This window comes from Perca fluviatilis, chromosome 21, assembly GCF_010015445.1.
Source record: "Perca fluviatilis chromosome 21, GENO_Pfluv_1.0, whole genome shotgun sequence".
In the NCBI taxonomy this organism is placed as follows: Eukaryota; Metazoa; Chordata; class Actinopteri; order Perciformes; family Percidae; genus Perca; species Perca fluviatilis.
In genome coordinates this window covers 10,267,736-10,339,824 of record NC_053132.1, presented here as the reverse complement: position 1 = coordinate 10,339,824, position 72,089 = coordinate 10,267,736, and the positions used below count along the sequence as shown (strand labels likewise).

The following is a 72,089-nucleotide window of genomic DNA, read 5'->3' as shown; positions in this document are numbered from 1 at the left end:
GTTTGCTCAAAGCGACGAGACCATGGTTCACAAATTTAAACAAAGCTCTGCCGGAAAAGGTTTTCAGAGACATGATGCTGCTCTTACAACAATGTTTATGAGACTTATATCGAACTTTGGATCGTTCACTTGTAATCATTGTCTGCAAGGAAAGCTAATGGATGACTGATCAGCATGCACAGAGAGAAGTGTGGGCCTCAAGGTGGCGCCGTTATCCCAACAAAGCTAATTATACTGAACGTGAACTCTGAAAAATATCAAAATGCTCTGTTTCGATGTAACTCTGGATAGTCGATACTTAATAGAAATTAATAGTAACTCGTGTAATTTCAAAACTGTAGCTATTTAACATAATCCAATGAATTAATGAACTCTTTTACTTTTACATACTTAAACCAAACATATATATTTAGATTTTTCACTTAGGCTATATAGATTGCAAACAAAATAACAACGTAACTACAGTCTACAGTCTAACGCAATCCATTACAACAGACCTGCAATTAATTTGTTGTTCATATTATTTAGACTTGGTAAATTATGAGGCTGGAGTTTCTTGTGGTAGTGTTGCACTGGACTGAATTACTTTTTAAAAGTTCCAGAATTAAATCAACTTCTTGTGGACATATTATAGGCTTCACAAAACTAATTTTTTGTACTGGATCATTTTATACTGTACAGGTGATCAGTTTATATTTATATATTTTATATGTGTCTACTAGGGCTGAGACTAACAATTATTTTATTTACTGATTAACCTGTTAGTTGTTTTCTCAATAATCGGTTAACACTTGGTCTCCAAAACATCAGAATTTTTTTTTACTTAACGATACAACTTTTAACGATAACAATTAATGACAAACCAATAACTATTATTTGATGATCCAAACAGGCGATTCATTTTATTTACGTATTTAAAGCATTGGTGTACAGAAAACGTCTTTCATGAAAAAATAGGAACAATCTTTTCATGTGTTGTTTTCCTATCAGTATTGAATGCTCAACATATTCATATTCACACAGATCATCTTGCACTATTATGAAGACTATCTGACTCTTTTCCCTCATAATATTCTCAGACACATTCCCCTACTTTCCACAATTGTCTTCAATCAGAATACGTCATGTTTTATATATTATGTTTTACGTTTTTAACTCTCACGTGTCCGGCATTCATCCACCCCAAGTTAGTGAGGCATGCATGTGCGTAATTGTCTTTCTGTGCATCTGTGTGTGTTTGTCTGTCCCTGTCCCAGTGTGTATGATGCGTTGTGGCCATGTATGCTCTGAAATAACTGTGACACCCTCAGATTCTTCACGGGTCGCAAACCTGCTTTTGGCTTGACCTTTATCCCTGCGCTGAGCTGTAAAGCTAATTCTACTTAGCTGTCACCTATCACCCATTTATCTTACTGTAGAGAGCGAGAAAGGAGGTGAAAGCATACCCACAAAATCCCCCCCCCCCGTCTACGCACACATACAAACACAACATGATGGGGCTATGGGCTCAAGCCCAAACTGTACTGGTTATATCCAGCCCTATCCTCAATTTTTTTCAGAAATAAAGCCCCAGCTCCCTCATGTCAATATTTGGAGGTGAAGGCTTGTGGAAATTTATCTACCGTAGACTGAGATTGGGCAACGAGGGAGGTGTACTCATTACAAAACAATTCCCTCCTCCCTTTTTTCATTTCTGGCCCACAATTGCTACAACTACATCCACAGCTCTCTCCCCTCACACACATTTCCAACTCTCATGCATACTCATATTGTCTTGTCTGATGTTAATCACTCGATAAATGTCCTAGTGTGTGTTATCAAGACCGCACCACACTGTAGTTAAAGTTGATATTGCCAGTAACAGAACCAGGTTTTATGAGCCATAACAAGTCGTCATTAAAAGTCATTAGCAAACATCAGCATCGTAAAAGGCCACAGTCGGTCCCGAGAGCCCCACAAGAGCCGTGAACAGAGAGAGATAAAGATGCATCTGTAAGCAACACAGTGCAGCGATGGGGAACTGTGATAAGCTGGAGAAAGTGGGAGACATCCTGAGAAGGAGTTTTTCCGGGATCACTGTTGGCTTCTGTAACATTAGCCTACACTTTTGTCTGTGTGTGTGTGTGTGTGTGTGTGTGTGTGTGTGTGTGTGTGTGTGTGTGTGTGTGTGTGTGTGTGTGTGTGTGTGTGTGTGTGTGTGTGTGTGTGTGTGTGCGTACGCTTGTGTGTTTTGTTTCTCTCAAATGCCTTCCAGCATTCCTTGCCTGTGCGTGGAGAGGGGAGAGTGGTGTTTTGGAGAAAATATTGAATTAGAGAAAAAGAGGCAGAGAGGGAGAAATGAAGGAGAGGGAGAAATATTGACTCCTTCTGGGAAGTAGCGAGACGGCAACGCCTTTCCAATAACCATAAACCCACTGGGCTGAAAATAGACGGGCCAAATGAATAAACGAATGTGTTCATCCCACATGAGCTCTTCTCTTTCACAGAAGGAGGTGACCCCCCCCCGTCCCCGTCCCCGTCCCCCGTCCCTCTCCTACTTCCCCTCTCTCTCTCTTTCTCTCCTCTTCACTGAGGCCATCATTTCTTCACGAGAGATATTAACCGGAACAAAACAGGTGTTTATGGGAAGCCTTCCCTCAAATGAGGTTTCTCATACACACACACACACACACACACACACACACACACACACACACACACACACACACACACACACACACACACACACACACACATACACTTCCCTGTGCCGTGTAAAGGTGTCGACATCAGCGCCTGCGAAACTAGAGTAACATCTGTTTCACATTTCACATTATATTCCCCCCTCACTTCATATGTCATGGGACATGTGGACATGCTTTACCACACGCACACACACACACACACACACATGAATTTCTCTTAAGATGCAGGGGAGTATAAATTCTTTCTTTTCCTTTTTTTCAAAGCAGAATCAGGGTACTTCTCTGCCTCTATATGGCCAAAAGTATGTGGGTAACATTGTTCTCATGTCAAGTCAAGACAATTTTATTTATATAGCCCAATATCACAAATCACAAATTTTCCACAAGGGGCTTTTCAATCTGTACATCATACGACACCCTCTGTTCTTAGACACTCGATTCGGATAAGGAAACTCCCTAAAAAACCTTTAATGGGGAAGAAATGGAAGAAACCTCAGGAAGAGCAACAAAGGAGGTAGATGCCGTGTGTACAGAATAGACCAACATAGTAAAATTACAGTACAGACAATCATGATGACAAAATTAGAGATAGATTGTAAACGTTCCCATACAGCCTCAAGAGCATTATTGAGGCTGAGCGCGGATGTTGCACACAACGCTCCAGTTCATCCCAAAGGTGTTTTATGGGGTTTAGTTTAGAGAGCTCTGTGCAGACCAGTCAAGATCTCAGAAACCCATTTCTTTACGTACCTCACTTTGTACAATATGGCCATTGTCGTGCTGAAACAGGAAAGTGCCTTCCGCCAACTGTTGGACGTACACTCTAAAGTATTGTTTGCTGTAGCACTAAGATTTCCCTTCATTGGACGCCTAAAACCCAAACCATGAACCAGACCAAAAGCTTGCGTCCACATACTTTTGAACACATAGTTTAGTTGTGGTTGTGTTTACAAAGCTTTTAGATATTCTTTTGTTTTTACCCTGAATCTATGGAAGTGGATTAAGTTTGTTAGTGGTTCTCTGAGTATTGGAAAATGACTTTGAAAAATCACTTCACTTGCTTCCACTGAACTTGCTGTGAAAGATTTTCATTGGAACCACTTTCTACCAAGTAAAAGTCCCAATGAAAACAAATGGCTTATAATAAGTAGAAAATTGCCTCTGGAAAGACAAAGGATTTTAAAATGCTTTGACTGCTCAAACTAAATTTAACTATTCAGAAGCTCTGCACATTCATTATTTACCAGTTTTTTTTTGTAATTTGGGTAAAGTGTCCCTTTAAGCATTGTGGTTCAGATAGTTATTGTATGAGAGTATGAGGCAGGGTTAACCAGACCATCAAGATTACCCGCTGTAGTAATCAACTGCGACCACTATCGCCTGTGTGCACTTATTCATTTCATCCTTCATTCATCCACTCGCTGACTTCTCCTCTCTCAGTCACTCATTTTGTTCATTCAGCTGTAATTATAGACCATCAACCGTCTGTACAATTTCACTTCCGAGAACAGTTGCATCTCTCTTTTTTTACCTCCTTTCTACTCCATTCATTTACCAGACCTTCAGTTCACCCCTCACAGCGTTCCTGTCACCCTCCTGACCCTCTTTTCACTCCTCCTCTTCTCCTCCATCCTGCTTTCCTACATTACCCACTCCTCTCTCTCCTTTTCTCTCTCTCTCTCTCTCTCTCTCTCTCTCTCTCTGGGAAGTCATGTGACTTCTCTGAAGCTGAGCCCTATAAACCAGCAGTACTTGGGGGGCTCAGTGTCTATACAGCTTTCTGATTGGCTCTTGCACACAAACACACACACACACACACACACACACACACACACACACACACACACACACACACACACACACACACAGAGCGGACCCCCTGTTTTCTTCTTTTAGGAACAAATGTGCACATTAAAAACAGAGATGGTGTGTGTATGTGTGTGTGTGTGTGTGTGTGTGTGTGTTTATGTGTTGAAATGCCACCTATTGCAGGAAATGGAGTATTCAAATAGAGCAATGAATAGTTTTTATTCTCACAACCACTTAAGTATGCACACACATACACACTGAGCCTGAGAAGTGCCATTTGTTTCATTTGGGGGGATTCATGCTGTGGCAGGTCACTGGCTGAATGGACCCGGTGCAGAGGGCTCAGCATTGAGGCTTGTTTAATCCAATCGAGTCCTTGTTGAGACGAAACAGAGCAGCCTGTCGGTTATTGGCAGAAAAGCACCGCTGTTCATATTCAAAATGTCCTGTTTGGATTAAAGGCTTCTGTAGGTTTTAATTTGCATTGAAACCTTTTTAAAACCGAATGTATAATTTTAAACAAAACTCAGAAAGCTGTTTTGGTTTTAACTCGTGAGATTTTGGCGCTCCCCAGGTTTTTATCTGACTCTGATCTTCCACCTGGTGCTGTATGTGTATCTTCAGGGAGGGAACGAGCTGGTTAATGATTTTGTCAAATGTGGAAACCACTATGGAAGAGCATTGATAAAGAAACGCCAAAGGGCAGTGGAACCGCTTTGATGTTAGTTGCCTCTTTATTATGTAACTGACTCACGGCCAGAGACCAACACCCTCCCACACACTTTTCCTACTGGTGTCAATTCATACTGATAATGTTGACTTAAATAGACAATGTGTGTGTGTGCGTATGAGTGTGTTTGTGTGTGTGTGCATGCATGTGCGCGAGTGTGTGTATGTGTGTGAGTAACTACTATGTGCTTTAATTGAATATTTACTTATCAAAAAAGTTTTCTATAAATGCTAAAATGTTTTCAATTTGTTTTTCTTATATTCCATTATTTCTTTTCTCTAGCGCCACCAGCAGGTTCAAGTTTTATCCTCTGAAATATCTCTACATTTACACAATAGAATCTTTCTGCAGACAGTGGATGAATCGTAATGGCTTTGGTGATTCCCTGATTGTTCTACTATCGCCATCATCAGGTTGACATCTTTGGTTCAGAGTGAAATATCTCATCAACAGCTGAATTGATTATAATGCAATTTGGTGCTGACCAGAGGTGTATAAAGTACTAGAGACCTATACTTGAGTAAAAGTACAAGTGCTCTATCAAAAAAGTGACTTTAGTAGAAGTAGAAGTGCTCTTTAAGCACCCCACTTAAGTGGAAGTACTAAAGTATTCAAAAAACGTTTGTACTTAAGTATTGCAAGTAGTTTATTTTAAAATGTACTACTCAAGTACTAAAAGTAAAAGTACAAGTATTGTATTATGTAGTTATTAAAGAAAGCAGTCAAATTTTGAATATCATATTGTTGGAGTTCAACTATTTACTTGGTATTAAGACGGTGCATTACAGGCAGTCACAAGCTGTACATTGCTGGATATGAAGGAAGTATCTGAAATAAACCCCAAAAGGTACATTAATGTCACAGCTGTTATAACTACTAGTATCTGAAATAACAGTGGGTTATTAATCACTTATTAACAAATACTGAAATAAAATGTGTGATGTAGTGGAAAGTTAGCAAGCTAGCAACATACAGATAAACTAGCAGCTTCACATCACAGGGTCAAACGGTTAACATTCAGTACTCACTGCAGACTCAAACAACTCAGAATAGCTTCATCTGCTGCAACAATAGCTAAATATAAAGAGTACAAACTTACATTGTCTCTGACTTCTGAACGGGCGACCGTAATGAAAAGAAACACGACGCGATCTTGGGGATTTCTTACGTAACTAACGTAGCCGTAACTACGCACGTAACCTACACAGTCTCCGTAGTGTGAGGAATTCACAACAGTAACGAGTAACTATGCAGCACATAAAAAATGTATCAGAGTAAAAGTATTAAACTCATCGAAAATATGTACTCAAGTAAAAGTGGAAGTAGGAGAAAAAATAATACTCCAGTAGAGTACAGATACAGCTTTTTAGTACTTAAGTACAGTAGGGAAGTAGTTCTACTTCATTACTATACAGCTTTGGTGCTGACAACCATGTGCTGTGTTGAAAGTCCTTCCTTATTTAATACGTAGTGCATTATATTTACTATCCACTATTGTAATTTAGTGTCCAAATTCTATCCACTAATCAGTGCCTTCAAAACTTCCCACAATGTTACAAAAAAACTGTTCATTTGAGGTGCTGCTAGGCAGATTTTGTTACCTTTGGACAGAGCCAGAATAGATGTTTCTCCATTTCCAGTCTTTATGCTAAGCTAAGTTAGCCAGCAGCTGGCTACAGCTTCACATTTAGTGTACAGATATGAGAGTGATATCAGTCTTCTCTTCTAACTCTCGGCAATAAAACAAATAAGTATTTCCCCCCCCAAAAAAAAAAAAAAAATATCTATATATATATATATATATATATATATATTATATATATATATATCATGCCAAGGTCCACCTACTAGCTTTTTCTGGATTATTTAACTACAGTTTAAATCATCACTGAAAAGATTTTCCCGTAACACCTGGAAAGCCTAATGGATGGGTGTGCCTATATTGTTACTGGCTGGAAGAACAAAGACCTGGGGATGACCTGAAAGTGTAAAACAGGTTGTAAAAGGCAGTTGTAAGGCATGTTACAGTAGATACAGTTGAATTGTTTGTAGGTGGATTTTGCTGCTGTTTTCGCTCTCTATTCACAGCTGTGCTGCGCAGAGATGCTCGGATGCCAAATGGCTTACTGTAACAGCATGGACTCAGACCAAACCCTCTAGTACTCTCAGGTGTCACTGTGTCCCCTCAGCCAGCAAACAGAAAGACAAACTTGAGACTGCAACACACACACACACACACACACACGCACACACACACACACACACACACACACACACACACACACACACACACACACACACACACACACACACACACACACACACACACACACACACACACACACACACATAAGAGCACTAACAAATGCACATACATATGTGGTGAGTAAGGGTTTTTTGGTCATGGATGATACAGGCAACACCCATGAGGTACCTACAGTGATGGAAGAAATACAAATACAGCAGTGTTACAATGAAAATATACACCATTCTCAATTTAACTGTTGTAGTCGTACCATTATTAGAAGTAAAATGTATTCAAGTAACAAAAGTAAAAGTACTCATTGTGACTGAAGAGTCAAGTTGAGTTGCATCTCCAGACAGTCTGGGGGATTTTCATTCTTTAAGATCAGCTGATGAAATAAATGTCAATGGAAAAAGCAAGGAAGAAATTAAAGAGTACAGGAAGGAAATAAGATAATTGTAATTACAAGCTTTATCTAGAGCTTTCAACCTTGGCATAAGTTGGTTAGTTAAGTTAGTCACAATGAGTTTCAAATGCTGCAGTGTGTGTGTGTGTGTGTGTGTGTGTGTGTGTGTGCGTCGAAATGCCACCAATTGCAGGAAATAAAGTATTTAAATAGAGCAATGAATAGTTTTTGTGTGTGTGTAGGGTGGGTGATGCTGTAGTCAGCTTTGAACAATATTGTGGTTTTAATGTGTCACAGTGAGTGCAGGTCAAGACTGTGTGTCTTTACAGGCTCACACACAAATACACGCAGGCGTCTTTGAGTGCATCTGTATGCTTCCCATATGTTTTTTATTGATCCGTGTCCCAGTTCTACCCCTCCTGCTCCCTCTTTTTCTCTCTGTGCACTGATGGTAGAGGAATGATGGAATGCTGGAGGGTAAATCTCTGGTTTCCTGGAAGCTGGTCTGGCTTTATCAGAAGCGGCTGTGACAATACTTGAGTTGATGGGCCAACCAAACGTCTTTCCTATAAGCACAGATCAGCCAACAAAAAGCCTTCCTGGAAGAAATAATCAACAAACCGGAGCTCCTTCCTGGAACATCGCTGTGGACTGCTCGTTGCAGGGTATACTCCTAACCCTGTAATATTCTTTCCACCTTCTAGGCTAGACATCGTTGACACTGGCATGAGCTCAAAAATTAAATTAAAAAAGAAACTGTTATAGATTTTAATCAGACTGCAAGCATGTTACCAATCACTTTAAAAACATTCTCCTTGTTTCTTAACTTCACATTTCCTCGTGTTGGTTTACAACACAATGTTGAAGCTATCAGGGGCAGTGGCCAAACTTTAGTGTGAATGTTTTGATTGTTGAAAAAAAAAAAAAAAAAAAGACTCCAAACCGAGCTCAGTTGTTTGAGAGCCGGGGTGTTGCACTTGGCAGAGGACACTGTTGACAACTGTTGAAACACGGAAAGTCATTACCCGAAAATGAATCATGGTGGAAAGACTATGAGTGTGTGAGATTCACGAGAGAAGTGAAGGATACAGGCAACATATTCCAGCCCCACTAACCAGGCAACTATGGGGAACATAATATGAGTCATAGTGAGCTGAGCTGGCTTATTTGGACAATGTGTGTGTGTGTGTGTGTGTGTGTGTGTGTGAAACTAGATTATTCTGGTTGGATTTTGGGAAGAAGGCTCACTCATTCCTGTTTGTTTCATTTTTGTCTATAATTGCCCACTCAGTCTTCGTCCCATAGACAAACACTGTAACACGCACGCATGCACACACACACACAGACAGACACACGCACACACACACACAACTTGCGACACATTTTTTCCTGTAAGTGTCATTGCAAAATAAGGAACTATGGAACTGAGCTTTTGGTATAATGTATGTATGTGTATGTGACGTATATGAATTTTTTTTAACCTTATCTACCTTAAAATAGTCAACAATTCAGTTTCACATCACATTTGTGAGTTGAACTTAATGCTCTTTCTGCATCAGGTGGAGTCCCCATCACTCTCTCTCTCTCTCACACACTCTCACACACACACACACACACACACACACACACACACACACACACACACACACACACACACACACACACACACACAAAGACACCTAATTCGCTCTCTCTCGTTCATACACGCACTATCACCAGTCAAGCCGTAAAAACTCAACTCAATTAAAGTGCCTCATTTCCTGGAAGCCAGCCCCAGACAGAACACTAGGTATGCAGGGAATGGGTACTGTGAGTGAGTGAGTGTGTGTGTGTGTGTGTGTGTGTGTGTAATATAGAAATGAAGAAACTCACCTCCTGCTTAATTTTACCAACAGCAATCTACACACACACACTGCATCGGCTGCACACTAAAACCACAGACCGTCATAAATCTCCACCACGTGGACCCTTTCACCTATTTGACCTTACACACACACACACACACACACACACACACACACACACACACACACACACACACACACACACACACACACACACACACACACACCACACACACTCTCTAGAGGACACCATCCTCACTCAGACCCTCAGGATGTATAAAACCCCAGCTGCATTCCTTTCCAGTTAGGTCCAGCCCAAGTGAGCTCTCTACACAGTAACTGCTGTGTCAATGTGTGTGTGTGTGTGTGTGTGTGTGTGTGTGTGTCATGGTGTTAACATAACTACATGCTTCTGGGAACCCTTTTGTTACTATGTGTTGTGTACATCTGCAGGGCATATCTGGCAAAATCATGACCACACCCCTTCCTATATGTTCTCTGATGCCTATGGAATTTACCCACAATGCCCTAGCAGAGAAAACAAGAAGTGATGATTTTATCCCTATATGAATGCTTGAGCTCGTAGCGACGGTCCGGCTGTTTAAAGCCTGCCGACTGAATAAACACTGCTTTGTTTAACTAGGAAATCCCATTTGACAGGTAATAATGTGGTAGTGAGGCCAGGCATTGCTGGAATACAGACTGCCTAACAATACGTTACGGTAAGTTTATAGCCTATCCAGTTAATATTGACTCAGTAAAGGAAGAGAGGCAAAAGAAAGGAGGCAAAGAAACAAACAGTGAAGGAATACACAGGGCAAATGCATTGACTTTTGTAAAAATAGTGCTCTTTAATATAAATTATTGAAATATTTTAGAAATATAAATATGTGCAATGTTTCCTTTTCATTTATTTTGTTGTAATGCTTGTCATTTTAGATATTACAGCTTGTATTATGCCAGACTAGTGGCCAGCCTTTTGCGAGAGTCTTTATAAAAGACAAAATGATTCACATACACGTGTGGTCCAAATGGTGCAACACACACTAAAATTGATGTTAGAAAATAAGACTGAGATTTGACCCAAAAAACTACTAGGCTATTACTATTTTAGCGCTCTTGTCTCAAGTGGCCACATGAGATCACAATATTGTATGATGTGAAAAGGCTACCACTCCAATATGGATCACAGGTAAGTATGAGCACTAGTCAAACACAGACAAAAACAATTCTGATCAAATCTTGTTTTACAAAAAATGCTTTCTTTTTTTTTTTTTCTTCTTTTTTTTTTTTAAGAATTGCTTTAAGGAAGTGTTCCCTTAAAATTCAGACAGACAAACCCAACTGTCCGCTCCTCCTTCAGAGGTAACAATGGAAGGTAAGATGGGGGCGAGAAACCTTTCAGTTACAGGGATTAAAACCGTCCAGTTCGTTTTCCTCATGAACGGCGATGTAAGGAAATCAGGAGGAAGGGCGCAGACGCTCAATCACACAAAAAGAAATACGCTTGAGATGATCACGTTAAAGACAATCACTGTTAGAGGTTCTAAAAGACAGAATTAAGACTCAGCCAAAACTTTCTTATTCACATCTTCTTAGCGAACCTGGCTTTATATTTACAGGAGCAGCTTCCTGTTGAGCCTGTTGATCATTTCCTCTAACCCTGGGACATCCATCACATCAATGTTTTTGTTTAGCTGTATACCAGTATGTCTCCTCCCCCTTCTCCCCTACCCTAGCCCCCCTCCCCAGTTCTCTGTCCTCTTCAATTTCCCTTTCCTAATCCTATTTCCCGCTCTTCTTTTTCCTTCTCACACCCCCCCTAAATTTCTTGGATCATCATTGTCGTCATTCCCCAAGGAGCTTTTACAGTGTCGCTGACATTTTTCCAGCCAGTCTGGATAAAAATAAGTTTGGCTGTTTTGTTTGGTGTTGAGCCAAGGCTTTTGTCTCAGTAACATGCTTTTGTCTCAGCAACAGCAGTCTGTTTTCTGTTACTGTCAAAGCGCACATGCAACTCAAAGGGTTGCAGGAGAAGGTAATGGAGGAGAACCATGAAACAAACGGAGAAGGAGAAGATGCTTTGCAAAGCTTTTTTTCCCTCTCTTGTTCCCACGCTAACAAAAACCTACATGCTGGCCTGTACCTGTATGTGTGTTTGTGTTTGTGTGTGTGTAGCTAGCGTGCATTACCACCCATCTATGAGGCAACATTTGCGGGAAGTAGCAATGGAAATGTGTTTGCCACCACAACACACAAACACACACACACACTCAGACAAACAAATACTGTATGTTCTCTGTCTTGGGCCCCTCGTTTGGACTTTGCCTTTTCTCTGTAACTCCTCCTTCATTCACCCCCTCTGTTCTTTGTTGTCTTTCTTTCTGTCCGGTGATCCAAAGAGTTGTAAATGTCAGGCTGACAGAGGGAGAGGTTTCTTCTTGAGCACATTAAAACCACAGGGATCACTGGTGGCGTATTGATCACGTCGTTACTGTCGTCGTAATATCGACCAATCGGGTTAATCTTCTACGAGGCTCTGCTCTGCGTCTGAGTCAGTCATAGGAAACATTGACCTTTGACCCCTGGCTTTATTTGCCACTCACATTAGTGGTCAGTTTATACAAGGCAGGACGGACGAGGTAATCGTTGGTTACCTAAAATCACACTCCTCATCCCAGACCCCAGGTCAGTGGGAGACTCTAGGTAGAGGGTGTCCGTCAGTGTTGAAGCAGATCTGGGTCACAATTAAAAACTGACCTCACATTGGCATCTAAGGCTAACTCTGGTCAGTATCTGGCACATATTCACGTATGCGCTGAGAGCTGGTCTGCAGTCCACCAGGCACCTGGTCCGTGTCGTGGAACCTCTGCAGTTCCTGTCAGTCATATTGGAGCGTCGTACTCCTCCAGGAAGTCTCTAAGTGTGTGTGGGAGCTGCTCGGTTCGCTCTGACCCCCCCAGATTGTTCAGGGTCCTCCTGCACATGTGCTGCAGGGATGAGAGAGAACTTGAGAGGGGCCGGTGCAGTTCCAAGGGAATCCTCTCTCCGCCGGTGTGGATCAGATATACGCTGCACCCCTTCTTTTCGGCCTCTCTTGAATTGCCCCCACATGCCCCTTCTCTGCTCCTTCCAGCATCTGGCCCTTTCCCCATGTAGTGCGTTATGAGTTTCAGCACGCAATCAAACTGCGGGGGCTCTTGGGTGTTTTGGGGGTCCGGCTGTAAGAAGAAGCCGCCTCCCTCGCTGTGGATGCGCAGGTTTTTGGTTCCTCGAGCCGTCTGGACAGAGAGGGTGAAGAAGTGGTGGTGGTCTGAGGAATCCCGGATTAGGAAGGTGCCTGGCGGTTCAGAGCGCAGCAGGGAGCTGGCCTCCCGGCCCCCCACAGCCCCCCAGTAAAACCCACTCTCCTGTAGCTTGCGCAACGCACGCATCACCTGAAATAGGTAGAAAAACCTGCCTTTAGTATGTGCTATCAGCCAGGGGGATTTTATTTTATTACTTCAATAAAACACAGCAAATTCTCTAAAGACTCAAATGTGACTGACCTGCTGGTAGTGTGCATGCGAGCTGAAGGGCTTGTAGTGATGCGGGGTAAAGTTCGACCCCTGAACCCTACCCTCCGGAGGGGTCACGCTGCTCATGGCGAGGAGGTTGTGACCGTTGAAGGCTACCATGGCGCCATGGCCCCCTGCCTCTGCCCGTTGGTTGAGAGGCAGGGGGCCCAGAACAGGAGCGCCGGGGTGAACAGGTGGAAGGGAGTCTAGGGTAGAGGGAAAGGAAAGAGAGGGGGGATGGGGTGAGGGTGGCGGGGTCACACACCGGGTCCAGGTCCCGGGGGCAGAGGAGTCTGATGCATCCAGAGAGGGGCTGGGAGAGAGCACCTAAACACAGCTGGAGAAAGGGAGCACAGATTATCTATCTATATATATATAGACTGATGCACACATTCAGGCTACAGTCTCCTCATTCATAAGCATGGGCATAAATACAGGACCACTTTTCCACGCTGGAGCTCTCGGTTTACCACCATAAAATGCAGTTATGGCGACTGTGACAAATGCATAAAGCAAGACTGGGCAGACAGGTTATATTTAGTTTGAATGAGTCCTCGCTTACTCGCGCTGAGCCGGCTGCTGCTGCTGCTGCTGCACCGTGCACCCAGACAGCAACTGGATCCTGATTGCTTTCAATTGTCTTCGATCGGGCGTACCGCAACAAGGGATTTAAAAAACGGGGTCACTGTGAAAGAGTCCGGCTCCCTTTTTCTCTCCCCCCTCTTTCAGTGAATAACTCCTATTCCCTGGTCGGTCGCACTACAGAGGCCCCGTTCTCCGGTTTCAGTGGGACTAAAAAAGGTGTCCCGTCTGGTCTAGTATGCTCTGATCCCCTGAAGGGGAACTAAAGGCGGCTTCACCGGACAGTGCGGGACAGAGGGAAGCAGGAGGCGCCATAACAGAGAACCGCTAACAGAGCCTCTGCTTTGGAAGTCGGTCCACTGTATTCACAATATTGCAACAACCCACAAATCCCACTTCCATCCCCCTCGGCTGCACTGCAACGGGAGTCCAAGCAGCTAAAAACAACTGCTGTGCTTTCACCTGCATTATAACCTCCCTCTTTTCTGTCATTTTGTCTGCTTGAATGATGCGTAAAGACCCTGCTTTTGATGTCTTTTTAGTCTTTTAACTTACCTTGCGGATATGTTCAGCCCCGCACCGCAGCCACTCGTCGCCAAAGGAAAATATATGCAAACTACCCGAGAGTAGTGCTAAATTAATTATTAACTCAGGCATTAAAATCCAAAAAAAAGGATCCAAAACGTGTGTGGGGTTCTTTCCTGACCGGAGGAATGTGGTGGCGGCGATATCTGCCGTAAAGATCGTGTCTGTGTGTGGAGGAAGGTTACCGGAGGTTGTTTCCAGTGAGTTAAGCCGATGTTCGTAAGGCTCCACCTCCTCCGTTCAGAGGTTCTTCCCGTAAACACGCACGCACACGCACACACACACGCACGCAAAGAACACACGCACGTGTGCGAGCTCTTTCTTGGCAGATTGCCAATAAATAATCAGCGTGACCTTTGTCGGGCTGTTTCCTGGTACTGGTGGGTTCCCTTCTGCTAAAAAGCTCCACATATGGAACAATACAGAATAATATGTTACATCATTATATGCATGTTACAGACTTTAGCGGCAGATATAGATAGGAGTCTAAATATTGTGCAACATGATAACTCCATATAACCTACACTGAGAAACGAGACACTATTATTATTATTATTATTATTATTATTATTATTATTATTATTATTATTATTATTATTATCATAGGCGACTATATGACCCTATACTATATGAACCATTATGTTTGCACGTGTTCATTTGCACAAATATTCAAGGGGAGAATATTGGTCTGATCTTGATCCTCTATTTAAGTAAAACCAGCAATACCACAATGCAAAAATACTAGTGTGATTCCTGCATTCAAAATTATACAGAAGTATTATCAGTACAATGCACATTTGCATCAGGCGTAAAAGTAGGCCTACACATTAGGCATTATGAGTGATATATTAATATAAATATCTTATTAAAGTTTCAGCGTTGCAAAATTAACGTGTAAGCAGCAATTTAATGTATTTGAATGGCTTTATTTGGGTAGTTTAATCCATAACATGGATAGCATCATATTTTATAAAGATGATCATATGTCTAGTAAGTCTAGTAGAGTAAAATGCTCAGTCTGTAGTGGAGTAGAAACATAAAACATAAAATGGAAATACTCAGTAGAGCACAAGTACCTATAGAATTGTAGGCTTCTTATACTTGCTGTTGTATGTATTGTGCTGCTGTAACATGTTGATTTCTCACTGAGGATCAGTGAATAAAGCCTTACCTTAACATCAGGCTTTAGAAGTATAATTCATTTTCTTTCTTCACGACAGATGGTTTACAGGATACCAGCTTATGTTTAAAGATAATATCCCTCAGGCCCTCATGTCGTGTCAGGAAGCAACTGACTTACCATAAGTGCTCTTGATCAACAACCAGCTAAACAGCTGACGTACACTCTATTACAAGCAAATGTCCTGCATTCAAAGTCTTAATTAAAAGTATGAATGTATTATCAGCAAAATGCACTGAAGGTATCAAAAGTAAAAGTCCTCATTATGCAGAATGCTCTCTGTCAGCGTTAAATTATCATATATTGTATTGTTTGATTATTATTACTGGTACCTTCATGTGTACACAGTATTTTAGGCAGTGAGCTATAATTAGGTACTTATAATTATTGGGTTGCGGTTATTATTAAGTAGCCCACTTTATATTCTGTTGGGTAGTTCAATACACTGTATATAACACAATGCATAGTATGCCCGGTTTATTAAAACTGTAGCTGTCAAATACATTAGTGGATAATGGAACCTCTTAATTTGACTTTTTACTCATGACTTTTCTGACACCAAAACATTCCTGCACTATCAAAGAGGAAGATGTCATGAAAGTAAACAAAAATAACAGCTATGTTGCTCTTACTCCTCTGTGTGGGCATCAATAAAATAACTATTACACTATAACAACAACATTAATACTAGTAATTCATGCTCATACCATGCTAACTATTATAACTAGCCCCTACCATATAGTGTCATTATAAATAATGAGCATCAATTGGGTGCTAAGTCTCATTCCTGGAACAAACACCTGTACACTTTAAACTCTGTAACGCATGACTGAAAACATGTAGTTAGAGCTGTGGTCACACCGTCAGTAGGTTATGCAAAGTGCAAAGATCAAGCAAGTGTTACCACAAATGCATTTGGAAGCCATGAATACATTAATCAGGGCTGGTGCTCACTCTACGCTGGGTGCCTCTGAAGAGCTGTGCACCCATTTTTAGGTTAACTTCAAGGTAAATGTGACTAACAAAACTTTAACACTGAAGGGGACTGTGTCATACATTTTAGGAGCACCACATTTGGAAAAACTGTTTTGTCAGTAAAGGGAAATAAATATTGGAATAGCCTGCCCCCCACAATAAGGGACCGTCCCACATACATCAATTTTAAAACTCTTTTATTTTTATGTATCTGCCTAGGGACAATATATGAAAATTAGCTGTGGTGCTAACTCTAGCATATTTACATTGTGTACTTGTACTGATATCCATTAATATGCACTGTCCCTATCTTAAATAAATAAAATAAGTTACAATGCAGTTTGCAGGTTGACCACTAGAGGCGATTTATAGGCATCACCAAATAGCCTACATACAAAGAGATAACAACCGGTTATATATTATTTCTCTGATTTATTTACTTGTTGTTGCAGGTTAAACATAATACTTATTACGCTTCCCGGTGCACATCACGTTCTATCACAGCATACATTTACAGCACAGTGTGTCTGCGAACATGGTTGTGTCAATAAAGTTTATTTAAAATCTCTTTGCTGCAGCAATGGCGGCTCCCATGTCCTGGAGAAGGCTTGTGTACTCCGTGTACTCACCGGCCATCGCCGGGGTTTTCTCTCGAATATCTGACCGGGTCTTCCGCGCACGGGACAGAAGAAGAGGGTAAGGGACACGGCTCGTCCACGGAGACACAGACACGAGGATAAAACCGCGTTTTCTTCCTTTCGTAGTTCAGTGTGAAGCGTTCTATAATGAAGATGCTTTGCTAATGCGTCCATTATCGGACTTATTCTGGTGATTTTTGTTGTTTTTGTTTATACTCAAAGTCTTTAGCTACCAACTTGTAGCTCATTTGTGGTAAAACTAACGTTTTCACAGCAAAGTGTAAAATCAGATTTAGTTCATTTCCTCCCAGTAATGCGCCTCAAAAGAAAAGCTAACCTTCAGGGGAAGTAGTGGTTTCCATAACTGAAGGCTTGCACATGATGTTCTCCCTGGTGTTTACCTAAGCTGAAACCCGACACCTTCCTGACAGCCTCAACTTCATTTGACACTTCCAGTCGATAATTACCGGCGATATATCACTCAATAACATAACTCACCTGCGGCTATACTAGAGGAACTCATTTGTGTCAATGCAAATCAGCAGGTGGAAAAAGATTGTGACTTGTCTGAGCAAAAGAAGATGTGGAAGCCCAGTTTCGCCTGTTTGATGAAAGAAAAAAAAAATTCTTAAAGTAATTTATAAGGACCTATCAGAATAATGACGTATATTGTTAAAATAATGAGAAACCTTCTCAAAATAATGAGATGAGATAGTATCAAATTAATTTAAGTTAAAATAAGAGGTCTGTGCTTCTGTAATAGGAAGTTAGACTTTTCCCTATCTTCCAAAAGTAGTACAGGGCAAACTTTGACTTTGATTTCATATTAGCATCACAGTAATGAAGTAATAAGACTTCTTTATATCACCATTATCAGGATATGGTACAGTATAAAAGTAGACCCACACTTTCATGTATTTTTTGTTTTGGGGCTCTTTTTCATGGTTTCAGCAGCTTTGGTCTGAAAAGATAAATCATAATGCTCAAGAATTTTTGGACAATAGTTTGCTTCCAACTTTGTGGCAGGCGTTTGAGGACAACCCTTTCCTGTTTCAACATGACCAAGCCACTGTGCACAAAGCCAGTATGATTTGAGCTCTGACCTCGTCTCCATCCAACACCTTTGGGACAAACTTGAGTGCCAGGACCTCTTACCTAAAATCAGTGGTTAGCCCCACAAATGCTCTTGTGGCTAAATGGGAACACATATTTGCAGCCAGGCTCCAAACTCTTGTGGAAAGTCTCCCCCAGAAGAGATGAAACTGTGTATAGCAGCAGATTAATGCTCATGGTTTTTAATGATGTAATATTTGGATGTCCACATACTTATGGCCATAGTGTACACGTGTGTCTTATTTACATCGCTATTAAAATACGCTTGTAGCATTAGGATATTATTGTACCTCCTGTGGATTGTACTAATATTGAATTAGGCCTATTGCTTGTATCTAAATGTTAAGAACTATAAAAGAAGACAAAGAGACGCTTTAACAATTTACTAACTGAATCTAGATCCGTTGAGATAAATGAGAATGCAAATCTATTAAGGAAGCAAAGACATTTCCACTCTGGGAATTTTGAATTGTGAGAAAGACAGGCCAACAGCATTGTTTCCTATCACATGCTTCAAATTAAGAGGGATGCGGTGCGGTCACATACCAAAGTAAACAACTCCTCTATTCACTGAAGTAATTTGCAAGAGCCTTGCATTATTATCGTAGCCTCTTACCTCATTAAATATAAGGAAGTTAACTTCATCTCAGTTCCATGAAATCACTGTTCTTCGAAGTGAATAACAGTCTTTATTTAGACCATATTACAGTATGTTGATAACTCCACCCTTCTTTGGGATTTGTAGGTTCACTGCGGTTATAGTTGATTCTTTTATATTGTTCCACTCTGTCCCGAAATGAAAAGCTGAAAAAGTCGTACGTTATTTAAAGGTTTTTCTTATCTCCTGTCATGCTCTTCTCTTTTAAAAATTGTAAAGGCTGTAAAGGGACAGCTGAACGGTCAATTGCATCACATGAGCCTACTTTTAGATAACGTTAGTAATTTGCACTGCTGTAAAAAAAAAAAGAGATAATTCAGCATTTAAGATGACACAAGGATGTTCTCTTTCATGATACAGTGGTTTTATGGCTCTTTGAATGATATCCGTGTTTATGATAGGACTCAAATCCCAAACCATGGGGAAACCCATTTGCTGCAGAAGCTCTAACTCAGCAAAGTGGCTTTGGAAAGAAGCCCTGAGCTGTGTTTTATTTTTCTGTGACTTTTGTTTCCTGCGACTTCTCGTAGTTGTTTTTTGTCGGTCAAATCCAAACCAAAATGTAAACTGTGTGTGTATGTGTCTGTGTGTTCTGGTCGTAATGAATGTAAAGGAATTCAGTAGACTTCTGACATTCAGCCTCCTGAGGGTCACTCCTGTGGTTGCATTGTCAGACCCAGATTGTGAGATTATATGGCAGAGACAAAGGGGATGCGGTGTTGGGGGGAATTTGAGGACACGGAGGAAGAAAATCCAGACACGCTGTTAAATATTATAATGGATCTGTGTCCTTAAAGTTAAATGCGAACACTTAATCGATTAGTAGATCGACACACAAGCATCTGTCTTTTTTTTTTGGGGGGGGGGGTTGTCAGACAAAACACAACATTTGAAGACGTCACCTGGAGCTGACAAATACTGATCATTTACAAAACGATTAATCAATAAAATAAAAATTCTTATCTTTGCAGCTCTAGTTTGAGGACGCTTGAATATCAACCAACCTTGTCAGGTGTCCCCTTGGACTGCAGAGCTTCCCTGTCATGGTTTGTGTTTGAGTCTGGTTCACCTTGGTAGACATCTTGTCACAGTGTTTCCTACATGTTGATAATTATATTATAAATAATGTGCAACGTTGGAGGTTAGTATTGTGGTGCAAATATGTGCTGGTGGGGAGCTCTGACGCCTGCCACTCGAGAGTCCGCTGGAGGCTGAAGGGTGGCACAAAAAGACGATACCCAGGAAACTAATTTTTTTTCCTGTGATGTATGGCACACATGACCCGTTTTTGTTTAACGTAGTTTTCTCAGGCAAGACACTTCCATAGAGTCGTGATGTGTATCATTTTCCACTGACGAGGTCTGCTGTTTCTCATGAATGCATTATTCTGGAAACCCCCACTTTCAGATGGATTTCCATGCAGACTTTAAAAAAGGGAATAAATAAACACAGAAATAGTTTCAAAACCAAACAAACAAAACCATCCGTTTGAGTGGGAGCAAATCTATCCATTTTCTATAAGGGAAACATGGGCACATTCTCTCACGACTTCTTATTTGTCTTGACTTTAAAGTATCTCAAATCCAAGGACCGAATAGGAGGAACAATAAAAAGCTCAGTTACAAAAGCCAGACCAAGTTTGGTATATTAACCTCTGGTCTGGGGGGCGTGTAACCGGAAAGGAGGGAAATTAATGCTAGCTGGGGCTTTTTTATTGCTTTTTTTCCCCTTGACATATTTGTATGATAAGTGTATCATGATGAGAAACATTTGTGTAAAATAATCAGAATGACGAAATTCAAAGTTCACACTTTACCTTGGAAACAGCACAACAACAACCTCACCACAAAGTCATTGGCGGTGGAAGACTGTGTGATATGATCGAAAGCTCCAGAGCAGCTACTAAATGAACCTTGTGGTGAGATTATTGTCAACCAATCACAAAGATGTTCAATGCACTGTTATCAACAATACAAACTTCTCACGCATGTACAACAAAAAAGGAACAACACATTTTGTTAGTTTTTTCTATTCCAATTTGCTTCAAATAACAAACCAATCACCAATTATACAACAAGTACCCACCAATAATTCCATTGTCTTGTTAATGTACTAAAAATGCAGATTTGGGCCGAACAAACACAAAGACTTGTTGAAAACTTGTTTCCTCCAGGTCCTCGGTGCTGCTGCTGGCTCCCCTCCTGGCCGAAGCCGACCCGGCCCCCCGACATGTCTCTAGGCCCACCGGGTCAGCTGGAGCTCAGGGTACAGACGGCCTCTGCAGCCACTTCCGATGGATGGCAGAGCACGTACCCGCTTTCCGGGTGCCGGGCACCCACATCCACATCCTCACCTCACCTGACCAGTTCTACCAGACTATGAAGGTTGGTGTCACTGTGAAAATAAACATTTGGTTTCTGCTGTAACGGAATGATAAAAAAACAACCCCAGGGAAGACAACTGCCAACATTGTCTTTGCAAAGATGCTTCATGTAATTATGTATTGTGGAGTAACAAATGAGGCAGAGAAACTGCTTGAGGTATTTGAGGAAGTATTTTTTTTTTTCCAGCACTTACTCTGCAACACCTGAGTTGGCAGAGAAGCGCACTGAAGCTGACAGGAGTCAGTTGTTCAGCTCTATAGTTATTTATCGCCTCTACATAATTGTGTTTTAATATATAATCAGCTTGAAAACGCAACCCAAAAAATGACCTTCCAGAAATGTATTTTTTCCCAGTTAGGACAATCCTAGAACTAAATCACCCTGCACATTTCACTTAATTTGTGGAGCATTCAAAAACAAACTGGGTTATTTCGTTTTTGGTTCTTTACGTAGTCCCACAACTGCTGTGTGTCACCACATTGGAATCCGTTCATGTTTCCTCTAACTTTAGCTTATTCAGCCACTCCAGGAGCAAATAGACAGAAATCTGCTGCAGTTTATATGCTGCAGCTTCCCTCCATACTAAGACATGGTTTAGCTTTAAGAGTTGACAAGCAAGAAATGGGCTCCTTGATGCTAATTTTGGAAGAATTTCTCCCCCAAGTTTTGACCCCTGGTATATTTATGTCTAAAAATACAGCATATTACACTCGTAATGCGCATGTGAATCATGATGTGTTATATGAAAACATTTTTTTATTGGGTGTGACTGACAAAAACATGTCATGCGTTTTCTTTTTTATTGACACTTCCCCATAACATTGAGAGCTGGGAAGTCTCTATCTGAATGGCATTGTTGTATTTATAGTAGATCACATTCCACAACACACACACACACACACACACACACACACACACACACACACACACACACACACACACACACACACACACACACACACACACACACACACACACACACACACTCTGCCTATTCTTTCTTGTTCGTCTCTTATTGTCATCAAGCTGTTTGGTGTTCTATCTTTTACTCCTGTGTCTGCAGAACCAGCTAAAACAGCACCGTGAGCAAAATGGAAAGAAAATTACTGGTATTAAAACGACACAAAGAACGGGATGAAATATAATGAAAAAAAATGCAACCGCTACTTTTGATTTTGTTGCCGTCGGGTGAAAAACTAGATTTCTAATTTTGAGGATTTTCATGCTTTCCATCAATGTGAAGATGTCGTACTCCTTCATGGAGTAAAAAATGCTTTAATCCCTTAAAAGGACAGTTCCCCAAAATAACAAATCATTATAATATCTCCCAGCTGGAGATATCTCCCAGCTGGAGATATTATCCAGTTATCCAGTTGTTATACTGTTATTTGCATCCAGCTGGAAGGAGGCCTCGGGGAAGACCCAGGACTAGGTGGAGGGATTATATCTCCAACCTGGCCTGGGAACGCCTCGGGATCCCCCAGTCGGAGCTGGTTAATGTGGCTCGGGAAAGGGAAGTTTGGGGTCCCCTGCTGGAGCTGCTCCCCCCCGCGACCTGACACCGGATAAGCGGATAAAGATGGATGGATGGATTATAATATCTCATTTACTCTACAGTGAAGGTGAATGGCATTTTGTTGTGGTGCTCAAAGTATGGAAAAATTATGTTTAATTTATTAGCACGTCCCTCTAGAAGCTATATCTGCTTGATGGGAGATTAAACGGCAACTGTTTAAATAATTTATTTAAAGTCAATTTCAAGTGAAGGTACCAAAAATACACAAACTTTGTATTGTAAGGGTTTGCGGCTAGTTTCTGTTCTAATATGATTGTAGTTTTTGGTCTGTTGGTCAGACAAAACAACAAATCTCAAGACGTCACCTCATGCTTTAGAAAAAGGGTTATTACTATAATGTATTGTTTTATTGACCAAAACGATTAATCAACAATGAAAATAACATTACTTACTTACTACTTTGGAAGATATAATTGCCGCCCTGCTAAAAACAATGTTCTGGGTACTCTTGATCATTTACAGACCTTCCTGTTAACTGTTTTCATTGGAAGTACTTTCTATTGAAGAAGCAGTCCCAATGAAAACTGTTCCGTGTTCTGTGAATTATCCAGAGTAACCAGGGCATTGTTCATTTTTCAATCCTGTGAGAACCTTTATTAAACTAAATGTCACCTCTATTGTATTAGGGTGGAGGTAGAAATCTCACGGAGGGATATTTCAAAACTTGAGCAAATAAAACCAAAACTCCCCACGTTAAATAAAAGTTTCCACCTCTGTTGAACATACAAGAGGTAGGTGAGAAAATATGTTTCTTCACAATCTGCGGGTCACGCTGTACCCTTAAATGCCAAAAATGTCTGTCATTTCACAAAAAAAGCACATTTTTTTTTCATGTTTTTTCTTTTGTTGTTGCTACTTGTGAGTTTTGGACGCTCTGGTGGCCACTGGAATCTGGGTAGTTTGCGTGTGCAGGCTGACAGTGGGTGCTCGTGACTGGCAGAAAATGTACCTCTGTTGACAGTTAATCATTTCATTGTCATCCGATATTTGTTATACAAGATTCCTGACACCCACAAACACTCGCACATTCATTCACTGTGCATGTTTTGTTTTTATCTTTCCAATTAGGCTCGCATCCAGACTGCGAAGAGGCGAGTGGTGATGGCTTCGTTGTATCTGGGAACAGGTCAGCTGGAGCAGGAGCTGGTGAGAAAAGTGTGTGTGTGTGTGTGTGTGTGTGTGTGCTGCGTGTGCGTGTGTGTGTGTGTGTGTGTGTGTGTGTGTGCGTGCGCGCAATGTTTTTCAAGACTTGGAGTTTTGGGCAGGTGACAACAACGAAATCAAACACAGGTGTGTGCCAAATAACAGAGATGCCAGAAAATGTAAGTCTGAGTAGTCTTCCAAACGAACCACAGTGTGGTTTGTACACAATGAAAATGTACTCCAGGCCAGCTACAAGGAATGACCCCAAATTGCAACGGTTTATGGTTATAAGGAGACCAGTGTTGGCATGTGATATCCTGCTGTTCTTCATGCTTGGAAAGCCTAGCCTAACAACATTAACCCAGAACAAACCACAGTCTGGACTGATGCTCATGTTTTGTTTTTTCTTTTTTTCAAACTGGTTCGAGCAGCAGAGAGGGTGAATTACAGAAAAAGGTAGGGACAAGTCAAAAATGTTTAATTAGAGGTAAAAGCATTTGAATCAGTTGTGATTGCTGCCAAACTCTGGAACCTCACAGGATGATGGATTACTAGAAATGTTGAGTCCGTAAGGTACATTGAGTCCGTGTGAGTTTTATTTTCAAGCCCAGGTTTGCTTGTAATTGGATACAATGAGCTGAACTCCAAAATGTGAGTGTGGTCTGTGGTTTAGACTGAAGAAAGCAAAGTGCGGGTGAGTCTGTATCGACAGTACTTACACAAGCTCGATCCCAGGCTCAGCACAAAAGGTACTTGACTGATACGGAGTGTCACACCTGTGCAGCGTGTTGACTTAAGCACAGGTGCGGGCAGCAAGAATGATCAGAAATTCCAAAGAAATGTCTGGTTAGTACGCCATATGCAACGGTAATTCAAAGTGCTTCATTATTTTAAATTATTACTTTTTTATAGTTTTTTCTTAAACTGTCCATCGTGAGTCCTACAGTGTTATATTAGTGCAGTGATAAATCAGCGGAGTACTCTTTAAAAGAAATTATTAATACATTAAACACACAACATCGGATACGGATAGAAACAAATGCAAACAAGACGTGGGTAATTACCAAGGAGCCACTTGTCACTTTCTCCTAAAGGGCCGTTTGAACACTTGGAAAAACACATTTTTAAAGGATAATTTATATAACTATATGTTCACTCTGAACACGAGCAGCTCGTCGTTTCCTGTCCTCTCCCTCGTACCTAGCGTACTTAGCTCTGCATGTTTAGTAGGGTAGTGCAGCTTGAGGTTGTATTCCTGGAGAACGTCAGCTTTCTCCGTACAGATGAAACGGGAAGCAGACACATTAAACTCCATTTTAAAAGAAAAAAAATCAAATGTCCACCTTGAATCTATCTGTCCTGTAGGTCGGTGTTTCCTGTCTACAGTAAATCAGAGAGCTGTTGGGTTTAGCTAAAATGTTTTATAAGCAATGGAGAACAAATATTTCCCCCTGGATTTGTAGGTGCTTGAGCTGATTTGACATGACATAATAACTAAATGCTGCTTCTTTGCTTTAAAGGATAAACAATTTTTTTTAGTGTCCCCTAGAGATCCAACTCATGATCACATTTCTCCCCAGAGCTGAGCTGGAAGTGTTGCTGGTGCACACATCCCCAAAGAGCTCTCTACTGGAACGAAGAAATGTTTTACAGACATGTAAACAGGCACTCTGGAGTGACGTATAGTGAAAGCATTTGGGCACCAGATGCACAAATTAGCCAAAGTGTAAAAAAATAAAAAATAAAATAAAAAAAGGAAGCCTTTTTTTCTTTCTTTTCTTTTTTTTAAATCAGGTGGGAAACAAATGCCAAGCTTGCCACGAATAAAGACTTTACGCTCGCTACCAGTGGTGCCCTCTGAAGAGAAGTCATTTCGTCTTATTTATGCTTTCACCAGGCTCAGTTAACGAATAACAAAAGGCTGCCAGTGTTTGATAAATGCTGTCTGCTGCCAATTAATCAATAATCATTCATCTACTTCTGTGTTTTGCGGCCACATCTTGGAACATTCACAAATGCACAAGGACAAAGTGTAGAAAAAACAAGGATGCTAAGATCAGAGTCGTGCGTTCCACTTTGTGTGGTCTTACGTAGCTGAAACTGCTGTTTCAGAAAGAAATGTTCGACTGGTCTACAAACTAAAGTTAGCTTTAATTTAACATGTATACCAGTCCAATGCAACTTATTTTAAGTCTAAAACTACCCAACCCAAGACTTTCAAAAAACAAGAGTAACAAGAAATGGGACCTGCTGACAAAAAAAGAGGAATACAAACCTCAGTTTGCTAAACAATGGCACGGATTGAGAAATGAAAACCTGACTACAGACAACAGGAAACCCTTTTTGTCGCTGGATTTATAAGTAAAATGTCCTTGACACAAGTTTTCTGCTGCAGTGAAAAGAGCTGAGCAGCTTGAAGCTGTATCCCAGTTGCAGATGTTCTTCAGTTTGTTCGGAGTCTTAGTTTGTCCCAAATTCATAGAAAATGAAGAAGGGCTGCAACTAATGATTATTGTCATTATCTATTTAAATCATTAATTTTCTTGATGAATTCTTAAGTTTTTATAGAAAATAGTGAAAATATTGCCGTCACAAGTATTTAGATCCCAATGTGACGTCAGGCGAAAAGTCCACAACTCCAAAGATATTTCATTTACAATCACATGAAACGGAGAAAAGCAGTCGATCGTCACATTTAAGAAGCTGAAAACAATAAATGTTAGGATTTTTTTTCATAAGAAATTACTTAAATTGGTGCTGACTACTTTTCTGTCGATCGACTAATCGATTGGTCATTTCAGCTTTTCAAATGAGTCCTACTTAAAGGTGCTCTAAGCGATGTTGGGAGACATCACTTCTTGTTGACGTTCAAAGTATTTTCAATCAAAACGAGGCTAGCTCGCCCCTCCCTCCTCCTCATCCCGTCCCCTCTCCATCCCTTCCATGCTTCCGCGCACTAACCCCCCAACCCCAAATCCTTGGCTGGAACGCTGGAACTCTGTTTGTTATTTTTGGTGGCGCAGGTTGGCCAGTTTGTTTTTGTTGCCGTTTGTGGAGCCTGGGCTGTCTACAGAGACCGCGTTTTTTGTACAGTGTGTTCAGGGGACAGGCAGCTAGCGGATAGTGAGGAGATGTTTGCTGCATGTGACAAAAAATGTTGTAGCCTAAAAAACACGTGACATCACTTAGAGCACCTTTTAAGACAGCTTTGTGCAATGGACGGTTAAACACTTGCCTGAAGGAACTGTCCATCGTGAGTCCAACAGTGTTGCCCACTGCAGCCAAATCGGTGCATTACACTGTGAATCATGTTTTGAGGTTTGTCCGCTGCTTTCTTTGTTTTTTTTTCATGAAGGTGGACTGCATGGAGGAAGCTCTACAGCGCTCACAGGAGAACAGCGATGCTCCTGACCTAAAAGTCTCCATATTGCTGGACTACACTCGCGGCTCACGAGGTTGTTGGCATTTTCCACGTGATCTCTTCTGTTCGCTGGTTAGCACAGAGCACCGCGCTCATCATCCTGATGTGGTCGTGTTTTACATACAGGACAGGTTAACTCGAGGACCATGCTGCTGCCGTTGCTGCAGCGCTTCACCTCTCAGATGAGGGTGTCTCTGTACCACACTCCGGACCTGAGGGGCCTGCTGCGGCTGCTCGTCCCTCAGCGCTTCAACGAGACCATCGGCGTCCAGCACATCAAAGTCTACCTGTTTGACGACAGCATTATCATCAGCGGGTATGGTGATTCTCCACTGTTTGCGTTTGTGTCAATGTGTGTGTCCTTCTCCTGGAAGCCCTTTCTCTTGTAAAAGCAAAACATTATACACAAATAATACCTTTTTAATACTGCAGAATAAAGCAGATTTCACATTAGTGTAGCTTGTCTTATCAGTCATACACTCACACACTCTTGGAAGCAGGATCAGAATGATTTTCAGCTTGTCTTTTGTTTCTTCTGGAGCTCCACGTCATCTGTGACAGCGTTAATTCTTGGCTGCTTGACCGGATGATTCAGCCCCTGTTAAATTTCTGCAGTAAAAACATTGGGACATTGAATTTATTTCCTCTGTGGCAGGGAAACACAGAATCTCCTGTAGCTTAAACTGGGCTAATGAAAGATTTTTTAACAGACTTGAAGACACTCCATAGCATAGCAACATTAATGCTACAAATAATGCAACATCCTCCCTCAGTAGGAGGTGCCGTTACACTCTTTGTTAAAGGTCCCATGACATGGTGCTCTTTGGATGTTTTTATATAGACCTTAGTGGTCACCTAATACTGTATCTGAAGTCTCTTTTCTATAGACCTTAGTGGTCCCCTAATACTGTATCTGAAGTCTCTTTCCCGAAATTCAGCCTTGGTGCAGAATTACAGCCACTAGAGCCAGTCTTGGGGAATGCATATTAATGTTAAAAAAACTCAAAGTGAAGTTTTCATGGCATGGGACCTTTTTTAAAAAAGACCATTTGATGTTGTGAACAAATATTATGCTTCGCGTCGGGGTTCTTCATCAGCCTGTCGGGATTCTAATTTGCAATAATGACCGGCTTTCTCTACGGTATCTGATGTTGTGAACAGAGAACAAACATTTCATTTTATCCGTTACAGAATTCATTAGCTACGGCTGATCTAATCTGAAAATGAGAACCCTGCTTCCTTTATGTTTTCCATTGCTCTTTTCTAATAAAAACTGAGGAGAGATGAAAGGTTTGATAGCAGATTTGTTAGCATCTGAGCTTAAAGAAACCAAGTATTTTTTTAGACCTAGAACCCGGATCCTTACCCGGACACTTAGGTTCAGAAAAAGGTTCATATGACCAAACAAACCTTCTTTTTCATCTTTCCTGTGTTCTATCTCTCTCTCTCTCTCTCCCTGTCCCCAGGTCTCTTAAAAACAGTCTCTCTCTCATTTTTTCAGTGCCAACCTGAGCGACTCGTACTTCAGCAACAGACAGGACCGCTATGTGCTGCTGGAGAACTGCAGCGAGATCGCCGACTTCTTCTCCGACCTGGTGGGAGCCGTGGGAGATGTTTCCCTGCAGCTGCAGCCAGACGACTCGGTCACCATGCTCGAGGGCATGGTGCACCCGTACAAAGGTAGAAACCAACGTGTGTGTGTGTGTGTGTGTGTGTGTGTGTGTGTGTGTGTGTGTGTGTGTGTGTGTGTGTGTGTGTGTGTGTGTGTGTGTGTGTGTGTGTGTGTGTGTGTGTGTGTGTGTGTGTGTGTGTGTGTGTGTGTGTGTTGTGGAATGTGATCTACTATAAATACAACAATGCCATTCAGATAGAGACTTCCCAGCTCTCAATGTTATGGGGAAGTGTCAATAAAAAGAAAACGCATGACATGTTTTTGTCAGTCACACCCAATAAAAACGCATGATGTGTTTGTGTATCACACCCATAAATTATTTTTTTGATGTGTGTGCGCGCAGTCACACGTTTACCCTCTAAGATGTTTTGACACTGTTTGACACTTCATGCTCAGGTACGGTGGCAGCAGCCCGGTTTTCAGCTAGAGGAGCCGATGGATTCCGCTAATGGAGCTTGAAAGCTTAGACAGGCGAATAGATGAGTGTGTGTGTGTGTGTGTGTACATGTACAGTGAGAAAGATGGAGAGAGCTCTTGCGGTTGGCTAGCCATGCAGCCGGATGTGAAATTGTCAAGGTTTTCTCTATACACACACACACACACACACACACTGGAACTATGTTTCCGTAACTGAAGCGCAGACTGCCAGGATGTTAGTTTGAGGGATGAATGACATCATGTCTGCAGGACTGGGCCGCCGTGGTAACGAACACCAGGAATAGAGTTATGATATCATAGTGTTGCTGGAAGACGATATGGAGTGGGAACTGACACACACACACACACACACACACACACACACACACACACACACACACACACACACACACACACACACACACACACACAGCTATTCAGAAACACACACACACTTGTGAAATTCTAATGAAAAAAGTTTGCCAGCTGATAATATGTTATGTGTCCTGACGTACAAAAATAACAGACGAGGAGGAGGCAAAGTTTGACTGTAGTCAGTCAGTGTTAGCATGTCCGCTGACTTCTTGTCACGGGTTATTTTATTTCACTTTGCCTTCAGCAGTACGTAGCGAGCGATTCAATCCGTCCTCTCAATGTCATTTTCAGTTGACATGGGAGCTGCTGTTGTTAGGAGAAGTTAACTTAATGTTTTTCACACTGATCAAAGAAATATGTTGATGTAAGAGTTGTCCTGTGGACCTTGTGTTTCATGCCGTTATAAACACGAACGATCCAGCAGACAACTTTGTGCAAATTACTCTAAAGACCCACTGAAGGTGATGCAACACAAATGATGCCCCTAAATATTTTCTATGGGACACGAATGAATCGCTTCTCAAGGCATTATGGGATTTACGGTGATGTGGGACTGACAAGCAAAGCAGAAAATTTCATTTGCATTAACTTGAAAACGTTTATCATCAACCTTTATGCAAATGAGGGTAAAAAAGTGCCTGGAAACCGACGAAGAAAAGTGATGTAGTGACATGGCTTGCGAGCGTTGACAAGATTTGTTCGCTCCCGATGGGTCTTCTTTGTTGTGCTGGGGGAAATTTCGCTTTGCTTTTTCTGTCTGAACACACCTTTTTAAAGTGATGGTTGCTATACCATATACAATTTTAATGACCATTTGCCAGCCAATCAGAAACGAGCATTTTCCAAATATAGCAGCTCTTGAGCTGAGGTTGTTTTCATTCCCATCAACATCCTCCTCTCTCATCCTCCTTGCTCGTAAGTGGCAGTAAATTCTCCCCAACACGCTCCCAGCCCAGATCACCGTGACCCAGAGATCAGGTCGACCCGCCTCCCACTGCACCCACTTAACTTTGTGTATGCTCACGTTTTTAACCCCCCCACCGTGGCAACCAGGCAACAGGCGCGTCAGCTTCTGGCGGCAGCAAGGAAGCGGATCATGGAGGTGGTGAACACGGCGCGCGTGAGGCAGCGACTGTTGAACGGGTCGGAGTTCTCTGAGGACGAGGGGATGAGCGAGGGGGAGGAGGACACCTGGGTGTTCCCTCTGGTCCAGATGAAACCTCTGGGGATCCAGGTGGACGAGCAGGTCACACAGGTGAGCCGCCACACCGGGCTGTATAATGACACTGACCTCTTCTGATTGGTCACATTTGAACCCAAAATTTACACAAAACACACATTTGGCTGCATGATGCCAATTTAAAAAAAAAACAAAAAAACTATTTAAAACTAATATAAACTTTTACCATGCTGTTAAATATATATATATATATATATATATATATTGTTTTTATCTACTAATGTCTTCCATGCTTCGTTAAACTTTGTTCTTCTTCCTTAATAACAAGTAATAAATACAGTTGGAAGGAGGTTCTCCGTAGTCATTATGGGATGTTGCGTGACTAATAAATTACCGCGTGACTAACAGACCCTGAATAAACATTTGAACATTTATTAGTCACATCTTCTGGGAATGAAACCAATAAATTGATCATCAGAGTGATATACTTTATATTTAATGAAACTGCTAATACTGTGGGCCCATAAAAAGTTGAATCAACACTGTCTCCGTTAACAAGGAGGGACTTGTTGCAACAAGTTGTATTTATTGCATGTATACATACTTTGATGTGGCTCTTATGCAGGTTTACTTCTAGTAGTGCACATAAAAGACTTGTCAGTTTAGACCGACTCTTACTAAGACATACTGGCCTTTCTTCACCCAGATGTTATGTCCTCATGCACCCACAAGTTGTAAGAGCTCATCTTATCTTATCTTGATTCCTTCTGCAAGAAGAAGCTGACAAGTGTAGTTCAAACAGTCAACAAGGTTTTCTTGCATCAGCCACAGAGAATATTCAGAAAAATAGGGAGGATTATGCACCAGAAAATGCATGAAATAATTTTTAACTACAGAGCGGTTGCATTACAAGTTTTTGTGTGTTTTTGAATGAGAATAAACACCAATACATTCCAGATTTGAATAAAAAAACAAACAGAAATAATAAGACAGGGCTGGACAACAAACAAAATATAATTCCTGACGTTATGAATCTCTTACAGACCTAAATGTACGTGATTTGCAATAAATCCAGTTCAACCAGTAAACCCGCCCAAACTCCAGTCAAGAAGTAAAGAATTTTAAACTGGTCATACAGTAATTATTAAAGACAAAATCATCAGACATGAGCAAGCATGAGGAAGGAAATATAATAAACCGCATGTTATCATATGCTTACATTTGTGGTTATCAAGATAAATGGGACTAATCATCCTGACAGATTTTAGCTCTATAATGAGCCCTATGTGAACAGCAGTAATAAAACACTAATAACAAGCTCTTTAATAGCATAGCAACCAGTTTTATTTTTTCACAATGTCAGGAAATAGAAACGTGTCTTTCTTCACTTTCTGTTTGTTATTGAACCTCCAGCGCCTGCTGACCGACGCCGGGCCAGACTCCACTGTGTTTCTAACATCGGGTTACTTCAACCTGACCCGGGCGTACATGCGGCTGGTGCTCGGGGCCGGAGCCAGCTACCGCATCCTCACCGCCTCCCCCGAGGTCAACGGGTTCTTCGGAGCCCAGGGCGTCGCCGGAGCGATCCCTGCAGCTTACATCCACATCGCCCGGCAGTTTTACAACCAGGTGTGCCGGCTGGGACAGCAGGAGAGAGTGCACCTGCACGAATACCACAGATCACAGTGGACCTTCCACGCCAAAGGTGGGGTGAACTAAAAGCACATGTAGCCCTCTGTATGCCATTAGGGCCGCAACTAACGTATCATAGTCTTCTGTTGATTACGTTTTTAATTCGTCGTCCAACAAGAGACACACGGATAAAATCGCAAGCGGTCGATAGCTAACGTTACGCAGACCTGTTGGAAAGAAGGGGAAAAGTAGCTTGTAGCATTACAACCCGTCAGGAAAGCACCATGGACGGTGAAAACGTGTCTCCAAGCAACACTGGCTCTTAGTTGGGAAACGCCCACTCAGACACCAGAGTGCTTTCAAAAATGTATAATTGTCGCTCACATTTCTTCCACGAAAAGATTTAAAATGTCTGTTGTTCCACTTTCTGTGGAGCGAGTGTTTGACTAATAGTTTCATCACTAACTCTCCCATCAGCATGGCTTAGAAGAGGTTGCGATCTAATCCAGGGCTCAGCGTCCAGACTAGTTTTGTTTGGCTGGGTGTAAATAATAAAAACGCATTACTCTCCCTGCTCTGCTGTTCTTCTTGTGGTCACAGCGGTATGTAGCGTGAGAGAAGAGGTCTTGTACAGTCATTCTGCCGTAGCCTCGGGACATGGATGTACAGTACACTCACTCTCTGTCATGCTTTGGGGTTTTGGATCCACGCTGGGGATTTCTGCATGTGCTTCCTTTTAGTTGTGGTCTGCGCCGACAGCAATCCCTGCTGGAAACGGCTTTCTGAAGCATTACCTCCGCGCCGGCTCACGTCCCTTTTCCTCTCCTGCCCAGGTCTGTGGTATTACCTCCAGGGGCAGGATCGGCCTTGCCTCACTCTAATTGGCTCCCCTAATTTCGGATACCGCTCAGTTCACCGCGACCTGGAGGCCCAAATCGCCATAGTGACGGAGAACGAGGAGCTGCAGAGCCAGCTGCAGGAGGTGAGTTAACCGCAGCCACAAATGATGATGAATGACTGAGTAACTCTTTACTGAACACACACCTGCGTGTTAAACCGTGTGCCTCTCAGGAGCAGGAGATGTTGTACCAGCGGTCCACGGAGGTGTCCGACTCGACGTTTGAGCAGCCGGACCGCCACGTCAAGCTGTGGGTGAAACTAGTCACTCCCCTCATCAAGAATTTCTTCTGAGACGCCACAAGGTGGTCCCACACAGACATGTACACACTCATGACACATTAAATGTACTCATTTCATTTCAGTTTATTACAACTAGTCCATATGTACAGTTTATTATTATTATTATTTTTTTTTTTTAACATAGCTTTTTCTATGCAATATGGCCTTTTGTCCACACAAACTGCGTTTTAGGTCACTCAAAACCGATTTTTTGGAAGAATCCTCCTTTCCAGGGTGAAGATTTTCAGAAACTCATGCTACGTTTACACGTGGCCGGCTATTTTCATAAACGGACATTTGAACCTCTCAGTTTTCAGAAAAGTGTTCGTTTATATGTACCCGTGTATATATGCCGTCAAGAGCACGCCAGACCTGTAGGTGGCGGTGTAACGAGAAGCTCAAGCCCACGTTAGCCAATCAGAATCCCAACAACAGCAACCAATCACGTACTCGTTCTCTCTCTTGGCTGCCTAAACCTCCGTTTGTCTCAGTTTACATGCAAACGTGCAAACAAAGTTTTCCAAAATCTCCACTTTGGCCGGAGTTTTTAGAAATAATCGTTTTCTGTGATAAAAACAGGGTTTTCGTGTAAATGAGAGGCCAAACTGCAGGAAAATATCTGCGTCTTCCCTTCGTGTAAACGGGGCCTCAGTTTTCAGTGTTGTCCTGTAGACGAGGAAAACTGAGTTTTTTGGCCTGTAACATCAGAGTGTGCTCCGTTATCTTTTATTTTGAGGCGTCACAAAATAGTACTGGTTCTAACTGTTAACAAACATACATGTTTACACATAAATGCACAGTTACTCTTCCGGCGTCCGAATGTGCTACGGAGCGATCGATGCGCCATTGCAGCCAGGTGACCTTCTGGTAACTTTTTTTAGGCTTCTGCTTGACCAACATAGCTTAGATAGCTGGTTTGGCATGCTCTTAACAGTGCTTTTGCCTTTTCATTTAGACACGTTTTTTTCTTTTTTAAAGGAAGATTGGAAAGACCAGTTTTAAGAAATATCCGTAGACTGGGCCATCTCTTAAAACCCACTGTACACTACCTGCTCAGCATCAAACAGCAGACTCCGCGATTATCTGGTGAACATAGTGGAGCATTTAGAGTCGGATGTTTCCTTCAAGAGTTGAGAGAGACCAAAAACAGAGTTGATATTGGACTCTTTATTCATCAGAATAATAATGTTGCTTTTTGTCTGCTGGATGTGTACATCTGCAACTGTTTGCTAACCAGTTCACTAAATCAGGCAAAATATCAAAAATTAATTTGTTGCCTTTGCAGCTCATTCCACCGCTCTGCGCGGCCAAAAAATGAATTATTGCTGCTTCAAACAAACCTCATGGTCAGCCAAACATTAGAAAGACGAAGGCAAAATTACACATTCAGTTGTGCTCACTTTTGGTTCTTTTCTCCAATGAAAGTGTGGTTTAGATTATCTGGCCGAACTTATTACAACCCGTCTGATCAGCTGACGCCCTCGCAAATTTGTATCATCAGTACTTTTGCAGAGTACATAGTTATTGTATAGGTCTGCTAGTTTGCCTGTATTCATGTAATAGAATATAATGCATGATATATTAACACAATATAGTGTAATATGATACATTATGATATAGTGAAGGATATGAGACATTGTATAAGGTGAAGTGTATGTAAATGTCTGGTAAACTCAGCGTTATATATATATATATATATATATATATATATATATATATATATATATATATATATCTCTATCTCTATCCTAGCAGACAAAATACAGCCGTGAACATACCGTGTGTACACACACACTCTTACAGACAGAGTCAAACAGGCTGTGGCTTCTTAGAAATGCCTGCAGTCATTGTGGCATGTGCCCAAATCGCAGGTCCCGTCCTCGTCTTCCCAGCAGCCCAACTCACCAAAGTGAGAGCGGGGAAAGCGTGTCAGCTGATTCACTCCTCTCAAGAAGTGAGTCAGCGCTGTGTTATGGTGATGACCTGACAGTGTGGTCTGTGTTACCAGGAGTCCTGTCAGGACTTGGCGAGGTGAGGTCAGAGGGTTCTTCCCTGAGTCAACTGGGAACATTTTTAACCGATGCTCAGAAAAAAACAAAACAAGATATGTTCATTTCATAAACCCAAAGTCGAGCCAAAAGGAAACCTGTCAAGCAGAAGATTGAGGTTGTTGTTTTTTGGTGGTTCCTCAGAACGGGAAGTGTCCCAGGCTAAATAATGACGGTAAATGGGTGGCGTCTTATTGCTACCTGGACAGAGACAAGAACAAAAGTTTGTGTGATCTGCTGCCAGAAGGAAGCAGTCGTAAATAGATCATCTTGCAGAGCGTGAGTGGTATTCACAAGTACGCAGTAGATGTGAGAATACCTCTCAGACAATGATGTGAGCCGCAGCCCATTCTGGCCTATTGTTGTAAAATCTTGAAAAGACGTGTGGAAATCCTTGTTTTACCGGCACAGTGACGCTAACACACACAGAGGTTTGGTCTGCGAGTCTTCCGTGACCTCAGGCTAAAAGTCCTGTTGAACTCGAACCATATTTAGATACCAACAAATAAAGGCTCTTTAGTGTCATATGATACAAAGAATGTGAGCTGGGAATACAAAACGCTGCGAGATTTGATCATAAATCTTATCAGAATCAGTCTGGACAAACAACTTATTATGTAGAAGCACGCTGATTTTCTTTATTTATATCCCACATGGCACCAGAGTCTGTCTCCCAGTTTTTTTTTTGGTTTTCCTAGTTGGTGCAGCTGCAGTTGGTTAGTATGCTGCAGCAAGATAACAAAGTATATAGCTTAAGTTAGTGTAGAACTTATTAGAAAGCTCAGCTGTTTTTATTTTTGGTAACACTTTACTTATCTACATAAGAGTGTCATGACACATGAAGCCTAAAGGCCCGGACACTCCGAGCCGATAATCGGCCGTCGGACAGTCTGGCGAGGTCAGTGACTCGAGTCTGTTCGGTGTGTCCCGTGCCGCCGTCGGACTTCATTTTGGCCTATTTGACATGTATAATCAACGGGGTGGGCACTGCCAGCAGTTGGGCTCAAATGACCCATCTGATTGGTGGAGTGCTAACCCGGAAACGGGGAGCGGAATGAGCGTGACTAGAGCCTCTCAAAATCTGAATCCAAAAATCTTTTAAACTGACCTTTGTTGATCTGAAATGAAGACTCAGCAACTGCATGGCCTATTTCTCGCTTAAAATGTTTTCAGAAACACGTTTCGGTGAACTATTTTAGTCCAATATGAGATCATATTCTGAACAAGCCGCCATGACAGTCTGGCTTTGAATTTCCAGAGAAACAAGACCCACGTGACGCGTTCGTCCAATCGGCTGCCGGTTTTCATTTTTGGGGCGACAATACAGATTAGCGACGCCTGCTGTTATGGAGACGTATTACGTCTCGTCGCTTTGGTGTGTTCCGAGGCGCTGTTTTGACCAATTTGGGGAGACTGATCAGCCCGACTGCCTTTTCTGCCGACGTTTGGCCGTGGGCTCTGTGTGTCTGGGCCTTTACCCTAACCCTAACTCTAACCATAACCCTAACTCTAACCATAACCATAACCATAACGCTAACCCTAACTCTAACCATAACGCTAACCCTAACCATAACGTAACCATAAGAATAATGCTTGCCTAATCCTTCATGGATCAGATCCAGCAGTTGAAGTACATACTAAAATACATGTTTCTATGTCTCTAAACTTTGAGAAAGCACATCTATTGTATTTTCTATTGTATTATACCTTTTAACATTCGGTATGATTTAAAGATTTTTTTTTTCGGGCATTTTCGGCCTTTATTTTGATAGGACAGATGAAGACATGAAAGGGGAGAGAGGGAGAATGTCAGGCAGCAAAGGGCCACAGGAGTTGAACCCGCGGCCGCTGCGTCGAGGAACAAACCTCTATACATGCGCGCCTGCTCTACCAACTGAGCCAACCCGGCCACAACATTCAGCATTATTTAATGTCCAGAAGGACATGTTTAGATTCTCGATGTAAGTGAATTAGCTTTTCCTCCAGTTTTCAGAAACGTAGTTTTCAGTGTTGTCGTGTAGACGAGGACAACGGAGGTTTTTGGCCTGTAACATCAGAGTGTGCGCCGTTATCTCCTTATCAGGTCTTCTAAATTCAGATTAAAACAACTGAATACGATGCACACTTACTTCAGTCTATTTAATAGAAAGGCAATAACGATCACACAACACAATAGAAAAAAGCTTCTTTTTTTTGTCCCATTTTTAATTCCGGCCTGTGATTTCCTAAGTTCAGTTATTTATTATGAATCACGCTTTTCTACTTTTTTGTAACATTCATGGAAAAAACACACAATACAACCACTGGCTTTAGGTTTGTAGAGCAGCTGTTCATATTCGCATTGTCATCTGTTTTAGCTGCGTATCTTTTTCCCTTTTTTTTTTTTCCTGACAGGAAAAAACAAAACGCAGCCCTCCAACAATAGCTTTGCCGGTTTAAAGGATTAAAAAAAAAGATAAAGTCCTTATCGGCAGCACAGGCTGTCTATTGTTAGAGACTAGTGACAACAGGTTGGCGCCTCTCCAAACATGTTAAACAGCCTCTTCTGATGGTCAGCAGGGTTATAATACAGCTGATGGCCACACAGAGTCATGATGGATACTTGTTGCAATGGAGCTGCCTGCCCTCTAGTGGTGGAACTTTGATTTCCCACTGTGGTTTCACACATTGAACTAACCCCTTTTTTATGATTTTTTTTTTTTTTTTAATGACATACACTATACTACGAGTTATTTTCGCCATACTATAGTATGACTTTTTATTACCATTTTATTGCATACTACACTCTATACTATGGCAACTGCATCATTCATATTCACATTGTAGGAACATTTATAAACTAAACAAAATGCTGTTCTGTGTGTTGTGCGCAGGAGGCTTTGGTGTCCTTCGTTCTTATGGTTCGAGGTCTTGTTGGAGGATGGTTGGCTCGTTCACACAGGACCCTCGAGTACCACCGGCATGCTGGGAGTCTTTAGCCTCGCCTCGACTATAACCCTCATCAGTTTGTCCCAGGAAGTGACTCGCCCACACACAGGAAGGGATGTGTGTTGTAAATTCAGAGGCTAAATCCTGTTTTTTTTTTGTTTCACTCCAGAGATTCTGTGATTTACCTGCACAACTGTTACTCTGTTAGATTTTTCACCTTTTAACAGCTGACGTCTTCACACTGTGGATTTGTTGTTTTAGTATAACTGACTACATTTCAAAAAACTACTTCTACTACTGCACATACATTTCTACAGCTACATGCCGCATGTATAAGATAGTAATAGAGAGTGTGATGGTAAACAGACGGGTGTGGTGAAGAATTACAATCCCTTGAAGAGCCTTAATAACTGTTTTAAAAGAGTTTACAGCCGTAATCAAACTGTACAGTGTCTGTGTTATTATCTTTGTAAATTAAAGGACTATGTGTTTTTAAAATGACTTCAAATATGTGAGCTTTTTTGTTTGGTGCAATGGCTGGCTTTTACCTTCGTCGTCATACCAAGACATTTTATTTATGATGTCATGTTGACAAAGGTTACACCACAAGAGGCAGCAGGCACCAAAAAAAAGCTCTAAAAACATAGTGTACCCAGCACCAAACAGCCGACAGACCCAGTCACAGTTAGCAAACAGCTGATGAACATAGTGGAGCATTAAGCAGCTAAAGAGCCAGATGTTTCCCTTTTGGAGCTTCTAGAGACCAAAACGAAGAGACTTAGTCACCGCTGGATGTGTAAATCACAAGGTGATATTATGTCAGTGTTTGCAGTGTGTCTTTGCTGCCCCTAAGTGGCCAATACGTTGTTGCAGTTATTGCAGGTTTAAGGAAATACTTAATTGATTAGGTTAGGTTTAAAGTGCCCCATATTATGAAAAATACACTTTCTGGGATTTGGGGTGTTATTTTGTATCTCTGGTGCTTCCACACATACAAACATACAAACAAAACAAAAAAATCCATCCATGCAGTTTTGAGTGAGATATGGTTTCTGAATGTGTCCTGCCTTCAGTCTCCTAGTGAGCTGTTCAAAATCGGCTCGGACTGTGACGTCACAATCCGAAACGAGCTGGCTAACCACAACCGTTAGCTCGAAGCGTTAGCATGCTAATGCTAACGCTAGCATGCTACCTCGTTATCAATAGCAAAGCACTGTTACAACACACACAAGTTCACCATAATCTACAAAAGAACTACTTACATGTGCGCCCTCATTTAGAAGTCTCCCAGCTAATCCTGCCTTGTAACTGACCGAAGTTGGAGAAACAGCCTTTCTTTTACGGTCTCTAGAGTTAGCTAGCTGACATGATCTACATCTGAGCTACTGTGCATGTGCGAGTGCAATCAAAGATAGTACAGAAGAAGAAGAAAAGAGGTCTCACTCTGTAGCTAAAACAGAAACCAGGTGAAAAGAGGATCTGCAGCAGTGAGAGAGAGCTGTGCAGTACAACAAAAATATGGTGTTTTTTGAAAATTAAACCATGTAAACCTATTCTGGTACAACCTTAAAAGACAGTTATGAACCTGAAAATGAGCATAATATGGGCGCTTTAAAAAGAATATTTCTCATTTCAGGGGAACTAAAGTTATTTTTACATCATCCATAAGTGTTTTATACAGAGATATTAAAAGTAGGTGAGTAACAGTGAAAAAGACCTTGATACTAACATGCAATTATAAAAGGTAAATATGTTTTTCAAATCTGGTTTTGCTATTCCTTTTTAATTATAAAAAACAAAAAAAGCCCCTTGCAACTTCAAAACTTAATCTTTTCAACTTTATACATTTATGACTAAGGAAGCCATCATTCAAAGCAAGAAGCTGACTAAAGTAATACGTTTTAGTCTTTTGTGAGATGCTACTCTGATCTTGTTTGTGTTTTTACACTGAAATATTTGATGGGTTGCGATAAGTCAGCTTAGCACGCACTGTTTTGTTTGTTAAAAATCACACAAGTCGTTTCTGGGAATCTCCCCGCTCTGCCTCTGCCAACAGCGTGATTGCTACATGTGAAATGATTAGATGTAGGTATAAAAAGCAGGAAATAACTGTGGGGCAAGATTGATGGTGTGATATCTGGTGTTTGTCCTAAATGAGTTCACTGATGGTTTCATCAACACAATGTTGAATGCTTGAGCTGTTGAAGCTCTACGGTCAGATTCACACCTGATTATAAGTCAAAATTTTGTTTGATCACAATTGATTTTAACACAGCAAGGTCTGAGTGAAAAGGGAAACTTGTGTCAAACGTACTTATTGAATTGTCTAAATTAACAAAGCAATCACAATACTTTTGACAAAACAATTACAGTAATTCTGGGTTTGAAATGCTGCTACACTTAAATTTCATGACAAAAGTCAAACGTGAAAAACAAAGTTGAATGTCGGTTTGCAAGCCTTTAATGACACAAAACTCCGAACAATAAATTACAACAAATCTGGATAAATAAATAATTAGCTATTTATGCATGACCTTCATTTTTATTAACAGTTCTTTGACAAAATACCAACAGCAGTAAGAAAACTGGCTTAGAAAGGCGCTTTTTATGGCAAATCTGACTAAACAAAGGCCAGCGTCACAGACGAGATGACTAAATTGGTTTTCCATCCGATATCTTCATCAACGGTTTTAATGTGGGTTTAATCCATGTCTGAAAAACACCTCAACTGATCAAAATGAAGATGAAAGTGTCTTTCACAATGTGAAGAAAGGCTTTTATCAAACATCAGCAGGTGTCTTTTTCTCACCTTGTGTTTAAATGCGAACTCAATTAATTCATGTATCAGTAAGTTCCATTCTGACTGAAAACATCTCCTGTTGAGACCAAACAGAGAGTATGTATGAGGTGGCTCTGAGGGAAATCAGACATTACAGCAGATTGTAGGTGGAGCGGTACTTCCAACCAGAGAGCACAGCATCGATACAGTACTGCAGAAGTAGAGTGTTCAAAAGGAGGATAAATAAAAAAAATAAAAAAAAAGGTTTTCGACTGATTTTATCTCTATATGGGAAATTAAACTTTAAACAAAAGCTGTAGAGAACGAGGTGTCGATACTGAAGGTGCGCCAGTTCAAAAAGGTGACAACAGCTTCTTTTAAAGCTGAATCCTCTCTGTAAGGTCCACGTGTCACTGCAGCAGCAGGAGGATCAGGTCCACATCCAGTCAGCGGCATTAAGTCTAAACTTTCAACGTTTGATCCTCAGCAGCTCTACAGCCCCTTCAGAGAGGAGACCTTCTTCTTCCGAGCAGCCAGCATCTCGTAGAACGGGTCTTTGCTGATGGCAGCTCTGCAGGTGGAAGATGAAGGAGGGTTAGATACGAGACTTCATACTGACCATCTGCAGAGCAGAGACAGTTTAAATGTGGCTCACTTGATGCTGTTGATCCATTCATCCTTCTCCTCTGCGGTCGGGGCAGAGATTCTGTAAAAAGTGTGGTTTCCCTCGACGACGCGTCCGTCTGCCTCCGTCTTGCATGCTTTGATCACCTGATCTTTGTGGTCGGAGATGAAGAGCTCGAAGCAGTTCTGTGAGAGAGCACATAAAAACAAGATGACTATACTATGACTTTTTTATGACTAGTTTTCCCGACATACTATACTAGGACTTCTAATTACTTTTTATGACATAATATACTACACATTTTTTATTACTTTTTTGACATACTATGACTTCTTATGACTTTTGTTCCCCGACATACTATAGTATGACGTTTTCCAACTTTTTCACCGACATACCATACTATGACTTTCATTACAGAGTTCCCCTCTGTTGAGTATAAAAACATACCATACTATTCGTAATATACATACTATGACTTTTTTCGACATACTTACTGTCTTTTTTATGACATACTATAACTTTTATACAACTTTTTTCCCCCGCTATACTATACTATGACTTTTTTTATGAGATCTATTTGAATTATGTTGCATTGATACAGTGTTCCAAGGAGTTACCACAAACTAAAACTATTTAGTGCCATCTTACAATCAATATTTAGTAAATGTAAGTTAAAGTGTGTCGCTGATGTAACTAGTTAGAACTCAATGGCAATGAGGTCTTAAAAGGCAGAAATGGTCAGTTATATGATCAAATGTGGCAAAGAGTGAAGAAAGAGTTTACCGGTTTCTTGGAGTCATCGACTTCTCTGACACTCAGATTTTCCAGTGGAATAATTCCTCTGGGTTCTTTATCCTTGTAAAAAGCAGAGAGAGACACAAGTCTAAGTACTTACTTCAGCCTACATACAGCATTTATCGGATATCTCTTCTCTTATATAGCCAAACAGTAATTACTTACAGTTGTGTATTCAAAGTAGTAGAGGCAGTTATCTGTAAGAATGAACCAGCGTCTCTTCCAGGTCTTAACTCGTCCACCTGAGGAGAGATTACAGGTGAGCTACGTTTTCAATAAAGGACACAAAACTTGAGTTTTTGGAGCAGAAAGCTGGACTTTATAGGATGACAGCGACACTCTGAAGCACACTGACTGCACAAATCCGCAGGTCAAATATCGAGCCTACTGCAAAGGCGAAAGCGGAGGTTAAAACTTGGATCAGTGACCAGCAGTTAGAAACTACCTTTTACATCCGGGCTTAACAGCACATAGCATGAATGATCTTTCTTTAATCTAAATCAAACTGTGATGAGAGGGTGAATGCACACAGCCAGTGGGAGTAGAAAGGCAGGGAGGGGGAGGGAGGCAGCTCAGAAGCAAAGCAGTGCAATAAAGCTGTGGAGTTTAAGGGTACATACCTCCTGGAGTCAAAAACCCATGAAACACAAACAAACAAGAGGAATGTCAACAAAAGAATATGACAAAAATACAATACTATAAGTTTGTCCTCCTCATGTCAAAAGGTGCTGTTACACACCCAGTCCACTAGAGGGCATTCCAGCTCACAGTGACTAACAACAGGATCAGGATCAAGACTGAACAAGTTAAATTAGGTAAACTATTTCACCAGATGGATGCACATACCGAGTTTCAGCAGCCATCCTTCTCGGTCGGGGTTAAAGAAGGTGTGTGTGAGGTCGTTTCCATCATCCTCCGGGATCTTAAAGGGTTCATTCTTGATGCTGTCGTACAGGTTCTACAGGCAGTGATGGGATGCAACTAAGTACATTTACTCAAGTACTATACTTAAGTACAGTTTGGAGGTACTTTACTTGAGTATTCCCATTTTATGTTACTTTCTACATCTACTCCACTACGTTGCAATGGCAAATTACATTTCACTCCACTACATTTATTTTACAGCTTCATTTGCTAGTTACTTTGCAGTGTTGCATTATTGATACAAAATATGATAAACTAATAAATTATTACATATTTTAATGGATTAATATCCTCGGCAGTACATAAAGTAATTAAAATGAGCCCCACTTTCAGCAGCTGCAATATTAATGATGCTTACAGATTTTTACTTTTAGTAGTTTTACTTAAGTAAATATTTGAACGTTTCTGTTGCTTTTTTATGTCAGAAACAGGAAGGTTTTTAGGAAAATGTACGTCTCTCACCCTGAGTAGCTCCTCTGGCAGGTCTCCTCCATCATTGATGCCTCTGTTCATCGCTGTGAATCTCTGAACGGAGGGTTTGTCCTTCACATTAGGGTTGTGTAGGCTGGTGTTCAACATGATCACAGCAAACGACAACACATAACAGGTATCTGTGAAAAAAAGCATTGAGCTATCATTTTCTTGGTTGCGGTTGAGCCAGCTAGCCAAACTTTGTACTTTTTCAGGACTCAACCACTAAAATAAGAACAGAGTTTAAAATGTCATGTTTCTCAGTACTATTATGTAGCTGATGAGGATAGTTCCTCTTACTAGCATACACTAGCTGGTGTCACTTACACCACCTAGTGTATGCCAAGACAAAAATGTGCATGCATTAAAAATGATTTCAACATGGAGGAGATACAATTGTCTGTGATGTGTATTTGTGATTGAGTCTGAACATTTTCAGAGCCCTTCATACAGTATGTGGCCAGAATACAAACTATGAAAAGGACTTTTTGGGAAGAATAATTGTTTTACTGCTGACCCCTGAATTAAATTCTGTATTTTTACTTTTTGTATCTTACTCAAAAAAGAAAAAGGTACAAAAAACTGTGACTGTAAAGGCGGTTACACACCAACCAGACGGCAGAAAAGCCAGTCGGCCTGATCAGTCTCCCTGAGTTGGTCCAAAAAGTGCCTCAGAACACACCGAAGAGACGAGACGTAATACGTCTCCATAGCAGCAGGCAGCACTAATTTGTATTGTTGCCCACAAAATGAAAACCGGCAGATGATTGGACAAACGCATCACATGGGTTTGTTTTCTCCGGAAATTCAAAGGCAGACTGTCATGGCGGCAATATGATCTTATATTGTACTAAAATAGTTCACTGAAACGTGTTTCTGAAAACACTTTAAGGAGAAATAGGCCGTGCAGTTGCTGAATCTGTCTTCATTTCAGCTCAACAAAGGTCAGTTTAAAAGATTTTCGTCAGATTTTGAGAGCCTCTAGTCACCTCATTCCGCTCGCCATTTCCGGGTGAGTCCCGACTGCCCTGCCTCCGACTGAACATGTCAGGTTGGCCAAAGTGAACGCCGACAGCCCCTCAGACGGACAACGGCACGGAACACACCGAACAGACTCGAGACTCGCCAGACTGTCCGACGGCCGATTATCAGGTTAGTGTGTCAGCGCCTTAAACTTGTTTTTTTCCTATGGTCTTTTTTTTATTTCTACCCTCTGAACAGACAGACAGACAGACAGACGTACCTGTGCTCTGAAACACTCCGGGGTTACAGCGACAGTATCGCAGGGCGAACGCCTCCATCATGCGGTCAATCTTCTGAGCCTCACCCGGCAGCCTGAAGCTCCACAGGAACTGCCTGAGAGCCTGAACCAGGTTCAAGTCTGTGAACTCGTGTAACTCCAGGAAAGCGTGCAGAACCTCAATGTTGAAGTCATCTCTGCAACACACACACACACACACACACACACACACACACACACACACACACACACACACACACACACACACACACACACACACACACACACACACACACACACACACACACACACACACACACACACACACACACACACACACACACACACACACACACACACACACGGATCAGAATGCAGCTCTGTTTAGCTCCCCGAGTTGACAGGTAGTAGAGTTGGATGAGATGTAACAACACGGATAAAAACAGATTAATGGATGATCTTTTAGAACTTCTAATGCACCATAAGTGCACATATGTAGTATAATAATAATATATTGGTAAGGCCTGATTTGTTCTCAATAATGTTGGACACATACAAACATGAACAGCTCTGGAAAAAGGGTTCTGTGGGTCTGACCTTTTGAACATGTCTCAGTAGGAGAAGCAAAGGTGTATATAATAAAATTAATGATGGCTGAATTCCATTAAGCTGATTTAGTTTCAGGGTCCTGGTATTGTGCATGCTGTTTCACTGTCATGATTACTGGGACATTTGAATAGAACGAAGCCATCTTTAATGTTATTAGTGATGCCGTTTTTTTTTCTTCTATGACAAATCAAAATGTCTTAGTTAGAAGGGACATCTTCAGTTTCGCTTACCTCTCCCCCAGGTAGTCGCCGATTGCGGTTTTATTAAGCCCCTCACCCTTGTAGAGAAACTGGGCGATGTCATGGCTGGTGTTTTTCAGCAGGGAGCTGTCAATCAAGAAGCGAATCCCCTGAGGGAGAAAATCAGAACACATGACTCAGTCTGAACATCTTTTACACAAAATACAAGTACACTGAATATGAACTTCTTCAATATCAATCTTGTCCAATGAGGTACGAACACCTAGTGATTATATGTATCACTTGTTATTATTTTGAAAAAAGTCCAAGACAGCGGGTCAGTTTCCCCACTGTCTTAATATTGATCTAAAGCCGCAACCACAGTCAATCATTTTCAGACAGTTTTTGCAGATTCTCCTTTGTGAGGATTTGCTTATTTTTTCTGTCTATCATTGCAAACTAAATATCTTTGGGTTTTGGGCTGTTGGTATGACAAAAACAATAATCGATAAATCAATGAATCAAGACATAAACAATAGAATTATTGACAATGAAAATATTGTTTAGTTGCAGCCCTACACTTATCGGTTACATTAAAAGGTCCCATGGCATGAAAAATTTACTTTAGGAGGTTTTTTAACATTAATATGAGTTCCCCCAGCCTGCCTATGGTCCCCAATTGGCTTGAAATGGTGATAGGTGTAAACCGAGCCCTGGGTATCCTGCTCTGCCTTTGAGAAAATGAAAGCTCAGATGAGCCGTTCTGGAATCTTCTCCTTATGAGGTCATAAGGAGCAAGGTTACCTCCTCTTTCTCTGCTTTGCCCGCCCAGAGAATTTGGCCAACCCATGAGAGAGAGAGAGACATCATGGCTTTCAAATGAGAAAAGTGGCAGTTGGTCAAGGCCCCACCCTCCACCTTGCCCCCCCCTCTCTCCTCCTCAATAGATACAGACACAGAAATGGCACAGTCTGAGGAAAGCTCATTGTGGGACTGGCTCTAGTGGCTGTAATTCTGCACCAAGGCTGAATTTAGGGAAAGAGTCTTCAGATACAGTATTAGGGGACCACTAAGGTCTATATAAAAGCATCCAAAGAGCACCATGTCATGGGACCTTTAAGGAGGGAAGAGCCTGGTTGGTTCTCACCTTCTTGGGGTCCATGTTGAACTTCTTTCGGCCCATGGCCATCTGTTTATTCCTCTGCATACTTTTCCTAAAAACAGATAAATAAACAGAACAGACATTTAATACATGGCTCTGCAAATTAATTACATTAATTAACAGCAATTTCAATAAACATAACTGAGTGTGGAGATTCATATCCCACAGCCATCTTCAGCTGAAGAAGGTGAAGCTTTCAAATACGGTTGAAAGCTCCCAGAATAGCCAAGTAAGTGGAACTTGTGTTTAGAATATTTATCACTGAATATATTTGGGGTGTGAACTGTTGGTCAGACAAAAAACAATATGAGGACCTCACCTTTGGCTCTGGGAAAACGCAAAAGCCATTTTTACAGACTAAACGATCATTGGACAAAATATTCAACAGACGAACCGATAATGTAATTAGTTGCAGCCCTAATTCCCACAAGGCAGTGGGCTGTGTTCTGTGCGTCAGGCAGCTTTTCTGTCTTTCCACATGAACACACTTCCACTAAAACAAAGGTTGAGTGGACCACGGCTGCCTACACACAAGCACAGCAATGGTTGAGAGATACTTTACCTCTCTTCAGTTATGCCCAGGTTGTCAATCTCGCTGGTCACCTCTGCTATCTCATCCTTCAGCCTCTGAAAGCAGACAGACAGAGAGGAGGAGAGTGATGAAACAGAAAGCAGGAAACAACTACAGACATACACAGTATACATGTGACGTGTGTGATGTCTGACCCTTTCACGTACACTTCTGGAGATGCTTTGATCTCACCGGCAGCCCAATCCATTACACATGGTTGTCGGTTCCCGCTACATCTCACTGACCAACACATCCAGACAAGCACTTCTTAGAGAACAGATGACCCAGAAAAAAAACAACCTAAAAGTGCAGACACGATTCAGTCTCTCAGGCCAACTCATTCTTCCTCATGACAGGAGTTTTGTGGAACAGCCACCCTCTGCACAAAATCCCCTCTGGGAGCTGCAGCACCTGTTCTGTGGTCAGAGCCGACCACCCTTCCCGTTTCGCTGTCCCCGCTCCTCCTCTCCACTGTGCTGACCCAGATTTATCAACGTGCCTTCCCCCCATGACGCCCCCCCTGGGCTGTTTGAGTGCCACAGTGGTGTGGAGACAGGAATATGCCGGATCAAAGACTTTGGCTGGCTTAGCGGAGCTACCCGGAGCTAACCCGGAGAGCTCAGAGGTTATGGGAGGAAAGAAGAGAGGAGAGAAACAGATGGAGGAACACTGAGCCAAGCAGAAAAGATAATGAACTAAGATTAGATAATAATAGAAGAGAAAGAGAAGTAGACGAGGCCGGTGTCCCAGATTAGAGCTACAATAAGTGAGTGTGTGTAATATGTAATATGTGTGAAAACCAGGTTAACAAGGTAAATAACTTCACTTGTCTGGATTCCTACATGGTTCCTCCATGGTTACACCCCCTATTAAACGGAGAGCGTCCTCTGTCTCCATTACTGGAATACTTCATGGCTCATTACCCATGAGCCCACCAGGGCAACACAGGGCGGGGCTTAGAGGAGAGAAGCGCCAGACGAGAGTCGACATCTGTAATAAACTCCATCAATCTAGTTGCACAGCGTCACTCCAGAGGCTGTGTTTGTCTTTATCTTTGTGTGTGTGTGTGTTTTTGCTGACTGAGGACGAGGGACTAGTGACGGGGTTCAATAGCATTTTAGCTAATCTTAATCCTGTTCTGAATCCTTGTAGAATCTTTTTGAGTAGTTTGTTTAATGGGTAATGATAACACCTACGTTAGTTAAAAAATATATGCACTATTGTTATTTCACTCAGTATCAAACCTAAACCACTGAGATTCTACTGTGTTAAAAGGGTGTAGGGCTTTCATCACATACTTTCTCATTGCTTTGTGCGACAGCCCTGTCTGGACTCACTTTTTTCTTTTGCTGCAAAAATGGTGTTTGCTCCTCAGTGATAAATTGGTCAATTGATTAGATGATTGACAGAATCTTAGTTAACCACATTCAAAATCTATAATTCATGTAGCAAAAATAGCAATATAGTTTCTGCTTCCAGGTTCCCAAATGTTTTCTTTGTTATATGTCACTGTATAATTGAATTAACCTGACTCCGTCAGATGGATTGCTTCGCATTTGCTCAGCATATCCATCTGGGAACTGTTGGCCAAATCAACCAATCAGATCAAACTCCAATGAAGGAATACTTTCTAATTCGGATAAAACTTGCGCGATAGCTACGCTCATCTCATCCGTGGAAGCTGCCATGTTGAACGGCTCCAAATTTTCTCTATCTCAAGATGCCAGAGTAGAAAACTGGAGCTCGCAAGATCAGGACGGTCTCACGAGGCTAGAATTGAATATCTTGAACTTTGCAGTTAGTCGAGCAAAATAAGCAATTTATGGACAATTAATCCGAAAATAATTGACATATAACAAACCTGTCAATTATTTCCTCGATTCATCTTTTAGATGTTTTGTCTTTAAAATGTAAAAAAAAAAAAAAAAACAATAGTAAAAGAAAATGCTCATCACAAGTTTCTAAAACTCATGTTGATGTCATAAAATTGATCTACCAACAGTCCAAAACCCAAAAATATTGGTTATTTTATTTAACATTTATTTATCTACAATTTTGGTCATGATAATAAGGCAAGCTATTACCCACAATCTTCCAAAACAAATGTACCCAGATAAAGAGCTGACACAACAATCCCCCTCATTTATTTAAGGTTGAAGGGGGACTGAGGCAGGGGGTCAAACTGTCCCTCCAGGCAGAGAGAGCGTGAGGACACACATACATATATACTATGTCCACCCCCCTCGTACACATGCAGCCCACACAAAGAGGATCATCTGTCTTGAATGCATACAGTAATGCTCTGGTGGTCATACGCCTATACCCCCACCCTCCAAACACACACAGACCTCCCTAGGCACACTGGTCTAGACACAGAGGTACAGATCTACCCAAGGACACAGGGAGAAGAAAGAACTCCCAAAACAATGTGATGTTCAGACAAAGAGATAAAAATGGAAAGCAAACAATGCACTGTGGGATTTTGTCATCCCTACAATTCTCTGAAATATTTCAAATGGTTTAAAAGGATAGACTTACTCTTTCAAGTGACTTTAAACTTTTCAAGCCTGTCATTAAAACCGTTTTTGCTTGCTGTAATCATTCTTCCTGTTCATACTGACCATTAAAAGATCCCTCCCTAAATCCAGTTTTCGTTCTGTGCAAAAATGTATTCAAATGTTTTACTGAAGTTGGCAGACAAATCAAGTGGCTATCTTCCAAAATGAGCATTTTTAGTACCAAACTCCCTCTTTGTGTTATTTTCCTCCTTTTTCTTATTTCCTTCCTCTGCAGCTCCACAGAGAAACACTAAAAACACATGTTTTTCACAGAAAGGCCCAAGAAGTTGAACTCCAGAAGAAGGTTAAACAAATGTTTTAAAGAAATAAAAAGGTGTAAGGGAGTAGAGTGTGTGTTATTACTTGTATGTCCTGCAGTAGCACTTGTTTTCTGCGGCGGATGCTTTCCAGCTCCTGTCTCTCCTCTGGACTGAGGTCATCAGGCACTGAGGAGACAAGTACACGTAGCACTCAAATACAAAGACCAAATATATTTTTACATATCACACACACACACACACACCTTTTGACCCATAACCCAATCGTTAATAACTGTACAAATGAAACATATTTTCACAGGTACATTTTTGGTGGAAATAATGTTTCTCTGTTAGCAACGTTAGGTTAATGATAGAAAGCCTGGAGGTGGAGGAGGCTGAGAGACTGAACTCTGCAGAGAAGAAGTGAATCTATAAAGTTGGTACAGATTAACTCCTAGTTTTAGTCCGATTTTATCAGACTAAAAGTAGGAGGACTAAACAATACAGAATTCATATAACGTCATAATAGTCTGCTCCATCTAATGAATAACAGATTAAGATGGATTTAGGCTATTTAGCACACATACCACAATTAAAAGAAGTTGTGTGTCTAGTGGATTTTTGCTTGAATGAAGATGACAAAAGAGGTTCTCTAAAAGAAGAACTGTTGAACAAAAGATCTGGTATGTGGGTGTACTGTGGTTTTAAATCAAGACAGAGAGAAGAGAGAAAACAGCTAGAGTTACAGAAAATAAAATCTGGTAAAATGGTGTTACTTTTTGTAAATATGTACTTTTTACTGTAGATTGCAAAATAATATAAAATGTAGATGTTACTACATTGAAAAGAAACAAACAAATCCAATGTCAATTAAATAATAGTTTTAAATTAGACTTGATATCTTACTGTATCTGTTAAACTCAAATGTCCATGCTGCCTTTTATTTAACACACACACACACACACCCTAAACTGTACATAGCCAAGGGTGTACTCTGATAGAGCAGTTCAGACACACATGGGTTTCTGCAGAGGAACGATAAGGTGAAGAGGGAAATGTGGATCTGTCAGTCACCGACCTGTGGTTTTTCTTAAGAAAACTTGAGTGAGAAAAAAAAGAAATTCCAGTAATGAGAGGGAATGCAGCAGGTAAAAGTACTGTGCTGATCTGCATATTTCAGATTTTCCAATGTCACACCTCTGCACTGTCAACTATAACTGGGGTTTCTCTCCACTGGGTGCCTCATAATAAACCTTCCGCTATGGCTACTTTCTAAAAGGCTCTAACCAGCGACAAAGGGTGAAGAAAAGGCATAATTAGTGCAGAGCAACAAGAAGTCTCAGAGGACATGTCGAGCTGTGCTGCTGCTGTTTTTCTAGTTTTCTGTTTTCTAACCCAAACCCTGAGTCACACTGAGGTTACTCAGTGTCAACCTCTGGAGCAACAAATAAAAAAAGAGAGGAAGAACTGTTCATGTTCCATCAATATGGATTACATTTTACCATGATTTTAGTCATGTCAACAATATATTAACTCTAAAATCAATGTCAATCAAAATGTGCTTTTTATTGGTCAAATATCTTCAATGTCTAAGCAATTTCAAACGTACATTTTTTTACACCTTCTAAAACAAAAGTATGTTTAATCATATGGACTTGTGAGGCACTGAATTACAGCATTACTGTATATCATTTTGGCTATAAGACTTGAAAGTTCACCTTGGACAAAAAGAAAATCCTAGCTCAAGGTCAACTTACTAGCTTTCGACCACATCTTACAGTCTTCCTCAGCAGATGGAGTATACAGGGGCTACAATCTACCTATACATTCAGATAATATACAATGATCTGATATAGAGGGCTGCGACTAAAAACTATTTCCACAATCAATTAACCTTGACGATTACTGTAATACATTTCATAATTTTTAGTTCAATTTTTTTTGTGTTTCTCTATATCTGTGCTTATTCTATATCTTACCTTGTTTTGTTGATTCTTGATTAATTAATTAATTGGTCTAAAAAATATCAGAAAATAATGAAGAATCATAACCTCCCCCAGCCTAAGTTGACAAAATGTTTGTTTTATTCAAAAAAAAAAAACAAAATTTAAAAAAAAAAAAAAATATTGACATTTGAGAAGCTGCTGATTTTGGCTTTAAGTGCTTATATTATGCTTTTTGGCTTTTCCCCTTTCCTTTATTGTGTTATATATCTTTTTTGTGCATGTTATAGGTTTACAAAGTGAAAAAGCCCAAAATCCACCCCAAAGGGACTTACCATCTTCCAGAGAAAACACTGTTCACAAACTGCTCCAAACAGCTCTATTGTAGTCCAGCCTTTACTTCTGTGACGAACGTGCGTCACTTTGTAACACACGTTATAATGCTCGCCTAGCTGCTAGCGTGGCACGCCCTCATACTCTGCAACTGACTAGCTAGCAGTGCTTACCTAGCTACTGCACATGTGCGACTCCCAACAAAGATGGAACAGAAGTGAGATGCCTCACTCTGTAGCTAAAACAGAGAGCTAAACACACAGGGTGAAAAGAGGAGCTGCAGCAATGTGCAGTACAACAAAAATATAGTGTTTGTTGAAAATTAAACGACATAAACCTATTCTGGTACAACCTGCAAATACAATTATGAACTTGAAAATGAGCATAATATGAGCACTTTAAAGCGTAACCTAAACTTTTATCCAATTCCCTAAATTGGTGCGGATGAATATTGTCTATCAACTAGTACATTAATTGACTAATTGTTTCAACTCTACATATGATAACGTTATAATTCATATTGTGAATCTGTTGAACTGCATCTGAGGAGATGCACACACCTCTGACTATGTTTAAGGCAAATTAAGTAAAGCTCAACAAGCTGTAATGATTGTTTACATACTGCAAACATACAGACAGTGACGCATTCGCTCATCACATATACATAGCCCTCGCCCACAGAGAAAGGTTTAAGTAGGCTGGAGCAGCTCTTATTATAAACCTGAGGACAAGAGTAACGCACTATTGTGAGCAGAGAGGCAGTGAAACTGACATTCATCCTCACTTCCTCTCTCTGGCTTTTCATTGAGAGGAAATAAGCAAGTAGCAAGTGGATTCATGACGGCTTATGAAACGGTCATATCCTCCTCCTCTCAAGCAAATAAACTCACACATTCTGACGTAAATAACAACCAGCTGCTCTGCATAGTCTGAAGGTCACGCGTGTCTGTTTGTGTTGACAAGTAATGGGACACCTTGTCTTAGCAATGCTGCTGATGATCAGCTGCTACGGACAACCAACATATGCAGGCCTAAAGTTCATTCTCTATCCTTCTTTCACCCTCTTGTTTGTAAATTATACAACACATCACATCCTCTGAAGACACGATGACAAACTAAAACCACAGGTATATTCTGGCTTGGTTTCCGGCTCTGATGAGATTTTCTGAGGAAGACATGATGACACACATGCACGCACACATTCAGATAAGTTTCTGCAGAAAAACTCTAATGCAGAAGTTATGACGCACTTGAACACCTACACATTTGTGTCATAATCCTGAGGTTCATACCAGAGAAAGCGTCTGTCTGCTGCTGAGTGGCTTCACCACCAGTCTCAGTGGTCCCAGTACTCCCAGTGCAGCTAAAAACAAGCTTCCATTCTCACCCCAGGTTTTTTCATAGAGTCCACAAGTCTAACTGAGTCACCAATCCCAGTAGAAAACAGCCTGTTTTCTGCAGTCCAATCTGGTTTCTCCAACAATAATCCAGTCCTGCCCGAGCCCTCCAATCCCAATCCTGTGGTCCTCTAGTCCAGCCTCCCTGCTTCTTAATCCTCAGGCACTCATTCCAACAGAGGGGAGCAAGCCTGCTGCTAAATGAGGACAAGTGTGTATCTGAGTGTGTGTCTATGAGGGGAAAACCCTTGAACTCTCATCTCTCTCCCCCACCTCCTTCTGTCCATCTTGACTCCTCCCTCCCTCCCTCAGTAAGCAAAGCATCAAACACAGGCTCCCCCACGTGGACACCTGTCCCAGAGAGGAAAAAAGGGATGTGCAGTTTTCCCATCTTCAAATCAATGTTTGGTAAAGAAATAACGACAGTGCAGACATCAGCAACAACCAAAATGACAACAAATTACCAAACAACAGCTCACTGTTCTGGCAGAATTAAATCATTCATCATTCTCTGCTTATCACATGTGTTTGCTGATATAAAACAACACACACATGCACCAACATCTCCCTCAGTTTGTTTCATTGTTTCACCCACAGGATTGCAGCTGACCCAGGACCTGAGGCAAAGCAGTTAGGACTAGACAATTATCTGTGTTTTGAGAGTGAGATTTTTAGTGTCTAGCACTGTTCACAAGGCAATAATTGTCTATTTCAGTGTTTACCAGGCGATAATTGTACACTTTAACGTGCAATGTTCCCTGGCTCAGAGGATAACAACCTCAACAGAGTGATATAATCCTGTGGTTATGGTAAACTCCCTGGTGACTGATCGCATTCACACAGCCTTAAGGCTCAACAGTCCAATAAGGACACAGAAACAAATCCAAGCAGCAGGGGAAGAACAGGAGAGAAAAACTGTGCCTTAACACAGAAAAGGAAAAACATTCTTGTACATGACAAAGAGAGGAAGTGAAGAAAATTATGACAACTTCAGCTGCTTTTTCAGGATGGTGAAGTATTTTAAAGTGAAGTATATGTCAGGTGGGAAAACGCTTAATGGACTACCAGTATTATAACAATGCTTAAAAACAAGGTATCACTCACAAGTGGAAAGAATAAACTATGAAAAGCTTCCTGCACTACTGGTAGTTCTGATATTTCCTACTTGAGAGCAGCTACTATTGAGTAGTCCATTTTGATAGCTTTTACTCAACTGACACAATGAGCCATCTTATTTTAAAGCACATTCGGTGAAATTAGTTTTGACAGGTTTTTTCCCGAGCTGTAAAATACCTCATTGTAAAGCACCTCCTGTAAGAGTGTCTCAAACGTTTAGAGGAAACACTAGTGCAGTTGCGAGGAAGCTGATTTAGTTAATTGTTATGTTTTTGTGGCAAGTTCTCCCTCTCTGTACTGACCTTTTGCCGTCTCTCCACGTCGTCCAACACTTTGGTCACAAGTTGGGAAATGAGCAGAGAAGTGCATGCAGCCAAGTCAACTAAAAAGCCTAAGAATTTTTGAGGACATTTCCTTAATTTCCAACCGATAAAAGGGGGCATTGATTGCATTTATAAGGGGGCATTGATTGCATTTATAGACACGTGAACTAAAGTGATGTACAATAAGCACAAACCCCCATGAGGTCTGGCCTCACTCCAGATTAATAATAATGAATCCCTTGTGCCAGTTAATAAAGACTGCCAAAGAGCATTAACAAATCAGTCAGATGAGGACTTGTTGCTTTCGCTCTGTTGATAAGAAACGCAATGCCAAAACACATTAAACTACCAGCTATTCAGACAATACATACGTGCTCACTTTAGTTAGCGTTATATTGCGTTTTATATAAAGTTACGTTAGCTAGCTAGTTAGCGAGCTAACCTGGTTTACGTTAGCCCCTAGGTTAGCTAGCTCACATTAACTAAAGTGGGGTTCAGGCCAACTTACCAACTCCGTCTTCCGACTTTAAGACCATGTTTGTGCTGTAGCTCAACGCTGGCTTAGATAAATTAAATCTTTCACTTTAAAGTAACTTTAAAGATCGAAAGGTGTCTGTATTCCCTCCAAGTTACCGTTAGACTGGCAGTTAATGACAACTGTCTGTGCAGAAAGAGACAGCCGGTGTTGGGGCAGGATGACGTAGCCGCGGCTTCAACGGCAGCAGCCAATCAGAGAGCGGATAAGCACAAACAAACATCTATCTAGCTATCTAGTGCCCTATATTTAGATAAATATAGGGTACTATATCTATCTATCTATCTATCTATCTATCTATCTATCTATCTATCTATCTATCTATCTATCTATCTATCTATCTATCTATCTATCTATTTATTCTATCTATCTATCTATCTATCTATCTATCTATCTATATTTCTTTCTATCTATCTATCTATCTATCTATCTATCAAAAGACACTGGTAGGTTGGAATTCTGAAAGACAATTTTTACTTACTAAGTCAAAATGATGAAATACTAAATCAAACTGTGACTTTTGAAGTTAAGCTTATGACATTTTAAGTTATAATTATGACATATTAAGACATTTGAACTTGACTCAGTGACTTACTGTCCTTCTTTTGACTCCGAGTTCTTGTGGAGTGGAAGCCTGTCTTGTTATTTTTTCAGAATTTTCAAAGCTTGTCTGAAATTTCACCTATTTTTATTCTGTGGTGGAAGCGGTTTCCTTTAGCATATGTGTGTAGAGAGAAAAAGAGAAATGAAAAAAAGAAATGTGTTTGCATGCTAAATTGTTTTATTTTTTTTTTTTTTTGTGTAGGGATGAGCAACACCACATTATTTTTTTTTTTTTTTGGAGATGTTTTTTATTTTCTCTTTTTTTTTTTTTTTTCACCCCTCCTTCTTTTTTTCAAAAAAAAAAACAAAAAAAACCAAACAAAAAAACACCCCCCCCCTATGAACATGACTGTGGATAAAGGACAGAGGTGACAACGGATGGGTGCAGGTTGTGGGAAGGAGGATGAAGGAAAGGAGGATGGTGTAGGAAAGGATAGACCGAAAAGAATAAAAGTGAGACTGGGCAGGGAAGAACTGCTGCAATTTAACAGTTTAAAGGGTCAGCTTATGGAAAGAGAATGGGTGGAGACAAAAATCTCTCAAACAGATTCTGCTTCCCAAAATTTGGTTAAAGTTAAACCAAAACTATCTGCATGACTAGAGATGAGTGAGAAAATGAACCAACATTTTATAAAACAAACAGTAAGTGTAAAAGATATTAATCATTTTGTGTTTCTTTTCTTTTTGAATGTTTCAGGGGAAGTCTATTAGATATGACACGTGTTTGTGACTATGATATATGGGGCTGAGGGAAAGGAAAATAAATAAATAATGAATAAAGGAAAAAAAATAAAAAACATTTAACATTAATTTAAAAAATAAAATGGGGGATAGTATGTAACAGACATACAGGTCATGCAGAAGTAAGACAGTTGTTAAAATGCAATTAGGCATACTATAATAATAATAATAATAATGATATTAGAAAATGTACTTGTTGTTATTAAATTAATTCTATAACCATTATTATAATCACCACCATACAACTAGCTATCAAAAATGAAAAAGATAAAAGAAAGAAAATAAAAAATAGTTAGTAATAGATAATTGTCCAAAAAAGCTATAGCTTATTGAGTACATCTGCCTCCCAGTTAAAGGGTTTATTTGTGAAATCATCACTGTTGCAGAGTTGCTTGATGCCCCTGAAGACAGGAAAATTAAAAAGAAGAAAGCAGAGGAAATGACAAGAAAATAAAAGGGGAAGTCCAGAAACAAAGCTCACAAAAGCTGTACAGCGAGTGGAAATAACCTGCTTCAGCACCATGCTGCTTTCATTGCGTAAGAATGACTTTTAAATGAGCACATTGATACAGTATGAAAGCACCTGAACAGAGGGAGATCAGTGGGCAGCGATTGAGATTATGTCACTCGAGCACCCACTGTAGAGGAGGATCCTGGACCAGAGGATGATGTCTGTGCGTCATGTTCTCAAAACAAGCCCACAAACACACACACACACACACACACACACACTACAGAGCGCTCTGTGTCTTGATAACCTAACAGAAAATCACCACGGCAACCGAACACTGATGGCACTTTATGCCAGTCTTGCTCTACATGTTTGTCTTTTATTTCTAGGCTATCAAGAGTTACACAAAACCAACAAAAGACATGTAATAATGATGTCAACTGAAGGTTTACTTATCAAGGCACACACACATTTTACACACAAGCTGAACAACACATTTCTAAGATAACAGAAAACGACAAGGTTTGCAACACTCACCTGTGGCTGCAGCAGGTGCCCCTGGACGCACCGTAGCACAGAGAAATGCCTGGAAACTGGAGGCACACAGCTCACTTACAGTCCCCATCACAACACAGTGTGTATTTAGGAGTTTGGAACAAAACAGCGTTTGAGGCTAAGGGTATCCTCTCAGCATCTCTGTGCAGGCAACTCCACTCTTAAGTCGGCTTCATACTTGACTAAAAGGCTCAAGCTGGCCTCGACAAGAAGCTCCTTGAAAAAGCCGGGCTTTAGGTGTTTTCCCTCCCGACTGCCACCAGACTCTGACAGACTCTCGGAAAAAACACTCTCCACTCTCCACTCTCACTTTCTCTCCTCCCTCCTCCCTCGTGTTCACACACTTGACCTCACTCCTGAATTCAGCCTCACACACGACACACTTTTACCATACACAAAAACCTGTCAGCCTTATAATACATGTTATATATATATAATACATTCTTCACATGAAAAGGAGACATATACTGTATTTATAGACACCCACCCACTGCTGTGTCACTTTGAACAGTTGTTAATGTATTCCTGGAAGTGATGACAAATGGACACACACTATCCTCCTGTTCCCCCCCACCCCCCACACACACACACACACACACACACACACACACACACACACACACACACACACACGCTGACACACATAAGAGGCCCTATTAGTTTAGTCAGAGCTGAGCTAACACACACAGACACATATCCTACATTATGTTGCATATCAGTGGTGAAATATATGATACCTTGTATTTGAGTATATTAAGTGTATATAAAAAGTACTATTAATTAACACTGAATACAACATTAAAATGTTTTTTTTATATATATATACCGTATAAACATATGTATGCCAGTCTTTATATATTTTATTTTTGTTTCAGTTTTAGGGGATTTTTAACATGTTTTGTGTGTGTGTGTGTGTGTGTGTGTGTGTGTGTGTGTGTGTGTGTGTGTGTCTGTCATTATGACAATATTGACTAAATTATTTAGGGATCTTGTGGCACTATCCTTAAAATAGTGAAAAATCCTCTAAAAGTGAAAAATTGATCACAAAAGGTAAAGTATGCAGAGTGTTATATTCTCATATAAATGTTATAATTTGCTTCATACTGTTGTTGGGTAGTTTAATCTAAGAGAAGGCATCATATTATATAAATGTATATGTTTGTTATAAAAAATAACCTGCAAAGTAACTTGTAACTATTGCTGCCAAATTAATGTGGTGGAGCAAAACGTGTGCCTCTGAAATGTTACTCTATGAAGTACAATAAAGTAGCATAAAACAGAAATACTCATGTAAACAACTAGAAGTACAGCACTTGAGTAAATGTACTTATTTTCACCACAGTATGTAATCCAACACAACAACAACACCAACTATTGTCTCGAAAACTCGTTAAAAATCTAGTACAGATGGAACCTAGAAAAAGATACAATCAATAATCAATTAATATCAGTGGTAGTAAATTTGCAATATATTTACAAATGTTGACGACATCTAGCTCTTGTTTCTGTGGAGGTTTAATGCACTAACAGAAAGATGCCTTGCCTGCCAAATGGATTTTATATGGCAGTAGCACGCAGTAGTCATACTTGTGGAGTTATGGCAGAAGTAAGAGTAAGAGTTGTTGTATATGGAAAAAAAAAAACACAGATAAAATGGTCTAAGCAGAAGCGGTAAATGGTAGACTTCATTGTAGTGGAAGAGATAGCAGCTATTAATCAAAACCTGATTAATCATTTAGCTGATTAAGTATCAGCACAAATGTGGCAGTGATGCTAGCAGTATTAATATAAACGTAACCATTTAAGTAATAGTATTGGTAGTAGTAGTATCACTACAACTGATTATAATGACTTTGTTACAGAATGAAAGTGTTTCCTATAATGCATATGTCTTATAACAAATCACTGTAACAGTGTGTGCATGTTGTTGTAGCAAGTGTTTGAGCTGCTACTCTATATTCCCCTACATATATGAACTATGGCTATTTATATACTGCATCTGCCTTTAAGGACCAGGGCCATTTCAGGTGTGAGTGTAACATCATTGCCCCTTCGGACTGCCTTTGAATTTGATTTTGCACTTCTGATACACAATATAGTTCCTTATTATTCGATTTTCTCCATACTTTCACTTGCACTACATTTCCTGTCACCATCACTCCGTGTATCTCGTTCACTCATTAAATCTATTTGAGTCTTTGATTATCTCCTTTCCTCTCCTCTCTCTGTAGAGCTGACCTCTTTCTGTTGATCTCACACTCCTGACAAACAGGAATATCATGTTCAACTTTGACAGCTTTTTGTGGCTTCATAAGATTTAGGACTCACAAAATACAGCAAGTATACATAAATATATGCACATGTAGTTCCAGAAACAGGATGTCCCCGGTGGCAGGTGGTACTGAAAAATAAAGAGGAGTAGGTGGTGCGGTGTAAGCAGCCCAAGTGAACTTTTATTTGATTTGCATATAAAATGAAAACAGTGAGAGAGAAAGACTTTCCACAGTGTCCAAATGGACCTTTCTAAATATATTCAGTTGGATTTAGTTTCTTGTGTTGCACTGCCCGCTCAAACCATGTGAACACAAAATACACTTGAAATCAATGTGTTTTTAAATAACCAGTGGTGGAAGAAGTATTGACAAGTAAAAGTAGCCATACCAATTAGTAGAAGAACAGACGTATTATCAGTAAGTATCAAAAGTGGTCATGATGCAGAATAGTGGTATATTTACCATATTATTTGAAAATGTATTTCATTAACACATAAGGAGCCTTTTAATTTTGAATTATACCGTTATTCTATAAGAATGTATATTTTGTACTGATCATATTTTTTAACATATGTATATAACTTGAATGTGAATGGAATAAAAAGTACAATATTTCCATCTGAATTGTAGTAAAAATATCAATGGAAATAATCAAGGAAACACAAAATATAAGTAGAGTGAATGTACCACAAGTGAAAATACGAGCATTGTGTTGAAATCCACCAACAGTCAGCTTCCTGCTGTTTGATTCACATGTAGGGTGATTAATGATATTTTGGCATGCTCAAGGCAAAGACAACGTGATTCTCTTGAGGCATTATCTCTCTCAATATGAGCAGTATCTGCTAGGACAATAACATAACATAACATAACATAACATAACATAACATAACATAACATAACATAACATAACAATAGATTCCAGATATCCAGTGCACTCAACCTTATTTTTACTTCTTTCAGAGAAGCTCACTCCTCACTCAAATGCATCTGGTTCCATGACTAAACTACAAAAAGCCCAGCATGTAAGAAAAGAGGAAAGTGTAATAACTATGGTATTAACCAAGACACCTCATTAACCTATTTCTTGCTCATTAAAATGCTCATAGGGCTGATTTTTGTTTGTTTCTGACATTTTTGTTTCTGACCCTTTTTAAAAGGATTTTATAGCCTATTTTGTATTTAACATATCTATTGTACCATTTGTTTTTTGTATCATTATATATATATATATATTTATAATAAAAAATAAATAAAGCATATGCAAATTATTTACTCCACAAACAGAATGAATTATAACATATTTAAACCAAAAATATTGTCACTTTTTGACCTGATAATGGTGCCAGATTGAATGTTAAGGGACCACAAAAGATAGTTACAATTCATTCTGAGGAGAAAATAAATATCTGTATATAGAAATCCATCTAATAGTTTTCAAAACAGTCACTGTCAGTTTTAGCTGCTAGCGTTAATAAAAGAGAGGGGGGGGTATTTTTATAACAAATGTCAAATAACACATATTTCTAACAAATGTCTGCCATGAAGTCTGTTGAGAGGAATTCAGAGTTAAAAGACAAGGTCAAAAACCAGTATGTAAACTCTAAAACAATGCTAAACATGATCTGAATTTTATCAGGTTTAAGGTAACAGATTAGTCTGAACTGCTGCCCACGTATATATGTTTTTCAGTGATTCAAATATATTAAATTAGAATAGTTTGTGTGTGGGTGCAGATTCCTTTCACCTTGGCTAAACTGCACATCTACAGTACGTAGCAGAGGAAAAGAGTTTGAAATGCATCGTTCAAAATATTTTTCTAATCTTACATACATTATGAATCAAAAAGGGAATTCTGACCATTAGCTTTATGACCATTTGGGTCAATGTCAGGATATATTGTAGATCACTTTGCTTTAAATATGTGAGCTCTCAATATTTTTAATTGATGAACACTTCCAGAAGTGAGAGTATTACAGGGAGCACATTTCGAATATAGTGCTTATAGAAAGACCTGACCTGTAAGTATCTAAAGAAATGAGCCTATGGCAGATATAACATCCCAGACAATTGAACAAAAGATGCAAAGCAATCTTTGTAATAGAAGTACGATAGACAGTAGACAAGATTAAAAAAGAAAAAAGGATTGGAGGCAAAGGACCTTGGAAAAGACAAAAGATGTAACCCAACCCTTATGGTGCAGAGAGAGACATATTTAGGGAATAATTCAGCTCCATTGCAACACATTAGATTGAAGTACATAAAAAAAGATCTGACTGAGAAAAAGAACAAAAAGAACAAAATGATCCAAGTTATCTTGCTGTCAAGTTGTCTTATGGTGCAAATTCTTTAGATGATGTGAGTGTGAATGATGCAACCTTGAACTATGATTGCACACAGACTCACATTAATACAAGTTGAACACAGTTTATCTGGAAACCTCAAACTATTTTGGGCAGTTTGTTCTCGATTCACACTTGTAGCATCTCACAAGAATGTCTGTGTTCCTTATTTAATCCTCTGAAAGCCGGGTGGGATACTATAGATGAACCACATGTTTTTTTATAACAGTAAACTATTTCCACACCCTCATTAGCAATGTATTCGAGAATTTTCTTTTTGTGCTTTAAGTTGCTTCTCAGGCTTATGATAAGTTACTATGTGTGCATTTGAGCTACATAAATCAGAGTTGTAGAAGTATTTTTTAAATTTATTTAATAACTTTAGTTACTCTGCAGATACTGACTGATACAAAATTGAATCAACAACTAAATGATGCTGTATTATTATATATTAAGATAAGACTGTATTGATCCTTTGGTGAATTTACACGCATGCTACCTGGCAGTATATACATTTACCAGCTGTAACATTAAAGTGATGTACACATACATGCATCAATAATTATAATTCAATAATATAATACAAATTATTCTGAAATGGGTCATTTTGCATGAAGGGTACTTTTACTTTTTGTACTATTAAGTATATTTTGATGCTAAATCTTTATTACTATAGTAAAGCTGTTAAATGTAGGACTCAACCTGTGGTATTGCTACTTTTACTTTAAATATCTGTGTACTTCTTCCACCATTGTGTATTTGTGTGTGTCTCTTTAGTTTATGTGATGTGTCTTCGGGTAGGCTGGTGTTTTTCCCCTTTGAATTTTACATATTATATTCTTCTGTATATGTATTTTAATGTCAAACACAATCAGATACATAAATCAGAGTTGTAGAAGTAAAGTTGGCTTGTTGAAGTCTTTAGTGAAGCATAAAGAGGCTGCTTTGTCCTCTGGTGGCCACCGGGTGGCATCACAACTACAAGGGAGTCAGTCGGACAATGTTGTATGGAGGATATATTTATTCATAATTCAAATGCCGAAGTCCAAAGAGAAAACGAAGCAAGATCAAATTAAAAATATTATTATTTTACTACGCTACAAGGAAAAATCATGACATAATTGAATTAAAAAAAACTTTTAAGTTAATTTAGGAAACTGAAAAAGCAAAGTAGAAATGTAAAATGATAATTTGCCATTGGCTTAAACAAACGTCAACGTTAAACGCTGATGCAGTTTTACATGTTTTTTAAATTTCATATCCATAAATGCAGCTTTCGAAATTATAGACGATTAAAACGATTTAGCCTATAATTCAATATTGGTTAACCTCCTCTTATCTAAATTTTTAGATATCAGATCCCCTTCTAATGGGAGGCATGAAAACCTTTTCATTTTAGCCAACTCTTCTGTGGTCTCATATGTTATAATTGTAAAAGAGTATTAATTTTAGTATTATGTGGGTGGCTTCATTGTTGAGCTATGTTTTTTTTTCACTTTTTTCACAATAAAAAATAAAACAATAAAAAAAATAGTAAAGTCATGGCAGCTAACATCAGGGAGACAACATTAACATCCGCAAATCTGCCAACTATAATCTATATGGCTATCGTTAATTTAATAGTTTAAACGGCATTTAATTAATTACATCATGCTCACTTAACTTAACCGTGACTTAATTTAGAAAATAATTCACGATTTTGTGTTCTGAACATCTGAATTTACCGTTGGGCACGCCCAGGCATGAGAAGGGAGGCATGAGATGGGAGTAACATGAGACAGGAGGTCAAGGTCAAGGATGAAAGACCAAGGCCAATTCTATTCAAGTGTACAGGGATATGCATTTCTTTTGTTCTAATCTAGTCTCAAGACAGCAGGGTGTCGACTCCAAGACAGGTTAAACAAAAGATCTCTTCCTGTGGGGACAATAGGGCTTCTTCTAGTAGCTATGCAAAATAACAGACATGATGCAATTATTCTTTAGAAGATAAGGATGGTGTGAAGCAGACGGGTGCAGTGTAGTGTAGAATACATTTAAACTAAAAGTATATTGTTTATCAAACATCACCAATGTTTTAACTTTTCTAAACTCAACAACTACCAATAAACTATCAAAAATTAAATATTATCAAAAAGAAATAAAGAAAAGTAAGAAAAGCTACAAATCGCTGCAGCTCACTCACACATGCCAGCATGCACTCACTCAGAGAGAGAGAGAGAGAGAGAGAGAGAGAGAGAGAGAGAGAGAGAGAGGGAGAGGGAGAGAGTGAGAGTGAGAGTGAGAGAGACAGAGAGAGAGAGAGAGAGAGAGAGAGAGAGAGAGAGAGAGAGGGAGAGGGAGAGAGAGAGGGAAAGGGAGAGGGGGAGGGAGAGAGTGAGAGTGAGAGTGAGAGAGACAGAGATAGAGAGACAGAGAGAGAGAGAGATGCAAAAAAAAATCTTTTATTAATATTTGACTTTTCCTGACACTTCAATATTGGAACCCATGTTATGAACTAGGTAACAGCACTACCTTTAACTGGGTGGTCTGCCTTCCTTTCTCATTTCCTGCAGCGTGTGTTAGCGCCATCCTAACAGTATCTCTGCTGTTTAGAAGAACAGACAGTCAGTTTGGTTTATAACACATTCCAAGTTGACTATTTCATTTCCAGGAATTTTCTCATAAAATGTATTTCTTTTGGTAGAATTTGCAAATTGTTTTACTGGTTAGTGTCCTTACCAGCAGTGTGATGTTATGGTCAGACAGACCAGTCAGTATGTTATGCGATGTAGTTACTATCTCAGGTCTGTTTGTAAATATCAGCTCAATTTGTGTCTGTATATGTAGAACAAGTTATGAAAAGTAGCCTACAGTTGCTTCCATAGTAACATTGTAAGCCACCGGCACAAATTTTCCTTCATTTTGACCTAAAATGATTGTATGAAGAGTTAAAATTGTGTAAGTGAGAGTTTGTCTGTTGCTATAGAAACGGAGAGGAGGAGAGGGACTTGAATGTCACCGCTGTCAGCATTGTGACAAATCCTTCACAACATCAAAATATTTGAAGATTCATCAGAGAGTTCACACTGGAGAGAAGCCGTACAGCTGTGATCAATTTTCACTGCTGGAGTTCTCTTCTTTCATTCTGGTCGGTGTTTACATTCCACCCCAAGCCGACGTGAGTGATGCACTGCAAACTCTCACCAATTAGGTAAACTTTTCAGAACACAAATATCTGGACTCATTGCTCCTTATTATGGGAGATTTTAACAGAGCTAAATTAAACCACAAACTACCAAAATTAAGTAAGTGACACTCACCTCATGTATCCATTTATTACTCCGTGTCACCTCCAACTGTGCAATATGTCATCTCTATTAATTCGCACCTTACTCATCTGTATACCGTATCTGTGTTTATATATTATGTCTGTTTATATAAGGTTGTTTATTGTGTAAATACGGTTGTTTTATTACTATTATTATTATATTATAATTCTATTATATTTTTCCATTTCCTATAGTTTATGTATAATTTTTCTCCTATGTCTAATTAATGTGTTATTCTGATGTGTGTACATTTTTCTTTTGCGCTGCTATAGCACAAGAATTTTCCCCAGTGTGGGATTAATAAAGTCTATCTTATCTTATCTTATTTTGTTTGTGCCCATGCACTTGTTAGAAAGAGTATGAAGTTAGCTGGAGCTTTATAGTTCTTACAGTGTCAAAATTTGATTTTATAGTATGGAATTAATTATATACACTAGGCTACTTTTCATTGCTTTGTGTTAACCAGGTAACATGCATGCTGTATTAAAGGAACACGCAGACTTATTGGGAATTTTGCTTATTCACCGTAACCCCCAGAGTAAGACAAGTCGATACATACCCTTCTCATCTCCGTGCGTACTGTAACGCTGTATGACGACTCCAGCATTAGCTTAGCCCAGCACAGATCCTGCAGGTAACTGGTTCCAACTAGCCTACTGCTCCGAATTGTGACAAAAGTGACAAAATAACGCCAACATGTTCCTATTTACATGTTGTGATTTGTAGAGTCAGAGCGTGTACAAAAAACAACGTAACATGAGACACAGCCATCTTCTATCCGTAAACAAACCGGGAACTATATTCTCAGACAGGCTTGCTGCGAGCATATCACTCTGCCCAAGTACTATATTGTTCCGCCTGAGAATATAGCTAAAGAAAACCTCTGTAATATATAATAGGTTCTGGCCACAAGATGTCGCTCCTGAGCTCCTCAGCCGTCCTCCTGAGACTCAGAGGTGAGTTCACTTATTCACCCCTGCAGGAATAACACAGTTCCCAGGATTTGACCCAGCAAATGACTGATAGAAGCTTCAGCAGCAGAGCAAGGATGGAAGATTAAAAAAAAAATCCAATTGCATATTTAACCATTTCATTTTTTTACATACATTTAGCAAAAAGATCCATATCGCCACCTGGCTCTGACAATATAAATAATTATAAATAACTGCATTTTTCTTTTGGATTGCAGAGTCCTGCTACAGCCAGCTCCATCCATGGAGTCTGACAGCAAGCCTTTCCAGCCTTGGAGAGACTACATGGGACTGTCAGACACAGTCAGCGAGATCCTGGGCCAGGACACGGCCAATGAGTCCTCCCTTCCAGCCTCTAAAGCTCCACACTCAGAATCTGATGACCTGTGCGAGGCACTGCGCATAGGGCTAACATAGTTTGCCAAAGTGGCGACCTCGGGACAGACTGTGCGCCAGATCTCTCCGGTATATCTACGCTGCCAGGCTCTTTGACTCATCAACGCCCACGTGATGCTTTGTGGTATGCTACCGACCCATTTTTTTGTGTGTGTTTGACTCTTCACTACATGTCAGCATTGTTATAGACTGTTTATTCATGTATATTGTGTTATTACCATATCACTTTCGCATATCCGTCGTCTTACTTCCTACACCTCACTTTGCACCGGCTTTGTAATGTTTACTTAATCTGCACTTTATGTAGCCTATTGTATCCTGTATTCCTGTATTGTAATGAATGTAAATAAAAACTAAAACTGCAAGCAGTTATGACGGGGTCCAAGCCTCCCCAGCGCCAGTCCCCCCTGGTGCAAGTCACGCCTGACGATGCTAAGAGCCCATGAAAGCGGAGCCTGTGAAAGGAGAACCCAAAGCACAACGGCGGCGAGGCATAAGTTAGGAAATTTGACTAAATGCAAGCTCCAAAGTCTGCAGTGAAATGCAATGGCAAATTTCCCATTCATTGAGTAAAAGGCCAAAACACTTCTACCTCAATCATAGTGCCCCCTCAAGGGTGATCATTACCAAATCTGGTCACGCCAAGACCCGCCCTTCAATAGTATTTATTGGCCAGGCGTCCATGAGAACTCAAGGTAACGTAACCCCATTTGTACAGGTCATATCCCCTGACCAATCGGCTATCCTAACCTTAACCACTCGAGCTGCTTCGTAGGGCGGATCTTGGCGTAGCCATAGTGGGATTTGTAATTTTGCGTCCCCCTACAGGTTGTCTCATTGGAACAACAACTCGCGTCCGCGAGTTGTAATTCCAATGAGACAACCTGTAGGGCTAAAAATGACATAGTGTTGCTTTAACTAGTCACATTAATATTACCCTATTCATGTGTTTCCGCCCAAAATGCAACAAAACTCTCTTCAGCTCATCATTTGATTCATTAGAAAGATACCACCAGATATAACAATGAGTAAAAAGTAAAATATTTATGAGTGTGAGATGTGGGGAGTCAAAAGACTTCTTGTTGCCTCAGACCAACAATGTCAAGGTTTAAGTCTTTCTTTGATTCATAATTCATAATTCACACGTGCACATTGTGTGTTTTCTTGTAAGTATTACATAATATCCTGTGTCTCTTCCTCTTTGTCCTCAATGTCTTGGGTAAGCGTGATTGCAAATCAGAGGTTGCATCAACAATTCACTGACTCACATACTCAAGAGTTACCCAACTCTTGAGAAGAGTTGAGAAGTCAAAAGCAACTGTCGATTTAAGAGAAGTGACAGTCATGTACACGCCTCACATCAGTCCACTTTTTCTAAATACACTTATAACTGAATTCACACCCTCACTCAGATACAGTGACCTCTGAGTTTAGGAAGAAGTGAAATCCGCTCTGATACCGGATGATTATTACAATCCTGTTTGACATCGAGGAGAGAATGAACAGAGATGACAAAACCGCCTGGTCTGGGCTCTGCCTGCACATTTCTCAAATATTTTCCTAGTTGAGTCGATTAGCCTACCACATCTCTTTATGAATATTTGTCTGCCCTTCTCCCGGCACATCCTCTCCACTCTACATACACGTCCCTCACACACCGACGACCTCAGTGGGAAATGAACAGCCGCCAAATCAAGGCAAGGTTTGACTGCTAAAAACACCAACATTATTAATGCTTTGAGGTTAAATCTAGAATGGAATGGGCACAAATAAAAAGCAACTCATTATAGAAACTGTTTCAGTGGTTCTACAGATTAAAAGTCAATAAATAAGACATTATGAAATATAAAATCATGAATAACATGACGAAAACAGTGGTCTGTCCACCACTTTGAAATATCTTAAATATTGGATGTATTGCCATGACATTTGGTTCATTCATGTTCCCCTCAAAATGAATTCTAATACCTTTGTGATCTTTAACCTTTCCTCTAGCGCCATTATCAGATACATTGCAGCAGCTGTGTTTAGTGCTAATTAGCTAAGGTTAGCATGCTAACGATGCTAAGACGGTGAACAAGGTAAACATTATTCCTGCTAAACATGTTAGCATCGTCTTTGTGAGTGCGTTAACATTCTGATTTAAGCATTTAGCTCAAAGCAGCACTGTGCCAAAGAACGGCCTCATAAAGTTGCTACATGTAGCATAGCAGTAAACCAGATTGGTCTCGTTATTTCATTCCAGCACTTTTTACTTGAAAGTGTTTCCATTTCAACACACCATTGTCCAAGTGACTATTTTATTTCATCATGTCCCGTTTGTCAATCATGATAAACAAGACGGAGCCCGTTATGTGATCAGACCAAAGCTACAGCCAATTACATAACCGTCTCTGCACGGTTTGCCTAGAAGGACAAATGGACTTTTTCCATCATGATTGAAATGGTAAGAAATAAAACGGTTATTGGAAAAGGTAGCTTTGTAAAATTAAAACAGACATTTTGAAACCAAACCGCTCGAAATATCAAGACTAATCTAGTTTAGAGCCATGCTAGCTAATCTGTGAAGCTGTTCAGTAATGCTTTAATACAGTACATTATGAAACAAACCTTTGCTTTGTGCCAACATCAACATTTAGCATAAAGCAAAGGTTTGCTTCATAATGTATTACTGTATTCATTTACTCATTTTTGAACACTTTGGGCCTCCATACATTTAGCCTGCATCACGTCACTGAAACCGTATCAGCAAACGCCCAAAAAGACAAAAAAGGCAGTGTTTATTTTTTTTTCAAACATGTGGTTTTTATTTGATAATACTGAATATTTTGTCCTTCGCCCGGACTTACACAAAGCATCAAACACATGCACAGTCCTCTATTCACACAAGGTACCCATTTCTCATTTCTCTACACCTCTCCAAAAAGGATTCATCTCTCTCACTCTCACGTTACTCCAGCGCAAGAGGACCTTCTCACCTCGACACTACAGCTAAAGACATCATAGACAAAGACAGCGAAAACACACAAAAATCATGACAGGTATAATAATAACACTGAAAAAATACAAAGTAATGGAAAATGGAAAGAGTTTACTTTTAAATTATGCCTCTAATACTCCATCATATATATATTTGTTTGTTAATGTAGCTTGAGGTGTATAAAACAGCACTGTAAACTTCAATTGAGTAACTTGCTTTCTATGACAGCGATGAAGCTTTCATTAATAACTGGAAGGAGCAGGAAAGACGAGTCAAAGCTAACATTAAGCACGTAAAGACCCTATTACTCATGAAATGAACCGTCTGCGAGAATATATTGGCAAATCCTGAAACTGCTGTTGGCATTTACAATCAACAGGTAATACAAAGACACTGAAATAACACCCAACAAAGCTCTTTTTGTTTTTGTCTTTCACACATAAAATCTGCAAAAATCCCTTATATCCGAACCTCTCACACGCCACTTTTTTTGTTTTTCTTTGATTGCAAGTACTATTTTCTCTGTTATGACAAAGATAGCGAGAATAAGTTTGTGAATATGGATCACCAAAAGCACTCAAAATAGGAGAAATCTGCACCTGAGGTGGATCTGTCGGTCTCGGTGAACTATAATCACTGTCACATCAGAGTGTTCAGGCTCTTGTCTTTACTGGAACTCATCCTCAAA

At 40.3% G+C, this 72,089-nt stretch overlaps 5 protein-coding genes across 10 annotated transcripts in view; 1 reads left to right on the top strand and 4 right to left on the bottom strand.

Annotated features, from left to right (window-relative positions):
• Window positions 1-208, bottom strand: part of tha1 (threonine aldolase 1) — a 2,478-nt gene extending 2,270 nt beyond the window's left edge. Inside the window, exon 1 of the mRNA XM_039788466.1 lies at window positions 1-208. This exon is cut by the window's left edge and continues 228 nt beyond it. Coding sequence (XP_039644400.1) covers window positions 1-139 — 139 coding nt within the window. The 5' untranslated portion in view covers window positions 140-208.
• A 10,403-nt stretch (window positions 209-10,611) lies between these two features.
• socs3b (suppressor of cytokine signaling 3b) lies at window positions 10,612-14,649 on the bottom strand. Its single transcript, XM_039788493.1, has 3 exons — window positions 14,413-14,649; window positions 13,267-13,612; window positions 10,612-13,155 (listed from the first exon to the last, which is right to left on the bottom strand). Exons 2-3 carry the CDS (start codon window positions 13,393-13,395, stop codon window positions 12,604-12,606), a joined length of 681 nt encoding a protein of 226 aa, XP_039644427.1. The 5' UTR covers window positions 13,396-13,612; window positions 14,413-14,649; the 3' UTR covers window positions 10,612-12,603.
• A 2,491-nt stretch (window positions 14,650-17,140) lies between these two features.
• LOC120551235 (CDP-diacylglycerol--glycerol-3-phosphate 3-phosphatidyltransferase, mitochondrial) lies at window positions 17,141-39,462 on the top strand. Its single transcript, XM_039788500.1, has 11 exons — window positions 17,141-17,293; window positions 21,180-21,390; window positions 24,035-24,112; window positions 27,465-27,564; window positions 27,657-27,846; window positions 29,032-29,224; window positions 31,064-31,249; window positions 32,588-32,879; window positions 33,640-33,788; window positions 33,878-34,008; window positions 38,907-39,462. The coding sequence occupies exons 1-10, from the start codon at window positions 17,178-17,180 to the stop codon at window positions 33,995-33,997; spliced, it is 1,635 nt and encodes a 544-aa protein (XP_039644434.1). The 5' UTR covers window positions 17,141-17,177; the 3' UTR covers window positions 33,998-34,008; window positions 38,907-39,462.
• A 1,937-nt stretch (window positions 39,463-41,399) lies between these two features.
• On the bottom strand, window positions 41,400-59,201 carry LOC120551220 (cytohesin-1-like). Of its 6 annotated transcripts, none has more exons than XM_039788472.1 (12): window positions 59,114-59,201; window positions 51,238-51,320; window positions 48,308-48,372; window positions 47,731-47,797; window positions 46,635-46,753; window positions 45,799-45,992; window positions 44,547-44,695; window positions 44,007-44,118; window positions 43,326-43,402; window positions 43,149-43,220; window positions 42,396-42,550; window positions 41,400-42,311 (listed from the first exon to the last, which is right to left on the bottom strand). In XM_039788472.1, exons 1-12 carry the CDS (start codon window positions 59,199-59,201, stop codon window positions 42,233-42,235), a joined length of 1,260 nt encoding a protein of 419 aa, XP_039644406.1. In that variant the 3' UTR covers window positions 41,400-42,232. The 6 variants fall into 6 exon arrangements, with proteins under 6 accessions (XP_039644406.1, XP_039644409.1, XP_039644407.1 ...); XM_039788475.1 differs by lacking the exon at window positions 59,114-59,201 and adding an exon at window positions 56,755-56,782; XM_039788473.1 differs by lacking the exon at window positions 59,114-59,201 and adding an exon at window positions 56,226-56,332 and having other exon boundaries at window positions 43,326-43,404; window positions 44,006-44,118.
• Window positions 59,202-71,200: 11,999 nt separating this feature from the next.
• timp2a (TIMP metallopeptidase inhibitor 2a) overlaps window positions 71,201-72,089 on the bottom strand; it is a 12,551-nt gene continuing 11,662 nt past the window's right edge. The window contains exon 5 of the mRNA XM_039788494.1: window positions 71,201-72,089. This exon is cut by the window's right edge and continues 1,220 nt beyond it. The gene's annotated coding sequence lies outside the window, so the exon portion shown is untranslated.

Coding starts and splice junctions, on each gene's coding strand:
- LOC120551235 (XM_039788500.1), top strand. CDS start 17,178: ATGGCGGCTCCCATGTCCTGGAGAAGGCTTGTGTACTCCGTGTACTCA. Junction 31,250..32,587: donor TGGACGAGCAGGTCACACAG/GTGAGCCGCCAC, acceptor TTGAACCTCCAG/CGCCTGCTGACCGACGCCGG. Junction 33,789..33,877: donor TGCAGAGCCAGCTGCAGGAG/GTGAGTTAACCG, acceptor TGTGCCTCTCAG/GAGCAGGAGATGTTGTACCA.
- LOC120551220 (XM_039788472.1), bottom strand. CDS start 59,201: ATGGGGACTGTAAGTGAGCTGTGTGCCTCCAGTTTCCAGGCATTTCTC. Junction 47,798..48,307: donor CTGGGCATAACTGAAGAGAG/GTAAAGTATCTC, acceptor ATCTGTTTTTAG/GAAAAGTATGCAGAGGAATA. Junction 43,221..43,325: donor ACTACTTTGAATACACAACT/GTAAGTAATTAC, acceptor GCTTTTTACAAG/GATAAAGAACCCAGAGGAAT.
- socs3b (XM_039788493.1), bottom strand. CDS start 13,395: ATGGTAGCCTTCAACGGTCACAACCTCCTCGCCATGAGCAGCGTGACC. Junction 13,156..13,266: donor CGCATGCACACTACCAGCAG/GTCAGTCACATT, acceptor TACCTATTTCAG/GTGATGCGTGCGTTGCGCAA.